Source organism: Humulus lupulus, chromosome 4 (assembly GCF_963169125.1).
Source record: "Humulus lupulus chromosome 4, drHumLupu1.1, whole genome shotgun sequence".
NCBI lineage: Eukaryota > Viridiplantae > Streptophyta > Magnoliopsida > Rosales > Cannabaceae > Humulus > Humulus lupulus.
Genome location: NC_084796.1, coordinates 15,824,593 through 15,896,681, shown reverse-complemented (window position 1 = coordinate 15,896,681; position 72,089 = coordinate 15,824,593). Strand labels below are relative to the sequence as shown.

The window sequence follows — 72,089 nt, the reverse complement described above, 5'->3', positions numbered from 1 at the left end:
GGTATGTATGAGTACACCTTTCATCAAGGCTTCAGGTTCCCCTTCCCCCATTTTGTTTCGAAAGTACTTAACAGGTATCAGATAGCCCCTAGTCAGCTAATGCCTGCATGGAGAGTGCTTTTAGGCATCGAAAGGTTTACTGAGGTGTTCGGGATGAGTGTTGAGTTAGTAGAGTTTCGTGCTCATTACACAGTGAGAGAACATGATAAAGAGAAGGGAAGATATAGTTTTGTGTCTCGTAATGAAGACAAGTCCTTGGTTTGTAATATAAAATCCAATGACCGTGGGTGGAAAGAATACTATTGTTTCTTCCATGGAAAAGAAATGTTCTTGCCTGGAGCCGATAGGTTTCCTACTAGTTGGCGGGTATTAGGTAGGTGTTGCATGCTAGATTATTTTGCCTATTTTTCTTGTGTCTTTTGTTTCCAGCCCATTGAAATCCTAATGTTGGTGTTTTTCTTTTTCTTTTTGTAGATAAAGAATTGACCATACTTCCTGCTCTGTCGTACGATAGTGACCAGAGTTTGAAGAAAATTTTAGCAATCCCTGAAAAGCAACGAAGTTGGAAGAAATTACTAAAGGAATCAAATTTGACTTCCATTTTTCTTTGGAGCAAAGTCGAGGGGCGGAGTGAAGGTAATCTTCTTATTGGACCAGATGGTCGAATTCCTGTTTTTTTTTGTTGAAGCAAGCTTTAGAATTGATTGGTATCAAGTTTATTCTTCTTAACCATCTGACAGAAGAAGAGCGTAATCTAGTGGATAAGTTTTCAAAAAAGATGACATTAAAAATACCTTCCGGTCCGGATGCCTTGGAAAAAGCCAAGAAAGCGGCGAGTAAGAAGAAAGGTCATTCGTCGACTATAGAGCCATCAATAAACCCTGTGTCCTCAAAGAGTACTGCTCCTTCAAAAGCCATCGAAGGAGGAGAATCAAGCAAGAAGCTTAGGGTTGATTTTGATGAGGAGGAAGAAAATATCTCCGTCATTATTCCAAAGAATACTTGTGTGTATTCGAACCCTTTGTCTATTGAAGGATATGTCGAAACCCTCTTGTGTCCTCGTGATGAGACTCGTTTGAAGGAAATAGGATTCGTCGAGTCATCCAATGATTTGGTGTCTGGAGCCTATTGGGTAAGCAACCTATTTTACTTATTTCATTTTTGTATGTTTTGTTTGCACTAACTTGTTTATTTTTACAAATGCACTCTAATGCGATTCATATTCGTCAAGACCATCAACGCCTCTGAAGGGAAAACCGTGATCTTAGAAAGTCCAACACCGAGCTTCGGTCGGGTCTTACAAAAGTTGACGAAAGGCTTAAGGCAAGTAAGGAATTAAATGAAGAGTTGAAGAGGCAATTAAAGGATAAAGAGAGCGAACTAGTTAAGGAGAAGAAGAATTCGAATGATTTATGTGCTCAGCTAGAGGACATTGCGGTGAAGGCCATGTGGTAAGCTCATAAAGAACTGTTGATAGAGTTCAAAGAAGGCAAGTATAAGGATTGGAAGGTAGACGAAGAGTTGGAACTCTACGTTGGTATGTCTGAGGATGAGGCTGGCCCTGCCGACGGGGGGTCTATTGGTCCTAGGTTTGGCACGGGTATTCCTCAAGATGAGGATGGGGGCAACCAGATTATTGGACATGCTATTGGGGATATTGTTGAGCATCAGTTTATTATTGATTCTGAGGTGACTCAGTAGTATGTCGAGTGTTGTTTCTCAGTTGGACAATGTTTAGTTTGTTAACACCTAGTTTTTTTTGTTTTTACGCTTTGCTCTTTTGTTGGTTTAACATTGTGATGTTGGTTGTTGAGCCTTTTGAATGTTGAACTGTGCTCTCTGTTGTATTGTTGAGGTTTTTCTATGTTAAACCATGCTTTTCACTATAGTTGAATGTTGGTAGTCAACTGTGATTGATGTTTAATGAATATCCTACAAATTGACCAAGCATAAAGTGATTGTGATCACGATCCTCTACAGGAGGTATGCGATTATCTCAGATGTCACCATTGGTAGTATTCTACAATGATATCGGACGTTAGGCGACAAACAATAGCTATTCATCATCCATCTGTCAGAGATCCATTCATTGATTTGAGGACCTTCGAGTGCCAGACAATGCCTATTTATGGACATCCATCCGGGATCCGTCCATCCGTCCAGGGATCGTCACGTGAAAAAAAGTGCCAACCTAGGGCAAGCCATCCGTCTGGGGATGTTTGCATAACAAGGAGGTGCAACCTAGGGTCATCCACCCGTCTGGGGATGGTCACGTATCAAGGAGTGGCAACATAGGGCCATCCATCCGACCGGTGTCCACCATCCATCCGGGATTCGTCCATCCGTCTGGGGACCATCGCGTGACAAAAAGTGCCAACCTAGGGCCAGCCATCCATTTAGGGATGGTCACGTAACAAGAAGGTGGCAACATAGGGCCAACCATCCATCTGGGGATGGTCACGCAACAAGGAATGCCAACCTATGGCAATCCATCCATCTGGGGATGGTTACGTAAAAAGGAGTACCAACCTAAAATAATCCATCCATCTAGGGATGGTCACATAACAAGGAGTGACAACTTAGGGTAATCCATCCATCTGGGGTGGTCAGGCAATAGAGGAATGGTTGATTTTGTATGTAAGACTTGACCAAGTGTAAATTTTATTGCAAAATGACAATATTCATAATCAATGTTTTTGTTCAGCTGAGAAAAGTAAAGTAAAGTTTCGAAAGAAGATATTCAAACCTGGAATCGTCATAAGTTGTCTCTACGATTATTGTCTTGGCCTCCTCAAGCGTTTCTACGACCTTCTCCTTTCTCCCCAGTCCAAGTATTGGTATGTTATATAGCGATGCTTGGACTTGTGTTGAGTCTGAATTCTTATACATTTATCAGGTGTTCGTCCAGGTTCACTTCAGACTTCTGATACATGGATCATTACACGCTAGCCTCTTGACTATTATCTTTGAATCCTATTTAATGTCAGGGCCGCCGACCCTCCGATGCTTAAGTTAGTATTGAGATCTTATAATAAAGAATAATAAACAATTGAAACTTCTTACCTGTTTAATGGGTAGTCATGGGTTGGCTTTCTTTGGCCAGTCTTCGAATCCTGAAATGTCAGGGGATGTGGTTGACAGCAAAGTCGTCGACCCTTCGATGCTTAAGTCAGTATTGTGATTAAAATAATGATAAAGGTTAAGTACTTGTTTCTTCCATTATAGTTAAGAGTTTAGAAGTGATACTGTTTTAAATGAACAGCGTTCCAGCTGTTACTGATGTTGCGTCCATCATATGCTTGAAGTCTGTATGCACCTTGTCCTACTATTTTGGTAATCTTATAGGCCCCTTCCCATGTCGGACCCAACTTTCCAGCTCCTACTTCTTTTGTATTCTAGAAGACCCTTCTCAAGACCCAATCATCGACATGGAATTGTCGAACTCTGATATTCTTGTTAAAGTGTTGTGCCACTTTATGTTGGTAGGCTGTGACCCTTATTAATGCGTGTTCCCTTCGTTCATCTAATACGTCAAGCTCGTGACCCATGTTTTGCCAATTTCTTGCATCTATCGTGTGCTCGAATCTTGTAGAAGGGAGTCTTGTCTCTACGGGAATGACTGCCTCGGTTCCATAGGTTAGCAAGAACGGCGTTTCTCCAGTTGAAGTCTTTGTTGTTGTTTGGTAGGCCCATAAAACTCCTGGAAGTTCATCTGCCCACCTTCCTTTTGCTTTGTCTAGTCTTTTCTTTAGTGATGCTACCATATTCTTGTTTGTCGCTTCCGCTTGTCCATTTGATTGTGGGTATCTGGGTGTTGAGAACCAGAGTTGTATTCCCCATTTTTTACAAAAATCTTTAAACTCGATACTTATGAATTGAGAACCGTTGTCCGTCACTATCTCCCTTGGCACCCCAAATCTGCATATGACATTTCTCCAGATAAAACTCTTGACTTCTCGGTCCCTGACTTGCGCATATGCTTCTGCCTCGACCCACTTGGTGAAGTAATCAGTCACTGCTAGCATAAATACTCTTTGTCCCAGCACCGTTGGCATCTTTCCTACGATATCCATTCCCCACTTCATGAAGGGCCATGGCGTCAATGTTGAATGGAGTTTCTCAGGTGGCATATGCGACACTTGAGCGAACCTCTAGCACTTGTCGCACCTCTTAACAAAATCAACTGAGTTTTTCCTCATTGTTGGCCAATAGTACCCAGTTGTAAGGGCTTTGTTACACAGGCTCCTTGATCTAGAATGGTTTCCACATTCACCTTCATGTAGCTCCGTCAGTATATACTTTGCCTCGGCTGGATTCAAACACCTGAGTAAAGGACCAGTGAACGATCTTTTGTATAGTCGACCGCTGCTGAGGGTGAACCTGGCTGCCTTTGTCCTTAGCTTTCTTGACTCATTTTTGTCCTCTGGTAAAGTACCGTGGTGCAAGTACTCAATAATTGGTGTCATCCAAGATTGAGTGTCGATGGTGTTTGTTGATTGTTCTGGTTGCTTCCACACAGCTGGCCATTGCATGTACACTACTGGTGTAACGACCCAAAATTACTAATAAGGCTTAAGAGCCTTGATTAGTGTGCCGGGAGGGCATAATTGGAGGTTAAGAGAATTAATGGTAAGAAAGCGTGAATATGGGTATTGAATAAGTGTGCGGGCCCTGCTTGGCTGGTAAGGGCATAATGGTAATCTTGGCCCGTTAGGGCATAAATGTGAATGTGTGTGATAAATTGTTGAGACCACATTATTATGTGGGTAGATTGATAAATATATATGCGTGTACAGGTGTGTGCATTTGTAACTATCAGCATGAAGCGATCCTAGGGAGCAAGTAGCGGGAAAAGTCACAACGGGGCTTAAGATACGACTTTGGATAAGTCGGGGGTACTTTTAGATAGCGGGTAGCGATTTGGACTATCGGGTTATGAAAATAAATATATAGAGATATATTAAAGGTTAGGAAGTCTAGATGGGAATACTGGGAGATTTTACCATTTTTGCCCTCGGGGACATTTTTGGGTACCCCGAGCTTTGAGGTAACCTTGAAGCTTAAGCTAATAAAACAAAACAAAGGAACTATTAGGAGACTTAGAGAAACCGACTTAGCCTCAGCCCTCCTTCTAGTCCTTTTCCTTTTCTCTTTCTCTCAAGAAGAACCACAGGTTATTAAGGGGGAAACTTGATGGAAATTTAGAGAATTTAAAGCTATGCTTTATGAGCTTAACTCAGGGATTAGCTGAGGATTCTAGCAAGATTAAAGGTAAGCTATGAGTTGTTTATGATGGTTAAATTCTGTGATTAAGCTGGGTTTTAAAGAGATTGTGGATTTTGACATTTAAGGGTTGAATTGAGGCTTGGAGCTTGGGAGTTAGCTCAGTTCTATTTGGGGAATTGATTCTGCAACAAAGGTAAGTTTGAAATTAAGGTTTTAATGTTTGAATTTCTGAGATTTTCAGACTGGTTTTGAAGTTCTTGGGTATGGGAGTTTCATAGATTAAAATGATGTATTGAGGGGTTCTTAGCCTAGATTTCTGATGGGTTTTACTGTTGGAAGCATGCTGGAGTGTTGGGATAATTGAGTTGTGTTATTGGGATTGTTTATAATGGGTTTGGATAAGGCTTTGGATGTTAAAAATGGGGGAAATTCTGGGTTCGACGGGAAGGGTCGCGGCTTTGTTCTAGAGCGCTGCGGCCCTAGCTTGCAAAGGAGCCAAGAAGGCTCGGCCAAAGGCAAGCGCCGCGGCGCCCAAAGCAAGGGCCGCGGCGCGTGTCCCCTTCAGGTGTGGTGCTGGCTCTGTTTTGGAGAGGGCCGCGGCTAAGCTTCAAGGGCCGCAGCCCTTGGGTGCACACATGAGTTTTTGAGGGTTTTAAGCATGGGAAGGTAGTCTAGTGTGCTCGGGATTGGTTTTACCACCGTGCTTGGTGGAATTCGGTTTCCTAGGAGTTAGTTTTATAACCAGAAACCTATATCCGAGTATTAATGGAATTCATTGTCTTGGTTGTGACTAGGTGACAAGCTAGGGCTCGAGAATGGATCGTGCTCGGGGGTCGTTCTCTCTAATTAAAGCATTTGGAATCAAGGTAAGAAAACTGCACCTGTGTATGTGGATAGAACGGGACTAAGTGTTCCCTGTGTTTGAATGTATTATTATGTGATGGTGATACACCATGTGAATATGTTGGGACTAAGAGTTCCCTATAATGGTATAAATGTCATAAGGGGGTATTATGCCACGGGGACATGTGGTAACGGCCTAAGGGTGCCGAAATCCACACTTGCGCACAGGGCGCGGCTCGGACACTGGTATCCAAGGACAGCTTATTATGCACTGAGCTCGGTTTAAGCGGGCCGGAGTCAGTGGGTTAAACAGAGGGTGCGACCTAAGTCGTCGGCCCTGAATATTATGTGATAAGAGTGTATTATGTGTTTGATTGTATCTTGAATCTGAATATCTGTTGTAGATTGTTGTCTATGATTTAATGAGTATCTGGAGCTGGACTATTGATTAGTGACCAGTGTGTTGTCTTGAGTGGACTTGATGGTTTGAAAGAACTGAGCAATGCGTTGTGGTTATTGGATTATACTCTGTGAACTGTTTAGCTGCTAATACTGTTGTGATATGTTATTATGTTTTCTTGCTGGGCTTCGGCTCACGGGTGCTACATGGTGCAGGTAAGACAAGTTGGCCATGGGTTGGAGAGCTCTGGGGGCAAGGTGTACATTGTCAGCTGCTCGGCCGCCACGGTCAAGGATTTGTACAGGAACGGGAACCTAAAATGTATATTTTGCCATTAGAGTGGCTTGGTCAATTATTTGTAATTAAGAATTTTGTATTTACGTTATTTAAACCCTGATTTGGGATCCCATATAATAAACGTCTGTTTTCAATAAAGTTTAACTGTTTATAATCAAATTCTGTTTAACCTAACCCCTTGTGTCAATAGATACACAATTCAAACTAAATGACTTGATTAGCAAGTCTTGTACTGTTTCAAACACACAGTGTAACGGTCTTGGTTATCCAGGGCGTTACAACTGGGATTGTAATCCCATTCCTAATTTGGATTGTCGAGCCCAAGTTTGCGAGTGCATCTGCATGGTCATTCTCTAATCTAGGAACTTGAACAATTGAAAATTCACTGAAGTGTTTTACCTTTTCTTTCACCACCTCCAAGTATGTTGTCATTTTTGAGTCTTTTGCTTGGTAAGTTCCATTGAATTGGTTGACCACCAGCTGGGAGTCCGAAGTGACTTCGATATTCTTTATATTCAATTCCCTTGCTAAGTCGAGTCCAGCTATCAATGCCTCATATTCTGCTTCATTGTTCGTAGCTTTGAATTCGCATCTAATGGATCGTTGTATAATGTCTCCAGTTGGGGTTGTGAGCACTATCCCAAGTCCGCATCCTTTGCTCTTGCATGACCCATCAATTGATAATCTCCATTTGGTATTTGATTGTTGTTCCATACATAATAATTCCTTCTCTGCTTGAATCTGCATATCACTAGAGAAGTCTGCAATAAAGTCAGCTAATACATGAGATTTAATTGCGGTCCTTGGTTGAAATGTGATATCGTATTCGCTGAGCTCTACAACCCATTTTGTCAATCTTCCTGAGAGCTCTGGTTTGTGTAGTATGGCACGGAGTGGGTATTGCGTGAGTACCACTATAGGGTGACACTGGAAATAGGGTCTGAACTTCCATCCTGCTATGACGAGTGCCAGAGCAAGCTTCTCTAGCTGGATGTATCTAGTTTCTGCATCCAATAGAGTTTTAGATATATAATACACAGGTTGCTGCTTACCATTTTCTTCCCTTATGAGAACGACACTGATGGTTGTTTCTGATACTGCTAGGTAATTGTAGAGCATTTTCCCATCTTTAGGCTTGGCCATCAGTGGTGGTGACGAGAGATATGCCTTGAGTTCGTCGAGTGCTTTCTGACAATCTTCCGTCCATATGAAGTCTTTGGTCTTCCTGAGCTTTGAGAAGAAGATATGGCAGCGTTCAGATGACTTTGATATGAATCGGGTTAGTGCTGCTATCCTCCCATTTAAACGATGTATATCTTTGATGTTCTTAGGTGGTTGGATGTTTTGGATTGACCTTATTTGCTCTGGATTTGCTTCTATTCCGCGATTGGTCACCATGTAGCCTAAGAATTTCCCTAATGATACAACAAAAGAACATTTGGTAGGATTTAATTTCATGTTATATTTTTCAAGTACCTTAAACGCTTGTTGGAGATGGTCAAGGTGGTCTTGGGCAACCAACGACTTGAGTAGCATATCATCTATGTAGACTTCCATCGAGTTTCCTAGCATCTCTGCGAACATCCGATTAACTAGCCTTTGGTATGTTGCCCCCGCATTCTTGAGTCTGAAGAGCATGACTTTGTAGCAGAACGTCCATCGTTTAGTGAATGCTGTCTTTTCTTGATCTTCCGGATGCATGAGTATCTGGTTGTATCCTGAGAAGGCATCCATAAAGCTGAGTAGCTCATGTCCAGCTGTTTCATCCACCATCATATCTATGTGTGGCAATGGGAACGAATCTTTGGGGCACGCCTTGTTTAGATCTGTAAAATCAATACAAACTCGCCACTTACCATTCTTCTTCCTCACCACAACAACATTAGCCAGCCAATCAGGATAGTCGACCTCTCGAATAGACCCTATGTCGATCATCTTTTGGATCTCTTAATTGATTACTTTGTTGTGTTCTGGAGAAAACTTTCTCCTTTTTTGCTTGATTGGAGGATAGTCTGGGTCTACCTGTAACTTTTGAACAATAATATTAGGGTCAATACCTGTCATGTCCTCGTGAAACCATGCGAAACAGTTATGGTGCTTTTTCAGGAACTCGATGAGTCGAGCACGGAACTCAGGTGTCAACTTTGATCCTATTTGGGTGGTATGCTCCGGGAAGTCTTCACTGATGCTCACATCATCGAGATCCTCCATCTCAGGCTCTACAGGTGCACTCGATGATGTAGCATGCTGTAGTTGCTATGCTGCGACTTGTTTGTCTTTCAATGTAGTCTGATAACAATCTCGAGGCATCTTTTGTGCTCCACAGATCTCCTTCACTCCCCACTTAGTTGGAAAACGGATGACTTGATGGTATGTAGATGGGACTACTTTCATTGCATGAATCCAAGGACGGCCAAGGATGGTGTTCTAGGCTGAGGGTGAGTCGACTACGAAAAATCTAGTTTGGAGATTGACTCCTTCGGCATACACATACAATGTTACTTCACCAACATAATGCTTTTGCTCACCGCTGAATCCCACAAGTACGGTAGACTTACGGATGATGGTAGATTCGTCAATCCCCATCCCCCTGAGAGCATGTAAAAATAAGATGTTAGCTGAACTTCCATTGTCAATCAATATTCGTTTAGTTAAGCAGTTTGAAATAAATTGTGAAATGACTAAAGCATCATGATGAGGATTAAGCAAATCTGAGGCTTCATCATCGACGACGCTTATGGTATGTCCGGTATAGTTTGTTGGTGGCCTATTTGTTCTTCCGTCCGTCCCCGAGACTTCCCTTGCATGTCTCTTGGCAGCTGAGTATGTCACTCCACTCACTTCTGATCCTCCAGATATTACGTTGCATGTCCGTGTGTGTTGGGGTGGCTCTGGTGGCGTGGTTGGCCTAGAATCTCCCCCGGTCATGGTGATTTTTCCTTTGTCTGACAAAAAGTCTCTGAGTTGACCTTGACGGTGAAGTCCCACGACCAGAAATCGTAGAGCGATGCATTCTGTTGTCATATGGCCATGATCATTGTGGAATTCGCACCACTTGGTGGTATCTCGTTTATCAGTTGGCTTCTTTATCTTTTCAGGCCACTTGACTTTGTTTCCCACCCCTTTAATTACTGCTACGATCTCCACTGGGTCTATATTTAGATTATACTCTGGAATGGGTGTTTTCTCTTATTCTCTTGGTCTTGTGGATGGTAGTGTGTGCCTGGGCTCCCTTCCTGGTCTGCTGGTTCTGGTAGTTGGGTGCAATTCGTGGTATGGGCTATATCTGCGTTCTATTCTCCTTGTGCTTCTGCTTTCTCTTGCATTTGGGTAGGGTGAATATGTAGGTCTGTTTGATTCATCTTCTTCCCATTTGATTTGAGCCCAAGCTTTGGCTAGCACGTCTTCCATGGTACTGCAAGGATACTTGGTTAGTTCTTTATAAAGGTCTGAATCTACCATTAGTCCTTTCCGAAAGGCTGTAATCGTTGTATCAACGTTGCATGACGTGATGGATACTTTCTCTTCATTGAACCTAGCAATGTAGTCTCTAAGTGACTCGCCCCTCCTTTGTTTGATCCTATAAAGACCATCAGATAACTTCTCCAGCTTCCTGCTACTAGCAAATTGCTCTACAAATATGTTAGATAATTGAGCAAATGAAGAGATAGAGTTATTAGGTAGGTTCGTATACCATTGGAGGGCTGGCCCTACCAAACTGGATTCGAACCCCTTACACATACAAGCCTCGCATAGCTCGTGAGGGATGGCGGCTGCGAACATTTGTTGCTTGTAGCTTGCTATGTGATCATTCGGATATGTCATTCCATCGTACATCTTCATTAGTGGGAAGACGAACTTTTTTGGCATCTCCAGAAGTGCTATGGCATCCACAAATGGAGAGTCTGCAAAGCTACTGGGTAAGCTCTTCCGGATTGGCGCTGGGACCCCTGGGATCATATGGATCATGGCTTCCATGCCTTCAAGCTTCCTTGCCACCAGCTGCTCAATCATCTCTTCGGGTGTTGGCGTAGTGCTCTGTCCTGCGGATGGAACAATTGAAATGTCAGATGGTAGAGTAGTTGGAAGGGTTGGATCAAAGGTCCTGGGTGGCCCCCCTGGAGTACTTGACACTGGGTTGTCTCCTATTGGAGCAGGTGGCATTTGTTTGTTTGCCATAGGATTGTCGACTACCGATGGTGGTCCATGGGTTTGGGTTGATCCCCTTGGGATTGATCCACCAGCTCCATTAGTTGTTGGGGTCGACTGTTGGCCTGCTGTCTGATCTTGTGGTCTTTCTGTGACCGTCGATTGTTGGCCTGAGGCTTGGATGGATGCCACTCCTGGGGTAGTATCGAACGGTTGCATGGGTGGAATTGGAGTGTGGAACCTTATCTGAGATTCAACTGCGCTGCGTTGAGCAGATTCCAACATCTCCATTTTTGACTTCAATAAGGCATTCTCCTCCCTGAATGCTATGTTCTCTTGCTGCACCATTTTGAGGCTTTCGCTAGTATCTCTCATCTGGGCCATCAGGGCAGCTAGCTGAGCTTGGACGTTGATCTCTCCTTCTTCCAAGTTTTCCATGGCGATGGATGTGCATCCATTGCTCCTGATTCAGTTTGTCAGGGCCCCACGATGGGAAGAAAAATTGTAGAGGCTGAAATCTACAATGATCGGAAAGGATGGATCGCGGGCACTGACAACCTGCAGAACAAAGGAAGAAAGACCGTAAAAGCCTTGGGATACCGGGGTGGTGCCAGCCAAAGGGACTCCGACGGTCAAGTCAGTAAGCAATTCAAGTATAGAATAAATTAAATGTAAAGAAAGTAAACAACAAGTGAATAAATCCACCGTAGAATGGCGGTGAGGGATGATCTAAGTGATCGGTCTGACAATATTCGAGAGATATTGAGAGTATTTGAATCCAATGCCTCTTTTCTCTTTCAGGTCCAGAAACTTGCTTTTATAGAGTTTTCAATGGTCTGTTGCTTAGCCACTGAGGAGTGAGCGTGAGAAGCGAGCTTCCTCTTGAAAAGGAGGAAGACCTATTCTCTTGGGTGAGTTATAGATTGACCCAACTCCCTTGCCCACGTTTTTGACTTGTTTTGTTGCTATAAAGCTTTTTGGGCTTACAGAGTAGTCAAAGTCCAACACTACTCTTGATGAGTGGGCTAAGGTTTGTTTGGGGCAAAGACTGGGCCTGGTTGTTCAGAGTAGTTTCTTACGGACTTAACTTGATGGTCTCTTTAGTGTTTAATGGGCTATAGTTTCTGATTGGGCCGATGGCATAATTGATTTGGGCCTGGTGCAATTTTTGGTCACTACAACAGCCAAATCTCATTTTTTGCATTTTTGCATTTTCATCAATTTGAGCTTTTGAACACTTCAAGTAACTCTCAAATATTCTCTTTAATTCTATAAACACCCAATTTAACATTGGTGACAGCCAATGGGGTTGGTGAGATTTGAAATTCAAAGGGTATTTCAAAACTCTATAAATATTGACCATTCAGTTACTTGTGAATATGAGTTTTTCATCTATTTTAGCACTTGGCTAAAAAACACAAGGCTTAATAATTCTAGAGAGATATTTCCTAAACTTGAGAGTCCCATAGTGCTAAGAGAATAGGGAAAATAAGCTTTTGGACAAAGGCTTCGAACATTGTTCAAGTCTAGTGATCATCACTACTCTTCACTTGAGGTGGTGTGAGTGTTAGAGTGCTCTTCATATTTTCTATTGTTCTTATTTCATTGTCGTGTTCTTCTTTGTTCTTATTTTTTTTTGTATTGTTACCGTCTTCAGTTACTAATCTCCTTCTCTTCTACTTCTTCATATATTTATTTTACTTGTTTCTTTTGCATTAGAGTTGTAACTTTATTTTATCAATCTTATTGTCCAAATTGTATTCTTGTATTGAGTTCTAAATTTGGTTTCTATTAATCCGTTGAAATATATATTCTCTAACAATCAAAAACTTAGCTTTCCTCTTCAATGGAAGGAGAAACTATTAAGATCTTGTGATGATTCAACTTTTAAAAGTGGTAAGATAAGATAACGTTCTTCTTTGTATTTTTAGAAGATCTAATGACTCTCATATGGTGATAGAAATGAGAAGAATAAAGTTTCATGAATGAGGTTCATACAAATTTATTGTTTTTTTAATCTCTTTTTCCTTTTGCAAATACAATAGTTAGATTAGAAGATATTGTCAGGAATTGTGCCATTGAAGTGGTAAAATAAGATCATGTTCTTCTTTGTATTTTTAGAAGATCTAATGACTCTCATGTGGTGATAGAAATGAGAAGAATAAAGTTTCATCAATGAGGTTCCTACAAATTTATTGTTTTTTTAATCTCTTTTTCCTTTTGCAAATACACTAGTTAGATTAGTAGATATTGTCAGGAATTGTGCCATTGAAAGCATATGTGTTAGATAATGTTTTATGAAATAAAGAATGAATTTTTGCATATATTGATTGTTTATTATTATTATTATTTGAATAATATTACATGAATATCAGAAAATTCTCAAATTCGTTATTGTGACTACAATCTTGTAATGGTACGAGATGATTAAGATTGTAGGGAACAAATTTAAATAGTTCACAGTAAAACAAAGTTATATGGAATCTTTGGATTAAATACTGTAAGTACGGTTCATTAGTATTATGAATACATGTAATCTAGATCTGGATTACTGATGTAATAGGACATCTTAGTGGAGGTGCTTTGTATAAAGTGGTTATACATGAACTGGACTCGATATGTTATTAAGACTTAGCTGAATTCTATTTATTTTATAAGTATTAATTAAAAACATCAATAAGATGATCATATACAAATTGATCTTAATCCTGAAGTTATTATGAACTTTTGTTTATGTCATTTGAGTCATTTGATTCACTCATTATGGTTTGTCAAAATGATCATACTGAAAACTTTTGTTTTGGGGACTCATTGATGTAAATAGTTGGGGACATAATATACAAATATGAAATCTATACCTTTCCGAGAGGAATTAAATAATTGTTCTCTCAAGGGTTAACTTTTGGAACTGAAAAAGTTATTGAGCTCAAATTTATAAAACATTTTATGAATTAACATTCACTAGTGAAATTAATGGTACTTAAGGAAACAATAAATAATTAAAGAGATAAAGCAGTTGCTTATCCCTACTTTAATTATGAACCATTAATAGATGATTGAATTGTATGTAATGATTAAATTGATGAATGCTTTTTTATCATTCAAAATTACTCCATAAATAAATATATATAATTACAAAAGTGTAGTCTCATATTTTTAGTGGAATAATATTGAGATTAATAAATTAAGGTTATTATATTAAAGAGATTTAATTAATAATCTAAATTTATTAGAGCTTGAAATTATAGGCTCATAGGTCTCCGAGATGACTCTATCAACACTATTCAAAGTAAAAATTGAAACTGGAAAAAATCAAGAAAATGACATATTTAGAATAAATTTGTTCTTCAGGGTCAAATATGTAATTGAGATAAATTAATTAATTAATATATTAAAATTTGAAATTAATTAATTATAAATTGAATTTTTCTAAATTAATTATTTAAATATAATTGTGATTTTCAAAAATTCCATTTAAACAATTAGAATAATTAATTAGTTTTATTTATTTAAATAATGTGAAAAAATAATTCAAAATTGGTTTGAATTTTAAATTAAGTCAATTACATTCTTTTATTATTTCTACTTTTAAAATTGATTTTTTTTCTATTGTATATTTTACAATAACCATTTGCACACTTTTATCCTATTATTTTAAAACTATTATTATTCCATGTATAAAAAGTTCGAGTATTTATTATTATCTTACTCATGTTTAATGCGGGACAAGTTATAAGGATCATTTTATACTCATTCACGTTTAATAGACTTAAAAATCAATTTGGATTTCAATTTACAAGGCAAATTAAATCCAAATTAAACCTTTATTTGGAATTCAAATTTAGGTGAAAAAAAGAAAGAATTTAAAAGAATTTTTTTTTGTTAAATTCCGACAAAAAATTGAGATTTTTCTGAGGAGGAAAAAAACTTAAAAGTATGATAATTTTTTTTAAAATTCTCTAAACATAATTTTAATTATTTTTTTAAAAACACAATTTGTTATTACTACAATCAGTCAGAAAATGATACTCATATACTTATTATCACTTTATTATTTATTTGTGACTGTGTATATTTGCACATTTATATATTTTACACAAGAACAGACAAGTGTCTCTCTGTTAATTCCAGTAAGCAGCTGACATGTATCTGCTGAAAGAGCAATTAACAAAGAAAAACAAGGATAAAGAGAAGAAAAAGGAAAAAGTTTTACGTTCACAAGAAAAGAAAAAATCTATAAGCACTTAGCAATTAATGATGTATGTAACAACTTTTAATAATGAGTATAGGATCCGATCCCTCTCACGAACAATAGAAAGATAAAATAAGCCCAACATGTTTTTCCAAAAAAAAAAAAGCATATATATTTAAGGAGTGACTATAATATATCTATTTTTTTTACAACATTAATGCATCTTTCTTTTATTTTCCGTGCTTGGATATATATAATCTCATTTTTTTTATATGATGGTGTACATTGTAGCTATTTAGAATATCATACAAATTTTCAAGAAATTATGAATAAATTATGGTACCGAAAACAGAGTTTATATTGTCTGTTGCACGCGTGCCTGTTTTTTTGTGTACGCATGTAAAGTTTGACCGTTTGAACCCTATTTTCGGCTTCGTAAACTATTCAAAATTTCTTGAAAATTGTAGAATGTTCTAAATAACTACAATGTATATTGTCATAAAAAAAATTGAGATTATATTTAATCTATCCAGGTGCCAAAAATAGAAAAATAATACACCAATATTATTAAAAAAGTAGATGCATTATAATCACTCCCCATATATATTATATACTAATTAATCAATAACAATTAAAAAAACTCCAACATAGAATTCATAGAATTAAAAATAAAGTTCAAAGAAAGTAGAATGAAAGGTTGGTAGCCATGAATCGCGACTTAGTTCACCTATTTTTATGAAGTACACAAAATGGAAAAAAAAAATACAAATATAAATATTGACAATTTCATTGAAACATATAGGTGATGTTTGGTAACATTTAAAAAAAATAATTTTTTATTTAATTAATTAAAATTTTGACAATTAAACATAAAATATTGTTTGATAATTCTATTTTTATTTATTATTTTTAAAAAATTTAATCAAAATTTATTAAATTTTGAAAATAGAATTTTTTTTACTTTCAATTTTTTTTAAACAGTTTTTGACTTCTTTTTTTTTTTCTCTTTTTCAAATCAATACCTCATTTTGTATTATTAAACAAAAAATAAAAATAAAAGTTATCAAACACATTTCTTATTTTTTGTTTTTAAAAACAAAAATAGTTACCAAACATACTTTTATTTTTTAAAAATAAAGAAACAAAAATAAAAATGATATTTCTATTTTTGTGTTTAAAAAATTCAAAAACAAAATTTTTACCAAACACAACCATAATAATTTCATAAGAGCAAAACGAAAATAAAGTTAAAATATTAGTTACACAAACCACATGTGTCCAAAACAGAAAAATTACAATCTTAACGAAAACCATAATTGAAAATGCCCAAAAACTTATTTTGAGAAGCATAAAGATAAATTATGACACATCAAACTACTAATTGACATAATCTAAAAAATGTGACATGTAAAATAAAAGCATCCACGACAAGATTTATTTATTTTTAATAAAAGCATAAACAGACTTCAACTTCCAAATTTTATCAACACAATAAGTTTGAATGTGAATCACAAAAGTCGTGTCACACATTCTCTCAAGCCAAATCTTAAACCTTCTAAAGTTGTACACATCCCTACTACATAAAAGACTTTTTAGCGAGCCTTAAAAAATTAATAAAGAGCCTTAAAATGTGAGGTTTTTTAGGGCTTCCGTTGCAAGCCATAAAAGAATGTTTTTAGGGCTCGCACTACGTGTCCTAAAAGATCTCATTGAATGTCTTTAAATACAGTTTTTAGGGTTATCGATGTGTGTCCTTATTATAAGTTATATTTTTAATTTAAAAAAAATTAATTTATATTTATTTTAAATTAAAAATTATTATTTGAATAAAACATTTATATACAAATCTGAAAACTTATAAATTAAAATAACAAAACTCATACATTCAATGAGATAGTTACAATTATAAAAATATAAATTTTTCGAACAAATATGAATAATCAAGAACCTTATACATTAAATTTTTTTAAACTTCTACCCAATCCAAGAAAAGAAATAATCTTGATATTTACATTATGCAGTACAAATATAGCAAAAAGGATAAGCCTTACAAGATGTTTGAACTAATTCATATGCATAACTCGCTAATCTTTAGAAATCTCTATTCTAGTTGGTTCTATAATAACATGTGATTTTATAAAAAAGAATTCAACAGGAGTTTGTGTAACGTCCCAAAATTACATAATAAGGCTTAAAGCCTTAATTAGGCGGTCGGGATGGCAATATATGAAATTACGTGTTTAATTGCTATATTAATTGTTAATATGTGAATTATGTGATATATGTGAGAGACCACATTATCATGTGGGTTTATTTGAACTATTCGGCACGAGGCGATCCTAGGGAGCAAGTTAGCAGGAAAGTCACAACGGGACCCAATACCTGACTCGGGGTGAGTCAAGGGGTATTTTGGGTATTGAATAATTAATTGAGTTATCGGGTTATGAAATAAATAATTTGTGATATATTTGGAGTTAGAGAGTCTAGGAGGGAATGTTGGGAAAATTTACCATTTTGCCCTAGGGGACGTTTTTGGTACCCCGAGGCTTGGGATTGACTTAAGTGACTTAAGTTAGATAAGACAAAACCAAAGAGACAATTAGAAGCTGCCTAAACCGACTCCCCTCCCTTTCTCTCAGCTCACTCTTCTCTCTAAACACTCTCTCATGTTAACCATTGGAATTAAGGGGACTTAGTGACTAGAAGCCATAAAATTGAAGCTTGAGACTGGGTTTCAGATTTCTTGAGGCTAGAAGGTCTTCTTCTTCAACTGAGGTAAACATCTGAACTTCATTTAATGGTTTAATTCATGTAGAATTCATGGTTCCTTGAGGTGTTTTTGAATGTATTAACTCAAGGATTAAATTGGAGTTTGATGAGGTTTTAAGCTCTTTTTGTTGGTTTTTGCTACTGGGAACATGTTAGAGTGTTTGTGATGATTTAGTTGTGTAATTGGGATGATTTTGAATTAAATTGATTGGGTTTTAGTTGTTTAAATGGAGGATTTTCTGGGTTCGAAGGGGTTGGGCCACGGCTCTGTTCTTGGTGTGTCACGGCCCTCTAAACAAGATGGAAGCCAAGAAGGAGGGCGAGCCGTGGCGTGTGTCTGCTAGTTGGGGAGTGTAATGCCCCAAATTTCCTAATAAGGTTTAGGACCTTGATTAGGAGGCCGAGAGTGCCATAATTGGTTTATTATGTTATTCAATTATTATATGCATGTTTATGTGAATTATATTATTATATGATGATAAATGCATGCATATGGGTCCACATTTTATTATAAGGGCATTTTGGTAATCTGGCCCGTTGAGGGCGTGATTGTGTATTTTCATGCATGGGGGTGAATTATAAATAATACCACATTATATGTGGATTTGTTCGAGCCATTCGACATGAGACGGTCATGGAATGCAAGTTTTCAGTCTAGTCATAACAGGATTAAGTTCGGGGCTCAAGGTGAGTCTCGCGATGAGTCTTGGGATGATTTTAATGATTAGAGCATTACTGGGAATTAAAGGGTAACAAGATATGAATTATTGGTGTTGGAGAATATCAAGAATAGCGGGAACTGAATGGTGTTAATTATAATTAACGAGATAGGCAGGAAATGATGATTTTACCCTTGGAAGTCTTTAGAGGGATTGAATTGACCTAGGGGTATTATGGTCATTTGACCAAGGGATTATATCACACTCAAAGGTTGTGGAATTGTAAAAAATAGAGCATCATCATCATCCTATCTCATCTCTCTCCCGTACCTATTCTTCTCTTCTTCTTCCTTTGTTTTTTTTAAACTCCCTTTGAGGATCCAAGCTAGGAGAGCAAGGCTTGAGGGCTTAGGACCTTGGTTCAACCATTGAAGGGGATCTAAATCAAGCTTGAGGTAAGAAATTCAGCCATGAAAATCTTTGGTTTATACCCTGTTTTTATGTTAGTTTCAGTTGAAAATTTTGCAGTGGATAGTTGGGGATTCAATGAAGTTTTTGAGTTTGGTTGCTTGGGTTTTGATGAGGGTGTGATGTAGATGAAGTTTAGGGGTTGAATTGGATGTTTTGGTAATGTTTGGGATTGGTTTGGAGGGTTGGTTTCAAGGGAAATCGCAAGGAGGAAAAACCAGAAATTTTTCTGGTCTGAAGCTGGCGCACCAGTGCTATGCAGGGCAAGGTTTTGGGCCTCTCTGCCTACAGCGCCCCAGCACCATTTGGCAGTGCCCCAGTGCTAGGCCAACTTCAGAAAGTCTCATTTTTATGGCTCGGGATGGTTTTTAAGGCTCGGGGTTTGGTTCCTTTACCCCATTTAAGTAGATTGAGAGTCCCGAGAGTGCGAGATTGGTCCCAGGAGTGAGGTTTTAGATTGTGAACCTCTTATTTATTTACTTTATTAATGGGTTCTAATTGGTTATGACTAGGTGGCCGCTAAGGGACTAAAGGGCAGATCGTTCTTATATTATTTCTCGCTTGAACCCGAGGTAAGAAAACTGCACCCCATGTGTGACATGCATGGTTATTCTTGATGCATGTTGGATGTTTAAACGTGATGCATGTGATGCACGAGAAACATGTGATTAGGGCATGCCATGAATATTGAATATGAGGTTGTTTAGAGCTTGAGTCTCTATGTTTATGCATAATCCTAATTACGCTAGCAATTGTTAAGTAAGCATGCTGAATGCCCTGTATTCAGATATTTGACATATGTTATATGTTTGGTAGCATGGCTTACTTGTGTGTGGCATTGACTATTCAGGGTCGGCGCTAGTCGCGTATTACTGACCTAAGAGCTGGAAATGGCATAAGCGTCATGAACGCAGAGCCGATAAAAAGATTAGATCTAATCGATATCAGCGTTGAATGAATCTAGGAGCATTAATGCTGGACCAACCCGAAGGTCAATGAAAATTATAAGCGCTTGACTAGTCTAGGACTAGTTACTCAGAGCCAGGGCCAAAGGCCTAGGTGACTATTTTGTCACATGGCTAGGGAGCAGAATCCCACGGTTGTGACTCTATGGTCACTCGTTGGGTTTATGTTGGTGACTATTCCATCATAAACCTACCTTGTTTAAGCTAGTGAAATGATCACTTATCTATAAAAGCCCCGGTGACCCTATCGTCACATGGCTAATGGGAACGAAACCCACCTTAGTGACTATTACAACTGTCACTCTTCTATTTGGGGCTAAAAGCCCTGGATGATTATTATGATCATTGGTTGATGTTTTATATTCAACATTACGTGAACTTATTTGCCTGTTTGAATAGGGGTATATTTGCTAGGCATGCGCCTTATGATTTGATGACATGTTATTACTGTTTATGAGCATATTGAGTTTTCTTGCTGGGCTTCGGCTCACAGGTGCTATGTGGTGCAGGTAAAGGCAAAAGAAAGCTGGACCATCCTTGAGTTGGAGAGCTTAGGTGACGATGTGTACATATGCGGCTGCTCGACCGCCACGGCCGAGGGTTGAAAGAGGAACTAGGGTTAAACCCTAGTTTGCCGCTTAGATCGGCGGGTTGTAAATATTTTCTTCTAATGAACCTTTTGTTGACCCACGATTTAGCTAATTGACACGGAGTCAAAATATGAATTATATGGACGAATGTAAAGAGAATAACGTGATGATAAAAGTAAAGAAAACACAGTGATTTATAGTAGTTCGGCCCCAGGATCTGGTAATGACCTACGTCTACTTAGAATGATATTGATATATAATCAAAAGTGTGATCAGAGAACTTGGATTCAATGAGTTTCAACACTTCTGACAAACAATACAAGTTTGCTAAGAGAAATTCTATAATTCCTATGATTCAGAAGCCAAAAGTCCCTTTCCTTGAGCCATCTCTTGCTATTTATAGGCCCAAGGAGGGTTACAAAAGATTGTTACAGATATAATCCCCTGAATATTGCGATATTCCGAAGATCACATGAGATAAATTCGGGATTCATAAAGATCTTCCCATAAATGTTGCCTTGTTTGCGGAACTACCGACCAGACTGGTCGCGAGTAAGACAGGCTTGCCCTGCTTCTGGTGTGCCTCCTGGTCGATACTCTGGCAGACGCTCCCAGGTATCAGCCACGTGTTAAGAGATTATTCGCCACGTCAGAAATGCTAATTTATTGGATAACATTTGCCCCCCAAAGTTTATTTACTACGAATAGTAAATAAACTTTGAACGAACGACTCTTCGGTAACCCCTCCTGACGTGTCAGAACCCTTCGTGTGTTCTTGAAAAAAGCAACCCACTCCTGTCTAATCATGACCTTTCAGATCCCCAGAAACAATTTCGACGGCCATCACGTTCCCCCATACTTCGAAAAAGGAAAACTAATGATTACGCCTTTTTAATATCAGAGACAGACTTATATAAGATCACCAGAGCCATTTCTTTTCTTTTCACGCACGCCATTATTCTGCAAAAAACCCTAAAAACCAGAGCTTTACCTTCTCCAGCGAACGTTCCCTTGTGCTTTCAAGACTCAGACGGTGGGCTCCTTGATTTCCGAAGTTCTCTTTTCCACCTTCACGACCATTTTCCCTGGTAAGTTACTGAAACCCCATGCTCCTAATTTCTCGTGATGCATGCTTTTTAATGGTGTACTGTTTGAGTCTCTTGGCTTCTGGTTTTTAGGCGCCTGTAGGAAGAATGTTTTTGTAGGCAGAGTAGGCTTATGAGTTAGTTTAAAACCCAGGATCATGTTTTTTAGGACGTAAAACCGAAGCAACATTTCGATTTTTTTAAGCCAGTTGAAAAAAAAAATTAATAATAATTTTTCCCGCCCTAAGGGGAGTTGAAAAAGCTTTTCAGGAAAACTTTTCACTTTTACCCTATAATCCGTTTTTCAAACTGTTCGCATAGAAAGATTTAGTTTCTTGTTAGAATGCTGTTGTATAAAGGCTCAACTTTTATACTCGACCAGCGTTATTCTAAAAGCCTTCTAGAGTCCTCTAACCTCACCTCTCCATTCTTCTGTTTGCAGATTTTAATGCCAGATTTGTGGGGAGGTGAGAGACCCATCGACGACGACCTCCTCGCCCAGCTGCTCGAGGGAGAAGAACAACCAACCGATCGTATTCACCAGATACCTTTCTCGCGAGCCTCTTCTAGACCACATCCTTCTCCTCCGATGGCCCGTTCAAAGTCTTCTGGTAAGAAAAGGCCCGAGTCTGAAAGTAACCCTACTTCTCCTGCCAGCCTGGCTCGCAGGCTGGGGTTCCTTCGACCAGTGGTCGAGAAAATCTTGCTCCTGACCCTAACATTCAAACTAGGGCTCTTCCTTTTCATCGGATTCCGCCTGATGTCGAGTGGTATACCTCCCCAGCTAGTTCGGTGACCCCTCGAATGGTTGCCAACTACTTCAGAAAATTCCCCCTCACGGTGGTAACCATTACACGTCCCACCGCGGACCAGAGAGCTAACCGCCCAGGAGGGGTGAACAGCGCCTGGTCCCGATACCATATTGAGGTGGGAGCTTATCTCCCTCTTCATCCATTTTTTGTGGGGGTGGCCAATTACTTTGGTGTCGCCCCTTTTCAAATAACCCCCAATGGATATAGGATGCTGGCCGCGCTCTATATCCTATACAAACTTAACAAGTGGCCAGAACCTTCACCTCATGAGGTCAACTACCTCTTTGATCTCAAGTCCAACCCTCAGCACAACGGGACGGGCTTTTTTCACTTCTGTCACCAGGAAACTGGCCGGACGTTCTTGAGTGACACTACCCATATCTCGAACGTGGGGCATTACAATAAGGAGTACTTCTTTACTCCGGACATAGCCAGTAACAACTTGGCCTTCGCAAGAGGAGGTAAGAGCTTATCTTTTCGCTGGTCGATACCTTTCCCCAGAATATACTTTTTCCCTTTTTCTCAAACTTGACCTGTTTTTCAGGCCCTTGGTTACGTCCGACTCCAACACTAGACATGGTGTTGAGGTCCAATGCTCTGGCCAGGATGTCTGATGCAGCGAAAAGCGTCAAGGCCTTGATCATTGAAAACAACCTGAGGTCATCTGGCCTCCTGGCTCCTCGCCATGAAAACAGAGGGTTCGCAGTGGACGAAGCCACTGCCGAGGGGGTTCCCGAGCAGCAACCTCCTGTGCCTTCTCCCAGGAGGAGGCCTACAGGAGTTACGATCAGGGAACCCACGGGCAGCCCTTCTGCAGAAAGGCCTTCTGCTCCCCAAGGAAAGGGGAAAGGAAAGGCCACAGAGCCTGTTGTTGACTTGGGAGAGTCTTCTGATGACAATGGTAACGTTATTTCGCTTTTAAATGGTTTGCCAATTCCCTGTCATATGTTTGACAGAGATGGTAACTTTACACATGCTCCAAATCTAGGGCCAGACTTCTTCATGCCAGAAAATGAGTATATGATTAATAGAGTCAATAGTGTAGCGACCAGTAGTTGTAGCTCGGGTATTTACTTTGTTATCTTCCTTCTGTTGTATTACATACTTTCACCTTTCATTTTCCTTGTTAACCTCTTGTGTTAACTTCCATGCAGATATGTCGACTCCCAACATTTTCGACATGTACCAGGCCGAGGAAGAAGAAGAAGTCCCCCAACTCACACGGAGATCAAAAAAGAGAGCTGGTGAATCCAGTCGGGGCCCTTCGGCCAAAAAGAGTCGACCAGAAGACCTTCCTCAGGGCACACCAACTGGGCAAAGTCCTGCGCCAACTGGGCGAACTCCTACTCCTCCTCCAGCTCATTCTGAACAGCAAAATACTTCTGTTCGGCCCAATCCTCCAGCTGCGCTTGCTAGGGAGCAGCTTTCTCGTGAAGAGGCCCATGGGGCCAGACTCGTGAGCCGTGCCATCCGATCTGCCAAGGACCGTCTTGATCGCATAGGCAAAGGCGAGCATATTGGGACCACCATGATCCAAGCTGAAGAGCTACCAGTCGATCAGATCCTGAACAGGGCTCTGAACGAAATCTCCAGCGTAAGTGTTTCTTTATTCTTCAAGTCTTGTAGTTTTTTAGACCTTGTGATAAATCCTAACTCCATTTTCTTTGTGCACAGGCCTTACTTTCTGCCACTACTGCTCGTACCCGAGCCCAAGTTCTCGTCGAGCAGGTTGAGGCAAAAGCTATCGAGAAGTATCAGGTGAAGGCGGCCGAGGAGCTTTTGGCTGCTGAGGCCAGGCATGCCAAGGAGTTGGAAGCAATGGTCCGAGAGAGGGATGCTGCGGTGACCAAACTGTCCGCGGCTGAAGCTGTAAAAGATGCAGCGGTTAAGCTGAGGGAAGAGTACCGGTCGTACAACAAAACTCATCTTCGCGAAATCAAGCATCTGGAGGGGGTAGTCAAGACCAAGGACAAGACTATCGCCATTCTCGAGGGCAAGGTGCAGCAGTTGGAGCTCGACAACTCCAAGAATCTGGAAAAGTACAGAAGGACGACACTCCGATGTTTCTATAACTTCTGGAAACACAATCAGGGTGCTGACTTTAGCTACCTTTCAGAGGAAGTCAGAGCTGCGGAGTTGGCCCGGTACGCTGCCCAACTGGCCGAAGAGGAGGCAAGAGCCGCGACTCCTGCAACTCCAAGCGCCGTTGGTTTGGAAGAGGAAACCATCAAGGAGGCGACCGACCCGAATGCTGCCCAGGATCCTCCTGCCCCTCATGCCTCTTAATCTTTATTAACTATTTTTCTTTCTTTTTGAACATACGACCCACAGGTCGTGATGTAAAGACAATAGTTTTCTTTTTAAACTTTGCTGCACGGGCAGTAAATCTTTTTTGTTTGAATAGTTACATCCAAGCAGCAATGCTTGCGGTGTAAAAGCTTAACTCTTGGTGCTATAATATTTTTACTTATTATAACATTTGTCCGTATGACCAAACTTAGCATAGTACTTTGGCATAGCTTTAACAAAACGTAAATTTTGAAAAATACTCTAAGTACTGTAGTATGCTTTCACTTATTTTGTTCATGTGTTTACATACCTTGCGAGTATGCTTTGCTATCGATGTGCCTTATATGCCCCCCAAGTGATCGAGGAGCTTTAGGTCCTTGGTCACTTGCCTTGACCATAACCTGTTCGAACGTTCCTGTTCGTAGTAAAACTTATACTTGTAATACAGCAAAACAACACACGTAATGAACAAATACTTGTAAATATAAATTCACAAAGGTTGGCAAGAATGACTGGCTGAGCACAGTCCCTTATAATCTCGTATTAAAAATGGACTAAACATGTCTTTACGAGTGACTCTGAAATAGAATCTTACATATATGAGCAGTTAGCCATACATCGTGGCTAACCCTCTTTGCAAAACTTGTAAAAATTAAAAGAGAAATTTAAACAAGCCAGTCCTTTAAAAAGGGTTGTTTATTGATAATACTTGCGTAGGTGTTCTCCATTCCAATAGCGTGGAACGAGATCTCCGTTTAAGCGTGCAAGTTTGTAGGTGCCTGGGTGAAGGACTTCTTCAACTTGGTAAGGTCCTTCCCAGTTAGGTCCGAGTACTCCAGCAGTGGGGTCGCGGGTATTTAAGAAAACTCGTCGTAGTACCAAATCCCCGACGTTGAATTTTCTTTCTTTAACCTTGGAATTAAAGTACCGGGCGACTTTTTGCTGGTAAGCAGCAACTTGGAGTTGAGATTTTTCTCGTATCTCATCGATCGAGTCTAGGGACTCCATCATTAACTGGCTGTTCATGTCCTGGTCGTAGGTCAAACGCCGATGTGAGGGGGGATCTAACTCGACAGGTAACATTGCCTCATATCCATAGGCTAGAGAAAATGGGGTATGCCCTATCGCTGTTCGATGAGATGTTCTATACGACCAGAGGACTTCAGGCAGCTGTTCTGGCCATGCTCCTTTAGCTTCTTCAAGTCGTTTTTTCAGGGTGTCCTTGAGAGTTTTGTTTACAGCTTCGACTTGCCCATTTGCTTGGGGGTGTGCGACTGAAGAAAAGCTTTTAATGACTCCGTGCCTCTCGCAAAAATTGGTGAACAGGTCGCTGTCAAATTGGGTCCCGTTGTCTGACACTATCTTTCTGGGCAAACCATACTGGCACACAATGTTCTTGATGACAAAGTCGAGAACTTTCTTGGTCGTGATGGTTGCAAGTGGTTCAGCTTCAGCCCATTTGGTGAAGTAATCAACTGCCACAACTGCGTACTTTACTCCTCCTTTCCCTGTTGGCAGTGATCCTATCAAGTCTATTCCCCATATTGCGAAAGGCCACGGGCTCTGCATCTGCTTTAGCTCGTTTGGAGCTGCTCGTGGGATCTTGGAGAACCTTTGACATTTATCACATCTTCGTACATACTCCATTGAATCCTCGTTCATTGTTGGCCAGAAGTAGCCTTGTCTTAGAACTTTTTTCGCCAAACTCTGCCCTCCAGCGTGATCTCCGCAGAAGCCTTCATGCACCTCTTTCATGAGTTCCTTAGCTTTTTCTGATGTAATGCATCTGAGTAGTGGCATTGAATATCCTCTTCGATACATAACACCGTCGAGCAGTATGTATCTAGCAGCCCTTCTTTGCAGAGTTCTGGCCTTGTTTCTATTTGCTGGCAATGTTCCACTTGTCAGATACTCCAGGTAAGGCGTCATCCACGTATCTTCTGCACGAATCTCCAAGTTGGCTTCAGCCGCTTCAATGCTTGGCTTACCCAATCTTTCTACCGGGACTATGTTCAAGGTGTCAGCATCCTTTGCACTTGCAAGTTTGGCTAAGGCGTCTGCATTCGAATTTTGGTCTCGCGGAATTTGCTGGAGGGTGTACTTTGTGAACTGGGCTAGCAAATCTTTCGCTTTATTAAGGTAGGCCATCATCTTTAATCCTCGCGCTTGATATTCTCCCAGGACTTGATTCACGACCAGCTGAGAGTCACTGTAAATATCAAGCGTTTTTATACTCATATCTTTGGCCATTCTCAGTCTAGCGAGGAGCGCTTCGTATTCTGCTTCATTGTTTGATGCTGCGAAGTCAAACCTGATTGCGCAGTGAAATCGATGCCCTTCGGGCGTTATCAATATCACTCCCGCTCCAGCGTGGGATTCATTGGATGAACCATCCGTGAATAGTTTCCACGAAGGAGTTTTGTCTTGGGGCGTGGGCGCTTCAGGCTGTTTGCACAGCTCGCTGTTGGGGAGTTCAGTGAACTCCGCAATAAAATCGGCCAAGACTTGTCCTTTTATTGCTACTCGCGGTGAATAAGTTACATCGAACTGTCCTAATTTGACCGCCCATTTTAACAGCCGTCCAACCGCCTCAGGTTTTTGGAGGACTTGCCGAAGGGGCTGGTCGGTCAGAACTGTGATGGGATGGGCTTGGAAGTACGGTCGCAACTTTCTGGAGGCTAGAATTAAGCAATATGCTAATCTCTCGATTGGTGGATATTTCAATTCTGCACCGATAAGCCTTTTGCTGACATAGTAAACAGCTTTCTATACGCCTTCTTCCTCCCGTATTAGTACCGCACTAGCAGCAACTTCGGTAATCGCCAGATAAATATACAAAGTTTCTCCTTCGATTGGTTTCGACAAGACGGGAGGCTGCGACATATGAGCTTTTAAGGCCTGAAATGATTGCTCGCAGTCATCCGTCCATTCAAACTTCTTATTTCCCCTGAGTAGATTGAAGAATGGAACACACTTGTCAGTTGACTTTGAGATGAATCTGCTTAAGGCAGCGATCCTTCCGGTCAAGCTTTGTACATCTTTGATCTTTTCTGGCGACTTCATGTCGATCAGGGCTTTTATCTTGTCGGGGTTGGCCTCGATTCCTCTCGAATTTACTATAAACCCCAGAAATTTTCCTGATCCGACTCCAAAGGAACATTTGAGGGGATTCAACTTCATCTGGTATTTGTTCAGCACGCCGAAGCATTCTCGCAAATCCCTCACATGTCCTTCTGCCTTCTTGGACTTTACCAGCATGTCATCCACATATACCTCCATGCTTGCTCCGATCAGCTCCTTGAACATGTGGTTGACCAGTCGTTGGTAAGTCGCACCTGCGTTTTTCAGCCCGAAGGGCATTACTTTGTAACAATATAAGCCCTTATCGATCTGAAAGCTGGTATGATCCTCGTCAGGGGGATGCATGCTGATCTGGTTGTAACCTGAATACGCGTCCATGAACGATAGGATCTCATGTCCTGCAGTAGCATCGACCAGTTGGTCGATCCTTGGGAGTGGGAAACAGTCTTTTGGGCAGGCTTTATTGAGATCTGTAAAATCCACGCAGGTCCGCCATTTGCCGTTAGGCTTGGGGACTAGCACCGGATTGGAGACCCACGATGGATAAAATGCCACCCTGATGAACCCATTCTCTTTAAGTCTTTCGACTTCTTCTTTTAAGGCTTTTGATCTGTCTTTATCGAGTAGCCTTCTTTTTTGTTGCACCGGTGGAAAGGCTTTGTTTATGTTCAGGACATGGCTGATTACTGCAGGATCTATCCCAACCATGTCTTTATGCGACCAGGCGAAAACTTCCTGGTTCTCTTGCAAGAATTTTACCAGTGCCTGCTTTGTGGTAGGCTCTAAATTCTTCCCAACCCTCACGACTCTGGTTGGGTCTTTCTCATCGAGTTGGACCTCTTCCAGGTCCTCGATGGGTCCAACATTTTCTTCAAAATCCCCAAAGCGAGGATCCAAATCTATATCCTCACTTTGGGCAACACCCTATTTGGTGACGTTACCACCTGACTGGGCTTGCGTGTCTTCTGTCATCTGCAATCGGTCTGGGGTAGCGCTCCTCGATGGTCCACTTTTTGCCTTTGTGATCGAGGCGTTATAGCACTCCCTGGCTTCCCTTTGGTTTCCTAAGACGCATCCTACCCCTGCGTCCGTTGGGAACTTCATGGCTAGGTGCCACATGGAGATGATGGCCCTTAGATCAACCAGTATGGGCCTTCCGACAACGGCGTTGTACGCCGAAGGACAATCGACCACTACAAAAGTGGCGAGTAATGTCCTTGTTGCGGGCGCTGCACCCGTCGTTATCAGAAGTTTGATCATTCCGGCTGGGGCGAGTCCTTCTCCAGAGAAGCCATATATTGTCTGATTGCAGGACTCCAAGTCCTTTACGGACAACTTCATGCGTTCCAGTGTTGATTTATACAGGATGTTCACTGAACTTCCTGTATCGACTAGTACCCTCTTTACCATCATATTGGCCATTTGGATGTCCACGACCAGCGGATCGGAATGTGGGAATCGGACGTGCTGGGCATCGCCTTCAGAGAAGGTTATCCCAGATTCCTCTGAGCGAGCCTTTTTTGGAGCACGGTCATCCACAGTCATCATCTCGATGTCCTGGTCGTGACGTAGAGTCTGAGCATATCGTTCTCTAGCCTTTCCGCTATTTCCTGCGAGGTGCGGGCCTCCACAGATGGTTAAGAGTGTTTCGGCTACGGGGGCAGGCTGTAATGGTGGCGAGCGTTGGTGTGTGGACGTCTGCTCGTTGCCACCTGGAGCTTCTCGTTGGGCAGTTCCCGAGGCCTGTACATACCTTCTCAAGTGTCCTTGTCTAATAAGGAACTCGATTTCGTCTTTTAACTGGTTGCATTCATTAGTGTCATGCCCGTAGTCGTTATGGTAACGACAGAACTTGGTAGTGTCTCTTTTCGAAATGTCTTTTCGAATGGGTCCAGGTTTCTTGTAAGGCACACTAGAGCTTGTGGCCTGGTAAACCTCTCCCCGAGACTCGATGAGGGCGGTATAATTAGTGAACCTAGGTTCATAATGATTACCTTTGGCCCGCTTATTATCGGAGGTTGATGGCTCATTGTGCGGCCGTTTTCCACCGTTCTTGCCGTTAGCATTGCTGCGTTTGTCGCCTTTGCCGTTGCCATCAGGTTTGGAACCGTTGGCGGCTTTGGCGGGTTCGGCGGCCTTCTTACCCTTGTTCGAGGGTTTTCCATCATCAGCAATGGCCTCTTCGAGCTTGATATACCGATCAGCTCGGTCCAAGAACTCCTGGGTAGTTCTAACCCCGTCTTTACGGAGACTCTTCCATAGGGGAGAACGGCGTCTCACTCCTGCGGTTATAGCCATCATTTTTCCTTCGTCTCCGACTGTCTTTGTTCCAGCTGCTGCTCGCATAAAGCGCTGGATGTAATCCTTCAGTGATTCTCCATCCTGCTGGCGGATCTCGACCAGTTGGTTTGCTTCGGTTGGGTGCACACGACCTGCATAGAACTGTCCGTAGAACTCTCTTACGAACATTTCCCAGGAAATAATGCTTGCAGGCGGAAATTTAAAGAACCACTCTTGCGCAGCTTCAGAAAGTGTTGCAGGAAAGATCCTGCACCGAGCATCTTCGGACACTTTCTGAATGTCCATCTGGATTTCAAACTTATTTACATGTGAGACTGGATCCCCGTATCCATCAAAGTTCGGGAGCGTAGGCATCTTGAACTTGCTGGGAGTCTCTGCATTGGCTATCCTTTGGACAAAAGGAGTGCCTTTTCTTCTATCGTAGTCGATGTAAGAGGTCCTTCCTCCGACCAACTGCTGCACAGCCTGATTAAGTGCGTCTATCTGGGCCTGCACTGCGGCAGGAATCGCGGTGGCCTCTGTGGCTGGGGGGATGTTCTCGCCGTGCTTCTCGCGACGATCATTGAGTACATCTCTCAGGTCTTCTTCTCTTCTTCGTTGCTCGCTACCTCCGAGTCGGTTGAAGACATTATTTTGCCTGTGTTGCCCCCCAGCATCTTGTCCATTTGGTTGGTCACCTTGAGGTACTTGGCTTCTACTCTTTCCTCTATTTCCGTTCTTCCCATCAGCATTGCCCTTGCCTGAGTCGGCCTCATTGTACCCATGACCATCTCTGAACCTTGAATGGCTGTGGTGAGACTGACTGTTCCCTCTGTTGCCGTCTCTGGCAGAAACGCCTCGTGCGTTAGAGGGTGGCCTGCGCTGGTCGCGGTGTCCCCGCGCATTATCATGCCGTGGAGGTCCGCGGACCGCAGAGCCTAGCTCCGAGTCCCTCCTGTTACCAGGAGGGTAGTGACCTCTGTTCGCTTGGTTTGGCCCATCACTCCCATGGCGCCTAGGACTACGAGGCTGACGCTCAGCCCTATTCTGCCTTTGCTGCGGGGGATTACCTCGAGCAGCTTGGGATGGTGGATCTGCCTCGGGGTCCAGTGGGATATCGTCATGGGGCGTCTGGGGCTGTTCAGGCCTTTGCGGACTTGACGGCTGAACTGGTGGGCTAGGATTGGGACCCTTCTGAGGTGCCCCATTTTCGGGTTGGTTAGGCTGCGAGGCAGGTGCGGCCTGATTTCTTGCCAACAGCAAGGCTGCTTCGAGGGTTGCCATAGCCTCGGTCTGCCGGCGGTCCACCTCTGCTTGTCTTTCGCTCAACTCCGCCCGCTGACGATCAAGCTCCTGCTGCTGCCTCGCCATGGCTTCTGCGGCAGTCTCTTGATTGGCTCTCAGACTAGCCAATTCTTCTTGCAACGTGCCGAGGGTGCTCTTCAGCGTCGCATCATCCATTTCCTCCTCTTCAAAATCTAGTTGCGGCTCATCTTCCGCCATGCTTGCAGGAGGAGGTGGTGGATTCGACGGTGCAGCGGCAGCAGTCTGACCATCAGTTCTTTTTATAGCAATGAATTGTCCCTCTCAACGAAAGCACCAGAATGTTGACCCACGATTTAGCCAACTGACACGGAGTCAAAATATGAATTATATGGACGAATGTAAAGAGAATAACGTGATGACAAAAGTAAAGAAAACACAGTGATTTATAGTGGTTCGGCCCCAGGATCTGGTAATGACCTACGTCCACTTAGAATGATATTGATATATAATCAAAAGTGTGATCAGAGAACTTGGATTCAATGAGTTTCAACACTTCTGACAAACAATACAAGTTTGCTAAGAGAAATTCTATAATTCCTATGATTCAGAAGCCAAAAGTCCATTTCCTTGAGCCATCTCTTGCTATTTATAGGCCCAAGGAGGGTTACAAAAGATTGTTACAGATATAATCCCCTGAATATTGCGATATTCCGAAGATCACATGAGATAAATTCGGGATTCATAAAGATCTTCCCATAAATGTTGCCTTGTTTGCGGAACTACCGACCAGACTGGTCGCGAGTAAGACAGGCTTGCCCTGCTTCTGGTGTGCCTCCTGGTCGATACTCTGGCAGACGCTCCCAGGTATCAGCCACGTGTTAAGAGATTATTCGCCACATCATAAATGCTAATTTATTGGATAACACCTTTGAATTATATTTTTCGGATCCCAATGTATACAGTAAACGTTCTAATGAAACGTTATATCTTAACCAAAATTTTTAATCCCTAAACCGCTAATCATACTTAGTCACACGATTTTGGCCAAATGACTCGATTAGCGAGTTTAGAACTGTTTATAAGGCACACCGTAACGGTCCCTGGAGTTTAGGGCGTTACAGGGAGGCTGGGTGAAACGCCCTGGTTACTCTAAGACCGTTACTGTGAGCTTTGAACCGTGCTTAACTCGCTAATCAATTCATTTGGTTATAAATGTGCTTCTAGGTATTATTAATAGGCTAAGGTGAAAAACTCGCTCAAAAGGAAAGAATATATTTTATTCAAAACATAAAACTGTTCATGGGCCCATAAAAGCGTTTACAAGTTATTTACAATACAAAATGGTCATTACAGTGTAAAAATTACAAACCGCCGACCTAAGCGGCAAAAATAGGGTTAACCCCTAGTTCCTCCGAGAAACTCCTTGGCCGTGGTAGTCAAGCGATCGCATATGTACACATCGCCACCTAAGCTCTTCACTCAAGGTTGGGTGAGCTTTTCTTTCCCTTTACCTGCACCACATAGCACCCGTGAGCCAAGGCTCAACAAGAAAACTCATTACTGCATGTATATAATATCAAATGATAATCATGATAATTGTAATGCCCCGAAATCCTTAATGCAGTTTAATGGCTGGATTAGTAGGCCAGGAGGACCATAACTGTTTAATTATGTCATTAAATGATTATATGCATGTTTATGTGAATTATATTATAATATGATGTTATATGCATGCATGTGGTTCCACATTTAATTAGTATGATATTTTGGTAATTTAGCCCACTGATGGCATATTGTGTATTCTGGGTGCATATTGTGATTTGTGGATGAGATCCCATTATTATGGAGATATATTCAAGCTATTCGGTATGAGACGATCTTATATTATGAATTAGCTGTTTTGTCATAACAGGGGTCTTTTATTGGGATATTGAATAATGAGAATGTTATTTGATGATAGATTGGGAATTATTGAGATCAGGAGGAAATTCTAGAAGTTTTGACTATAATGTCCCTGGGGGTGTTTTTGAGACCCCGAGCACTAGGTTTTATTTGAGGTTACTTAAGCTTGAAGTAGCTTGTCAGATAGAACGTACGTTAGAAAACCTCTCGTTCTTTCTCGTTAGTTCATTTTTACCGTTCGAGGCATTTTCGAAGAAATCTCGAGTTCTAGGAGTCGGAATCAAGCGAGGATTGAGGCATAGCGATCCTAGGAAAGATTAGAAGCATCTTGACCGAAGGATTTGATGAGAAACAACCTAATCGAAGGTAATTTAAGTTTTAAGTTTTGAGTTTTTAGAATTTCTAAGCTTAGAATTGGTTTTTGTGAATCGTTGAGTTTTTGGTTCATTTGAGCCTTGGGATTTGATGGTTTTGGATCATTGGGAAGCTTGGGAACTTTGATTTGATGATTTGGAAGTGTTTAGGTATGTTTTTGGAGAGTTTGGGATGAAGGAAAATGAGGTTTTTGGCTGGGCTCGTGGTAGGGCCGCGGCACAAGGAGGAGCGTCGCGGCGCAAGGCTGGTGTAGGGCTGCGGCGCTTAAGGGCATTTTTGGCCAAAATTGTGTTTTAATTATGGGAACTTAAACCTTAGGCCTCGGGATCGTTCCTACTACCCGGTTAATAGGATTCGATGTCCCGGAGGCTAGGTCTTGGTCTGGGAACCTTTTATTATTCATTTTATTGATGGAATCCCATATTTGGTTATGACTAGGTGACCGCTAAAGGACTAAGAGTCAGATCGTTCTCAAGGGTCGTTCTTTTATTCATTCTCGCTCGAATCAGAGGTAAGAAAAACTGCACCCTGTGTATGTGACATGCATGATTGTTGTTGAGGCATGTTGGTTGATAAATGTGGACATTAATTGCATATTAAATGCTAGCGAATATTGTTTACTTGTATATGGCACTGACTAGTTAGGGACACTGACCTAAGAGTCAGAAATGGCATAAGCGTCCTGAACGCAGGGCCGAATGAAGATTAGATCTAATCGATATCAGCATTGAATGGCTCTAAGGCATTAATGCTGAATCGACCCTAAGGTCGATGAAACTTATAAGCGCTTGGCTGGTCTAAGACTAGTTACTCAGAGCCAGGGCCTAAGGCCTAGGTGACTGCTTGCCACATGGCTAGGGAGCAGTGTTCCACAGTTATGACTCTAAGGTCATGAGGAAGGTTATGTTGGTGACTAGTCATCATGCACCTATCCTGTTTAAGCTAGTGAAAGGTTCACTTATCTATTAGGCCCCGGTGACCCTATCATCACAAGGCTAAAGGGAGCTATACCCAACTTAGTGATTTTGCGACTGTCACTCATCTGTTTTGGATTGAAAATCCTGAATGATTATTATGATCATTGTTGATATTATATCATGCTATATTGTGTTTTCTTGCTGGGCCTTGACTCATGGGTGCTATGTGGTGCAGGTAAAGGGAAAGAAAAGCTCACCCAGCCTTGAGTGGAGAGCTTAGGTGGTGATGTGTACATATGCGGCCGCTTGACCACCACGGCCAAGGCGTTCTCAGAGGAACTAGGGGGTTTACCCTATTTTTGCCGCTTAGGTCGGCAGGTTTGTAAATTTGAAACAGTAATGACCATTTTGAGTTGTAAATAACTTGCAAATGTTTTAATGGGCCCATGTACAGTTTTATGTACTTAATAAAATATATCATTTCCTTTTTATTGGTTTTCCCACCTTAGCCTGTTAATAACACTTAAAAGCACGTTTTTAACCAAAGGACTCGGATAGCGAGTCAAATTTCTGGTTCACCGTTCTGAGGTAACCTTAACATTACAATAATCATAGAGAGCTTATAGCCCTGAGCAGATGAGTGAGTATCACTTCAAGGTTTTGGTAACCTTGCTAGGGTTTGTAGCCCTAATCAGATGAGTGACTGATGAGCAAGTCACTAACTTAAACCAGATGAGTGACTGATGAGTAAGTCACTACCTTAAACGGATGAGTGACTGATGAGTAAGTCACTAGCTTAAATAGATGAGTGAATGATGAGCAAGTCACTAGTTTAAACAGATGAGTGACTGATGAGTAAGTCACTAGCTTGAATCATATGAGCGACTAATGTGTAAGTCACTAAATTGAGCTCTGCATCCTAGCCATGTGACGATGCAGTCACCTGGGCCTTCTGGCCCTGGCTCTAAGTGACTAGTCATAAGACTAGACAAGCGCTTTTGTTTTTCATCGAACTTAAGGTCGGTCAAGCATTTCATGCTCAGGACGATAATGCTTATGTCGATTAGATCTAATCTTTATCGGCTTGCGTTAAACATGCTAAGACCGTTCTTGACTCATAAGCCAATACCATACGGCCGGTGCTCAGTACTACTGCCGAACTTGACTTGTAAGTCACAACTTTACAGTTAATACTGACACCATTGCTGATTCTTGACTCATAGGTCAGTGCCATTCACAGATAAGCAAGATTGCTAAGCATTTGATATGCAATCAATGCCTACATTTAAACACTCAGCATGCCTCATTAATAACCATGCATGTCACATATGGGGTGCAGTTTTCTTACCTCTGGTTCGAGCGAGAAATAGTAAAAGAACGACCCTTGAGAACGATCAACCCTTTGATTCCTTAGCGGTCACCTAGTCATAACCAAATACAATCTTCATTAATGAAAATCAACCATAAAATGGTCTTGACCTAAACCTCACTCTTGGGACCCCGAATTGTACCCAAACGGTGAGTAGATTCGATCCCGAGCCTTAGGAATTGAAAACTTGAGCCAAAAACCCTCAAAAGTGTCCTAAACAGGAATCTGGAAAAGCAGGGTAGCGCTACCCCCCTAGCGCCCCAGCGCCCTTGGTAGAGTAGAATGCCCCTGGCTAGCACTGTAGCACCCATGGATGGGCGCTGTAGTACTACAACCAGGGTTTTCAACCCTGGTTTTCCCATCCTTCGACACCACCATTTCCAACTTGAAAAACAAGCTTCCAAACCTCATTGAAACTCCCAAATGAACCAAAAAACCATATACACAAGTCCTAGGCATCATAACCCAAGTAACCCTAGCCAAAAACTCCCATCAATTCTCAATATCCAACCTAGAAATCCAAGCTGAAATCCAATAGAAAAATAGAGAAAACTAGAGTTTTAATGGCTAGAAACTTGCCTCAAGCTTAGTTTAGAACCCTCTTCAATGGTGGAACACAGTCCTAAGCCTTCAAGGTTCACTTCCCTAGCTTGAATCCTCAAAAGAAGCTTAAAAATCCAAAGGGAAAAGGGAGATAAATGGTGTACAGGAGAGAAGAAAATGGTGCTCTATTTCTTGCAAGTTCTACAGCCTTCGATGGCTAAATATATCCTTAGGGTGAAAATACCTTATTGCCCCTAGGTCATTTAAATTATTTTAAAGATTTCCAAGGGTAAAATCATCATTTCTCGCCTATTTCGTTAATCTTAATTAACACTCTCTAATTCTCGCTATTCCCAATATTATCAAATACCAATAGACCATATTCCATTACCCTTTAATTCCCGGTAACGTTCTAATCACCAAATTACCCTGAGACTTACCTCGAGCCCCGAACTTAATCCCATTATGACCAAACCGCTAACTTGCACTCAAAGATCGTCTCATGCTGAATGGCTCAAACAAATCCACATTATAATGTAGCCTCATCAATAGTTCACCAACATGCACACAAATATACAATTACGCCCTCAACGGGCCAAATTACCGAAACGCCCCTATGATGAAATGTGGACCCACATGCATGCATTTATCATCATATTATAATATAATTCACATAAACATGCACATAATCATTTAATGGCATAATAAATCAATTATGGCCCTCCCGGCCTACTAATCCAACCATTAAACCTCATTAGGGATTTTCGGGCATTACACCGGACCTCTGATTAGAGGCGGGCCGCGGCATGGGGGCTTAGGGCCGCGACTCTTAAGGGGTTTTTGGACCCCTAGAAGGTTTTGAGCGTGGGAACTTAACCTTAGGGGCTCGAGATTGTTTCTACTACTCGATGTTGTGGAACCCGAGGTCCCGGAGGCTAGGACTTGGTCCGGAAGCCTTTGATCACTCGATATTAATAGAATCCTATTTATGGTTGTGACTTAGGGTATCGCTAAGGGCTCGAAACCGAGATCGTACTCGAGGGTCGTTCTTGTTTATGCTTGCTTGGACTTAAGGTAAGAAAACTGCACCCAGAACATGTGTGTGATTAGGGCTTGGCCCGTCTATTGTGTTTGAATATGGTTAGGGCTCGGACCCTTGGATTGGTTATGTTGGGCTATTGTTTTAAATGCTTGCTGATGAATGCTTAAGTGCTTATATTCATTGTATGAATTTTATGAGTAGGGCATGTGACCCCGTTATATGAATATGCTTGGTATTATGAAAATGGTTATCCAATGGGATTATATGATTAGCGTGACTATGTGCTTAATTGTAGGGATGTGCCTATCCACATCTGTTCCTTATAAGTAAGGTATGAAATCCTGGATCAGGGCTTGACTTATGAGTCAAGGATGACAATAGCGCGTTGTGTGCTGGTCGCAAGGCATTGGCCTAAACCAGCAATGTACTATTACGTTGATCGACTCTAAGGTCAAAGATGAACCACATGGGTTGGGCTAGCTCTATGGCTAGTGAGACAGAGCTAAGGGCGAGGCCCCAGGTGACTTTATGGTCATGTAGCTAGGGCATAGGCCTGAGGGTTTGCTTAAAAACCAACTAAATAGGGCAACGACCCCATATCAATCCAATGATCGTGTGTTTTATGAGTTAATGTGGTTGATTATTTTTGAATGGTTATTTAAAGTTATATTTTCTGTTGTTGTACGTTTTGTTTTCTTGCTGAGCCTCAGCTCACGGGTGCTTTGTGGTGCAGGTAAGGGAAATGAAAAGCTTGACCAGCCATGAGCTGGAGAGCTTCGATGGCGGTGTGTACATATGCGACTGCTCGACCATTATGGTCGGGGTTATCTCAGAGGAACTAGGGTTATAGCCCTGTTTTGCCGCTTAGGCCGGCTGATGTAACTTTTGTTATGTATTTACCCTTTTAAACAATTGTGTTGTAATATTTTGGGATCCCATGTTGTATGACACTTTTGGAATAAAAGTCAATGGTTCTTAACCAAAAATTTTAACCCTAACACTTGTCACTAACCTTAGTTACACGATTTAAGCCAAATGACTTGATCAGCAGGTCTAACACAATTTTAAGTACACAGTGTAACGGTCCTGGATCAGGAGGGCGTTATAGTTTGTAAGTTTTCTAAGAAAACGGGTAGTATAACGAATGAAAAATGAACATTCCTAAATTTTAAAAACGTGCACACATAGCATATAAGCAGTCACAGAGCCGTTCAATAAAATCACAGTATGCTAATTAACTCATAACATACTATCAACATACATAATTGCATTTAATTTCCTAAATCGTAATTAATTTTTAAAACCCAAAACAATTAAAATCGGGGTTAGAAATTATACCCAATGCTCGGGAAAGTGAAACGGGATTGAGGGTGACTTTGGAAGCTCGAGACGAGCCCCTGTCACCTTACACCATCGCCGGCCAAAGCTCACACTAGAGCTCCGACGACAACAGCTGCGGCAATGGCGATGACGCTACTTCAATAATGGGGTTGGGTCCCGAAAATCACTAGGCTTTAAAGCGCTAACCTTGAGGAGGCTGAAGGGGGTTATCGTTTGGTTCGGAAAGGCACGCGGTAGCTGGATTGAATCCAAAAGGTCAGAACTCCATGGATTCCAACGAGCTTCTCCTTCAACTCCAGTAACTTTCAAGGCCGAACCTTGGCTGGGTATTCGTCATTTTGACTCCTTTAAGTCAACCATACCACTCACTGCCCCATAGAATGCTGGAGATCGCCAAAAAATGCATGAACTATCTCAGAACACTTGATGTCGCTGCAACTTTGAGGGGTTCGTTGGAAGCCTTTGGCCGCGCGTGAGGCAGAGGGCTCGTGGGGGTCAGAGGTCGATGGCGTCCTGCATCTCCTGGGATGGCGCGTGTAGCTGGTGGCGGCCGACATGGTGGTCATCGGGGCTGGCAGAGCTGGGACGCGAGAGAGAAATAGAGAGAGTGGGACACGAGAGAGAAATAGAGAGAGAGAGAGAGAGAGAGAGAGAGAGAGAGAGAGAGAGAGAGAGAGAGAGAGAGAGAGGCGGCTAGAAGAAAAGAGAGGAGAGAGAAGGGCCCGATACAATTTTAGGGTTTTCTAGTTTTTGTATTATCATTTTTTTAATTTAGTTATTAATAAAACTTTAATTTATTCATTTTTTTTATTATTATTTTTAGGTCCACTTTGAGTTCTCTCAATACTTTTTTAGGACACTCAAAATGTGCCCTTAAAGTCTCCGCTGACTCAAATTTCCTCATAGTCTTTTTAGGACTCACGTTAGTAATTAGGGTTCACAATGCGTGTCCTAAAATGTATTTTTTAAGAACTCTCACTGAGTGTCCTAAAAAGTCTAGGAGTAATTTTTTGGATTCGCATCTAAGTGAGTGCCCTAAAAAAGTGTCATAAAAGCCAATTTTTGTAGTATTGCATATTCAATGACATGTTATAATTACCACCCAATTGAATGGTCTATTTATCCAATATGGGTATTTAACAAAAGAATGGGAATTATTTGTAGCAATATCACACACATAAAACTATATGTTGAAGTGTACACATACAAAAAAAAATTGATTAGGACAAAATGTTTTTTTCCCTTGAATTATATCATTTGTAGATTTTTGTCCCCCGAATATTTTTCTTGGCAAAAATACCCCCAAACTATAACATTTGTAGAATTTTGTTCATTCTTTCCTAAATAGTAACAATTTGCTGCCGTGACAGTTAAAAAATATTTTTTTTATAAATTAATTGATTTTAAATTAGAAAAAAATAAAAATTATTTAAAAAATAAAAAAATTATTAAATTATATAAAATCCAATAAATGAAAAATCAATAAACATAAATAATTTTTAATCCAAATATAATTTAAAAAAAACTAAACTTAATATTTCTAAACTAAATTATATTTTGAACTAAACTAAATTGAAATCTTTAATTTTTTGTTTGATTATTTTTGAAATGTTTTTAATTATCTACATTTGAAATATAGATTTAGTTGAGTTTTTTAATTTAATTTAATTTAAAGATTTTAATTTAGTTTAGATATATTGATTTTTTTTTTAAAATTATATTCGGATTAATTTTTTTTAAGTTTATTGATTTTTTGTTTATTGGATTTTATATAATTTTATAAATTTAAAAATAAGTTTTTTTATTTATGAAAATGATTTTTATTTATTTTTTCTAATTTAAAATCAATTAATTAATAAAACATATTTCTTTTAATTGCCACATTAGCAAACCATTACTATTTTGGACGGAATGGACAAAAATCTATAAGTGCTATAGTTCGGGGGTATTGTTGCCAAGCAAAAATTCAGGAGCAAAAGCCTACCTTAAGATAATGTACACGTGCTATGGTTCGAGGGTAATGTGGAAGACATCTTTTATAAAGTATGTAATGATAATGTATTTCTTAAGATGATCATGTTCTTGTGCAAAAATATTTAATTGTGCATTTTTCTACAAGGCATTTAATAAAGAGTTTAAATATATATATATATATATATAAATATATATTATGTTTCATCACTTTATATCGCATCATGTTTTTCCATAATATATATGGAATAAGTAGAATTTTTGTGCCTAAACTATTACTACTACCAAATCATGCTCTGAATTTTTTTTATTGTTAAAGGTTCCCCCGATCTATTACAACTATAGCAAATCTTGTCCCTCTGTCCAAAATTTGATGGACACATTTGGGTAGTGGTAATAGTTTGGGGGCATAACTTTACTATTCAATAATAATTCAGGGGCATAACTTTGCAGTGACGATACTTTAGAGTATAAGAAAATTACATGTATATATTTCTCATTATGTCATGTCAGTTATTTGGGACAAAATGGTACGATTTGATTGTGGTAATAATTAAGAGGCAATTTTTTTTATTAATTCATATATATATATTATAGATTATTCAATGAATAACAAGTAAAAAACTTCAGATAAAAAAAACAAGTAACAAAACTCCAACATTGAATTCATAATAGTATAAATAAACAACTTCATTGTTTGTTTTTTTTTTTTTTTTCATTCCCTTGGTTATTTTATGGACTTATAGTTTGTATACTTGCATCACTTTCTCTATTTCATTTTGATCAAAAATAGGCAACTGCCGCTGCCATAGGGATTAAGCTTATGTACTCATACATGATTTATTTGCTATACTATTTTTCACCCCCTTGACTATGAACTGCTCTAGGTAATGCCCAAGTTTATAATTTTTTTTCCTCCTGTAAATTATGGTGGTGGTGTGAGAGCTAGTGAGATTATTTGAAGAAGAATAATGAAAGTTATATTGTAATAAGGGAATTTTGTTCACTCTCTCTAACACTATGTTTGGTAGAGAGAAAAGAAATTAGGAAGGAAAGAAAAAAAATAGAGAAAAAGAAAATATTTAAGATAGAAAAGAAAGATGATTTCCAAAATGAATGAAAGAAAATTAAATTGTTTTATAATTACTTTTATACCCCTAAAATTGTTAATATACAATTAATAAAATAAATGTACATTAGTAATTTAACTTTGTTTTCTATTAGAAGAAAAATTCCACTCACTTTTCTTCCAATTTTAGAGAAGAAAAAAATGGTGGGACCCACTTCATTTTTTATACATTTCCTGACTCTTCTACCCTCTTTTTCTTTTCTTTCTTTCATACCAAACAATATAATTTTTGTTCTCTCTCCACTTCTCTCCAAAAAATTATTTTCTCTCTCTTTTTCCCTTAACCAAACTAGGCTAAATAAATATGCCTAAACATTTATAAAATAAAGTTAAATTTGTGTCTATTTGTGGTTATTAATGAATGGATGGACTTTTTCAGGGTTTCCCTATTTTTCATTCTATCATGAATCAATTCTAGTTGGGATGAATAGCAAGTGTGATCCGAAAAAAACGGTATATGTAAATATATACATTAATAGATTCTAAACCCACTAGAGAAGTAATGTTTTGCATAAAAATTTGGATACATTTCTTAAAAAAAAAGGCAAAAAAGGGCCATTTGCGTGAGAATTTAGTCCTGCCATACAATATAGAATCCAAATATACTAAAATTATTAACTAGTGTAGGGACTCAATCATAGAACATATTATTGAAACGTTTAATAAAGAAAAAGATGCTCAAATTCAATAGTACGTAGCCATAGCTGTATATTATTTGCTAAGCTATACTTGAAGTTGAAGTTAGAATAGTGGCCAAGAATAATTAACATTTCCACTTTTTTGTTTTGTTTTGTTTCTTCTCTAATATAAAAATCCATAGTGTTGATACAAAGATTGTGTTCACTACTCTTACAATTCATCACAACCAACACAAGAGTAGTAGTACTAATTAAATACATATATATATTTATATAGTGATAAAATCATCATGTTAGATTGGGCACCAGTTCTAATCGGGTGGCTGTTGTTCATACTGCTGTCCCCAGGACTACTGTTTCAGCTGCCTGGCCACACTCGCACAGTTGAGTTCGGCAGCTTCAGTACCAATGGCAAAGCCATTTTTGTCCACACCGTCATCTTCTTCGGAGTCTTCACCATTCTTATTTTGGCCCTCGGTATCCACATTGTCACAGGCTGATTTTTTCTTTATTAATTTTTAAACTTTTGTTCATCATCATCATCATCATCTTCTTCTTATATTTTCATCAAAATGATAACATTTATTATTTTATTATTATTATTTCTTGGATATTTTCATTGCCATTGGGTGGTCTAACTACTTGAAGCCTGGCTAGGGTTTTGGAAAAAAGAGCCAAGCTAAGCTAGTGTATATATATATATATAGAGGAGAGTTTATTTATTTATTTATTTGTGCGTGTCTATTTTAATTGTACTTGTCTACTATAACGTATGTTTCCACCTAAGGCAAAGTCTAATTATCAATGTCCTTGTTTAAAGGTGTTTATTTGCGACAATCTTATCACTTATTATTATTATTATTATTATTATAGTATGAACGTTCTTGGTCCTCCTTGTAAGAATTAACCTTTTATAATGATGTTTATTTCTCAAGAGAGTAATTAATAAATTTATTGTTTTTGTTATTTTTGGTTGCCAAAATATATTGAAATAAGCATTCAAAGACATGACACAATTATTATTTAGTTGAAAAAATATATATATACACCATATATGCGTATATATATGGAGAAAATGAATTATACATCAAAGACGAAAATAATTTATATTGGGTGATGACAAGTGATTTACTTGAGGTCTATAGTTTCTAGGTTGAAAATACTAGCTAGCTAGTATGAAATTTAAGAATTTAAAGTTTTAATTTTGAAACTAAAATGATGTGGTTTTAAAAGAGGACATCATGACTTTGTCAAAAAAAAAAAAGCCAGACATTAGACATTCAGAACGATGATAACGTGAAAAAACGACAACAAATATACATAGCTTAAAGAGACATAAACGACAATTAAATGGAAACTACTAGCTTAAAGAGGCGTAAATTATAAAAGGATAGAAACGACAATTTATAAAATATATGACATGACAGATAAGGCAGCAATGTAAAACGACAGAAACTATGAAAAACGACATATATTGAGTACGAACGACATCATTAAAGGACAATAAACTCAACATGAAGCGCTGAAAACTCATTGGAAACTAAATAGCGATTATAATAATAAAACCGAAAGCCAAAACGTCCAACAATGAGTAAAATAAATAATTTACATGCACATAAAATAAGAACGACAGTAGCCTGCAAACTTAAAAAAAAAAAAGGGCTTCTCAAATAATCAACGACAATACAACAGTAAGGGACATAACAACAAAATAGAAAAATTGCACAACTAAAAAACGACAATAACTTGTGTAAACGACATTATATCAGCAATTAATAACAGCAGAAGATATGTGAGTTGTGCTGACAATGAAAAGAAGCAAAAACCTTGAAAACGGCCATAAACCAACAGAAACATAAAGTGGAAAAACGACAGCTACTGAACGACAACCAAACAATAATGACAACGACCAAACAGACAGAAAATATGTTAATACTGTTCACTTTAATAAAGTTGGACCTTTTAGTCTTTCAAAAGTATAATTATCCATTCATAAATAGTGAAACATCATTATTAATTGGAGTACCTAAAATTGGACAAAATATTATAACTTAAGGAGAAGAAAAATTTCAGAGCTTGAAAATAGAAGTGCAGAAACGACACTAACCTGAAAACCCCACATATGAAAACGACAACGACTAAAATGGCTGCAACTACACCAAAACTTCTTCTTATTCTTCTGTTTTCCCCACTAACAATGATATAATAAAATAACGATGTAAAACAGAAAAACAGTACTAAAACAGATGAGGAACTTAAAATAGTAAAAACCACAATGAACTCTGAAAACGACAAGAAACTTTAAAAAGGAAGCAAAGTGGGATACTAAAATAACATGATATGGATAAAACGACAACACACATCGGCATCATGGTGGCCAAGCCAAACACTGATCATCATATATAGAAGATGAATCCTTATCCACCACCACAGTCCACAGTAATCTAATCTTATCTCACTAACTATTTCAGCTAAAACACTTATTCAAGATTAACTAATCTAAACTTAATTACTATTATGATTATAAATCCATAGGATCATTATTGAAAGGCCTAAAAAGCCCACGAGGAATAACACAAATAACTCATCTATACTATACTCTAGTTTTTAATGTATGGACCTAAACCACTACAATGACCACTCAATTTACGTCAAATGTCAATGCTGTTGATTTTATTATACAATAATCAATACAAAACAAAATTAAAAAGATGTGTAAACCTCAAAACTCCAATCTCAATATCGTCATCACATCTCAAGAAGATCACAGCCGTCGAACCCCAACCATAAGATGTTGACACGTGTACAATCAGTGTACGTTTCAGCTCTCACGAGAAGCATCGATTTTAATGCTTGTTGTCCATTTGTGTTCCCAACCAAACCCTTTCTTTTCCTTCTCTCTTCTCAATTTCACAGATAAACTTTCAGTTCTCTCTCTCTGTCTCTGTCTCTGTCTCTGTCTTTGTATTCTGTTTCTCTCTCTAGAAAGGTTGAGGAGCGGTCTTCATTAATGGCGGATTGGGGTCCGGTGATGATAGCAGTGGTTCTGTTCGTGCTGTTGAGCCCGGGACTGTTGTTTCAGATTCCGGCGAAAGGCAGACTTGTGGAGTTCGGGAACATGCAGACGAGTGGCGCCTCCATATTCGTCCACTCCATTATCTTCTTTGGTCTTCTCACTATCTTTCTAATCGCCATTGATGTTCACATCTATACTGGCTAATGCTTATACTAGGTCAACGATTCCAAATCTCAAGTCTTTTGTTATTTCTATTTTGTTCTTTTTTCTACATATTAAAGTTAAACTCTGATCTTGTTAAATGAACGATTTCACTGTTTATGGATTTAACTATATTATTATTATTATTTTAATGAATATTTTGTGTTGATTAATTTTTTTTCCTCTTTATTTATTTAATTAGGATTTGTTTTTTAATTTACTTTTCAGGAAGTAATAATAATAATAATAATAATAAGGGAAAAGCCATTGATTTGGTGACGAAGATTAATTATCAAGCATATAACATATGAGCGTGTATTAAAGTCTTTTAATATTTTTGTATATTGTCAAATTATAACATTGTTAAAATGCAACCTATAGAGTACTCAACAATTGGTTAATTTTAGCTTTTCTTATAATCTAATAATATTAAATAATTAAGTTCAACTATCAATTATAAATAATGTTAGCCAAGCACACTCAAAATAAACACATACAAACAATAATGTGTTATTAATTTAATTTATTCAAATTTATTAAGGTAGGTTCACATTATTTTTATTACAAAGTTATTGTGTGCTTTTTTAATAAGTAAAATAAGTATGAGGAAGAATTTAAATTAAGCCATACAAGAATTTACTTGGTTCACTAATTTATTTCCTTACATTCAGGAGAGTTAGATCACAATTTTCACTAATAAAGATAATTAACTGAATTACAATACTTTCAAATTCACAACCCAAGTTTACAATAATTTCAACCTCACAACCCAAGTTCCCAAGTACGCCCCAAAATATTTCTTTCACAAAGCAAGTAGAGCTCATAAAAGATATAGTCAAAACTCCACTTTTTTTATTTTACATTAAAATTTTAAATTACCTCATACATATAAAATATTGTTTGAAGTAGAAATAGCACTTCTTAAAATTCTATAAGGGATCTTATCATGACAAACACAGACATGCAATTAATGAGGAAAAATATTGTAGAAACGACATTGGCCCAAAAAAGTATAGGATCATGCATTTGAAGGCCCAAAAAGTGAAGGCCCAAAAAGGTTTAGGTTCATGCATTTGAAATAAGAGGGTTCATTGATTAGTGCAATTTTGATCATATATTTTTAATTTTTTAGACATAGAAATTGTTAGTCTTTAGTTATTTTAATGATTTTAATTTTGTTTTTGATATTTTGTGATTTTTGAGTTAAAAAGAATTTTAAGAGTAAAATTACACATCTATTAATATAAAAATAAATTGGGTTTGAATTAATATTTCAATTGATTTAATTTAATATATTTTTTATTTGAAAATATTTATTTTTGATTTGATTTATTTGGTTTTATTGGAAAGTGTGTATTTTTATGAAGAAAATAAAATAGTTGGAATATGAACCTGAGTGAGCCAGAGTTGGAACGGAAACTTCATGAGCGATTTTGACATTATTGCAACCATATTTTGGAAATTCCGATAGAAATAAAAGTTGTACATATTTTTCTTAGCTTTCCATATCATATTGAATTGACCGATTCCGAGTTATATTGAGAGATATGGACAAAATTCGATTATTTGCACTGGAAAAATTAGTTTTTTGAGGAATATGAAAACAATAGATCTTGTACGCCCTGATTTTCCACGGGCTATTAGCGAGCTGAGATATTGCCAAATTATATCTCAGCCACGTGGATGCCACATGACCGGAGCTGCTATTGTCAGGTCCTACCTCTTTAGCTCGAGGTAGCCAAAGGTTCGCCAAGATTATTTAAGGGTCGAGACAGGAAGATAAAGACCGCAGGTCAGGAAGGCGTCCAGCTCGGGGCACGAGCTGGAGGTGGAAGCCGTGACCCCTTATAAAGTCAACCACGCAATGTAAACGTGCATATATCAGACATCACATGTCTGATATATCCCTGAATTCTCGAACACGCAGCATGAACGTGCGTATTCAGGCACCCACGACTGGGTTGGGCCGTGCGGCCCATTATCCCCCTTACCTGTTGAGTAGACCACACTTCATTTGTCAGGTTTTAGGAATTAATCATGAATGTCACAGAAGTGACATGATGGGTAAGAGGATCACGAGATGACCCCCCCTTACCAACTCCCAGGTGCCCTTTCCTATAAATATGGAGACCCTGGGAGTTGCAAAGGGTTGGATTCTATTGTGTAAGGAAACACCCTGTAAAGAATACCAGACATATAGCAATAATATTGGCTGGTGGAGTAGAAGGATTTTAACCTTTGAACCACCTAAAAACGTAGTTGTGTCATCAGTCCATTTTAAGATCATTTATCTATTTCGGTTCATTATTAAGCACTGATCTCTCTCTCTTATTTTCTTAATTACCTGTTGGCGAAGAATCGCGTCAACAGTTTGGTGCTTTCATTGAGAGCTAGTTAGATTGGTGCTATCGCAAACATCCAACTATGGAGACCACTCGATCAAGACACGGTAATGAGGCGGAACAACATGATGGGCAGGAGGCTCATCATGCCGCCATCTCCGGTGAGCAAAACCTTGAAGTTCAGCAGCGGCCGGGCAAGCAGCCAACAGGCTAGGATGACACTGGAAGTTCGGCACCCCGGCCACCTAATCCAAACCCGGACTTTTACAAGGCGGTAGAGATGGAGAATGCTCAGCTGAGGAGTCAACTGGCGAAAGCTAGTCAGCAGATTAAGGAGGTGTTGGCCCGACTACCCCCTCTTACAACCGACACTAATGTCGGAAAGAGGCAAGGCGAGACTCGTAAGTCCCGCCGGGGTAATCGGTCCAGGCCTAGCCGCTCGGTCAGACCTCCGACATCCAACTCTACTCCCTCATCGTACCGCCGAGAAGCAAACTTCGAAGAAATACCCAGAGCCAAACAACAGTATAGCCGCTTGGTCCGAACTTCAACTCCCAGCTCACTGCCAGCCTCGAGCGCGCCCAGAAAGGCTTGAGGGAATTCTAGAAGGACATCCGGGGAGGGCTCACAGCACCAGCCCATCCCGGCCAGCCGTCCTGTGTGTGGCGTGCTGCCCCTTTGGCACACCCACATGGGGCCATTTTGTAATGAGCATGCGTTGGTGCTTGATCATTAGTCAAGTCTTGCACCAAGCAACCTCATGGGATAGGGTAGTGGCAGTTTTGTAACATTGCATATGTCTCCTAGACAAAAATCATATATGTTCCTGGGAAGACTTTATTTCCCTAGAAGGCTCCTTAGGGGGAGGTGACCTGGTGACTTAGGGAAGCACCATGGCCATCAGCAGATAGGGGCCAAAGCTGTGTACTCCCTTGCCCTATCAAGGCTATATATTAATGAAATAACATTTATCCATACTTGCCCCTGTGTGCTTCCTTGTTGCTTATGTGTTACTTGTTTGTTACCTTCGATGGGCCATTGTGTGCCACTTGCCTTGTTGTGTGCTTTGTGTTGTGTGGACGTTCCTAGGAATGACTTGCTTTGTGCTTGCTCATACTTCGTTATTCGCCCGTTGCATGTCGGAGATGTGTATGTGGCTAACCGCTGGGTTTGTTTGCCTGTAGGTGTGTGTTGTAGGCTGACTTGCTAGCTTGAAGAGTCTGCAAGTGCCGCACGTTCCGTCTAGTTGGAGTACCCAAATAGCCGGCCCGTGACACTGCGCCTCGTCCAGATCGCCAGGCGCCAGGCCCGCAAGTTGGCAGGGCCAAAAGGCCCCCACCAAACCTGATCCGCCCCGACGGAACCAGGATTGCATCCCCGGTCAGGCATCCTCCTTCACCGATAAGATATTCGTCTCCTCCTCGGCCTATCTGAGATATTCCAGCTTATGGAAGCAGCAGGAGAAACCCGCCATCCGCAGGACCTTCCCATCGTAGCAGGGCGCCTAGAGGAAGCCCGGATTCTCACCCCCAGAGGCGGGCTCCGAGCTTCTCTAACGGGAGCTACTGGACCGGAAGTCGCCGGAGTGACCTTTCTGGCGGAGACCTGCGTCAACGCTTAAGCTCAGCGCAAAGTCCTCGAGCCACCCCAAGGGGCGACCTACGAGATCGCCTTAACTCTCATAGGGGAGACCCAGTAGGAGGTGGCAGCCATGCTCGCTCAGGGATGGACTTGTCCGAGGTACGTAATGGCGGGAATGTCCCAAATAACCTATCTTAAGATAGGAGGGGCAATAACCCACCAAACGTATACAATGGATCCGAAGCTGTTGAATAGCCCCGGAGTAACCAAGGAAATCAGGACAAAACCCTTGAGCGTCTGGCTTAGATGGAGGAGCTAATGAGGAAGCTCCTATTGGAGAAAGAGAAAGACGAATATGATTCGGGGGACGAGCTTGAGCTCTTCGCCCCCAGCATAGCTGCAACGGCATACCCGCCCGGTTTCTGTATGCCGTACTTGTCCAAATTCAACGGAGACGGAGATCCGTCAAATCATCTGGGTATGTTCAATACACTGATGATGGCCCACAACATTGGCCCCGAGCTGAGGTGTCTAATATTTCCCTCCACACTGGCTGGGCTAGCCAGACAGTGGTTCAAACAGAACAAGAAGCAGTCAATCAGTTCCTGGAAAACTTTCTCTGTTGACTTCAAAAGAGCATTCCGAGCCTTCGAGGCTGCTCGTGTCATGGCCGACTCCCTGGCTAACGTGAGGCAACAACCCGACAAGCCTTTGAAAGCATACCTGAGCAGGTTTGCGAACGTCGCTGCTCGGGCCAGAGACGCAGATGAAAGCTCCAAGCTCATGGCTTTGAGGACTGGAATCCTCGTCGGAGGGGGACTCTGGAACGAAATACAAAGGAAGGGAGTCAGCTCAGTAAACGAATTCCTAAATAGGGCCTAGGGGTGGATCAACTTGGAGGAGGCCCAAGCCTCAGCTGCAGGAACCAGCCAGGTCCCTGAGCAGCCCGCTGGAGTGGGAGCGGAGGTCGTGACAGCGACCCAGAACATTACATAGAATAACCAGTTCGGTGGAGGCAAGAGAAAGGGGAACGACGAGGGCAACCAACACGGCCCAAAGAAGAATAAGTCCGTAGAAAAAATTTAAGCCGGTCTACGCGACTTATACGGAGCTCACCCACTGTAGGGAGAACATCTTCCTAGCAAACTCTGTTCGCCTCCCCTGGAAGAAGTCGGAGCCGTTAAAGCACCAGAAAGGGAAGAGAGACACCTCCAAGTTTTGCCGTTTCCACAACGACGTTGGCCACAATATCGAAGATTGTAGACACCTGAAAGATGAGATCGAGACTCTCATCAGAGCCGGCCCCTTGGCTCAGTACGCGCGGAACAGGATTCCAACAAACCGACCTGCTCCGGAAGTCCCGGCCAGTCAGCCCGGGTCTCGGGTAGATCAAGATGTCCCTCCTCCGGTGATAGGAGGAGAGATATCCACAATTTCGAGAGGTCCGCATTTGGCTGGCACGAGCAAGGGTGCCCAAAAGAGGTACGTCAATGAACTCAAGGCTCATAATGGAATAGAGTTCGTCCCCGAGCAGCATCTGCCAAAGCAACAGCGATTGGAAAGGCAACCAATCATTTTTACTGAACAAGATGCGAGCCACGTCCAGTTCCCTCATAACGACCCTCTGGTCGTAGCAGTGCAGCTCGTTAATCGAAGGGTTAGGAGAGTGCTGATCGATAATGGGAGCTCGGTAAACCTTCTATTCCGGTCCACGCTGGAGAAGATGGGTTTGACTGTCGCCGAGTTGAAAGTGACCTCCATGATGTTGGATGGTTTCTGAGGAGAAGGATCAGCGGCTATAGGGACAATCGAGCTAGTGATCACCTTAGGAGAGAGGCCTCGGACAGTATCAAAACTCCTCGAGTTCGTGGTCATCGACTGCCCCGCTGCATACAATGCCATTTTGGGCCGACCTACACTTATTGCTTTTGAGGCCATCACCTCCTTTCGCCACCTCGCGCTGAAATTCCCTTCTTCCACGGGGATATGCACGGTCCGTGGTGATCAGCTTACTGCCAGGGAATGCTACAGCATTTCCATGAAGGGGAAATCAAAACCCGGGCAGCTAACGATGGCCATCCAAGGTGGAGGAGAGGAATCTCAGGAACCTTTGCCTAATCCTGAGATTGAAAAACCTCAGAGCGCCGAAGGGGAAAGTATCGTCCTAAGTGAGGATATTGACCCCCGAATAGGCGAGGACAAGTCCGAGCTCCAAGCTATTAAAGAGCTTGAGGAAGTAAACATCGATCCACAAAATCCTTCACGGATGGTTAAGCTCGAGAAAAACCTCTGTGGCAAGAGGAAGGCGGAGCTGATCAAATTTCTGCAGGATCACCTGGATGTGTTTGCATGGTCGCACGAGGACATGGTGGGAATCAGTCCAAATGTCATCATGCACACCCTTCATTTGGATAAGAGCGTTCCTGCAAAGTCCTAGAAGCAGAGGCGCCTGTGAACAACTCGGGCTGAGGCCTTAGAAGAAGAAGTAGCCTGGCTGAAGAAATGTAGCTTTATCCATGAAGCCAAGTTTCCGGTTTGGGTCGCTAACCCCGTGCTGGTCCCGAAGCCCAACGGGAAATGGCGGACCTGCATCGACTTCTCCGACCTGAATAAAGCCTGCCCCAAAGATTGTTTTCCCTTGCCATGGATTGACCAATTGGTGGATGCCACGGCGAGGCACGATCTCATGTCCTTTATGGATGCGTACTCAGGCTATAATTAGATCGCCATGAATCCGGCGGACCAGGAGCACACCAGCTTCATGATCCCGACTAACGTCTATTGTTACAAGGTCATGCCATTCGGGCTGAAGAACGCCGGTGCTACATACCAGAGATTAGTGAATAGAATGTTCGCCAACCAGATCGGGAAGAACATGGAAGTATAGTTGATGACATGCTGGTCAAGTCAAAGACTGCCGATAACCATGCTTCCGACCTGGAAGAACTCTTCAAGATACTAAGAGAATACGACATGAGGCTTAACCCTCAGAAGTGCACTTTCAGGGTCGCGTTTGGAAAATTCCTGGGTTTCATTGTCAACACTAGAGGAATCGAGGCTAACCCCGATAAGATCAAGTCATTGCTCAAGCTTCCCTCACCCAGGTCGCGTAAAGACGTCCAAGGCCTGACAGGAAGGGTGGCAGCCCTAAATCGGTTTATTTCAAAATCCACCGACAAGTGCTTGCCGTTCTACAACCTGCTCCGAGGAAATAAGAAATTCGAATGGACAGAGGAGTGCGGAAGTGCTTTCCTTGACTTGAAGGCACATCTGGCCGAGCCGCCCGTATTGTCCAAACCAAAGGCAGGAGAGCCTTTTTTCCTTTACCTAGCTGTCACAGAGGATGCAGCTAGTGCCGTATTGGTCCAAGAAGAAGATCGGGTTCAGAAACCGGTCTACTACATCAGCAAGAGACTTCTCGGGGCTGAATCCCGATACTCGTTGATGGAAAAGTTGGCGTTCTGTCTTATCACGGCCTCCCGAAAGCTCAGGCCATATTTCCAGTCCCACTCAATACACGTCATGACCGATCAGCCTTTAAGGCAGGTTTTGCAAAAACCTGAAGCATCGGGACGCCTGTTAAAGTGGGCTATCGAACTCAGTCAGTTCGAAATTTTGTACACCCCACGAACTGCTATAAAGAGTCAGGCCCTGGCTGATTTTGTGGCAGAGTGCGCAGGATTCAGGGAGGATCCTGTGGAAGGGTCACCCCAGGTCACCTCGACCCAGGCGTCATCGAAGATCTTCGTGGATGGCTCATCCAATGAGAATGGCTCCGGGGCTGGAATCATTCTGATATCCCCAGAAGGGCATAGATTCTACTCGGCTTTAAGATTCGGATTCAAGGCCTCCAACAACGAGGCCGAATACGAAGCTTTGCTGGCCGGGCTGAGGATAGCCCAGGAGCTGAAGGCTAGCTCCGTTCAGTGCTTCAGCGATTCCCAGCTCGTGGTAAACCAGGTGCTAGGTGAGTATCAAGCACGGGGAGCCAAGATGGCTGCTTACTTGGCCAAGGTAAAAGTCGAACTGTCCGCGTTTGAGCGAGGCTCAATCGAGCAGATACCTCGAGAGCAGAACGCTAACGTAGACGCCCTCGCCAAGCTCGCTACCTCCAGGGAGACGGAGACGCTGGGGTTAGTACCGGTGGAATTCCTGGAAAAACCAAGTATAGAAGAGGTCGGGGCGGAGGTCGAGATGATTGACGCCAGACCGACCTGGATGACTCCCATCCTCGAGTACCTCACCGGAGGAAAGTTACCCGAGGGACGTAATGATGCACGACGGGTACTGTATCAGGCTCCAAGGTATACGATAATAGATGGGGTGTTGTACCGACGTGGGCATTCCCTACCTCTCCTACGATGTGTTCTGCCAGGCGAGGCGAAGGCCATCTTGCAGGAAGTGCACGAGGGTTTTTGCGGGGATCACACTGGGGGGCAAAGCTTGGCCCTAAAAGTCTTAAGGCAAGGGTATTACTGGCCCACTCTATCAAATAACTCGATCTCGTATGTCAATAAATGCGACAAGTGCCAACGATTCGCCACAGTTGCCCGAGCTCCCCCAGTCGAGCTGGAGATGATCTCCTCCCCATGGCCATTTGCAGTCTGGGGGATCGACTTGGTTGGCGCCCTCCCTACTGGAAAGGGCGGGGTCCGCTACGCCGTGGTGGCTATCGACTACTTCACAAAGTGGGCTGAGGCAGAGCCTTTGGCAACAATAACCTCCAAGAAAGTCCTCGACTTCGTAGTCAAGAGCATTACCTGCCGGTTCGGGCTGCCAAAGAAAATCGTATCCGATAATGGGACTCAGTTCGACAGCGACCTCTTCACCGAATTTTGTGAAAGGTACGGTATCATGAAAAGTTTCTCCTCTGTGGCCTATCCTCAGGCGAACAACCAGGTCGAGGCTGTCAATAAGACGCTAAAGGCGAGCCTTAAGAAGAGATTGGACGAAGCCAAAGGGGTCTGTCCAGAACAGCTCCCTCAGGTACTGTGGGCATACCGGACCTCGCATCGGACCTCTACGGGGCATACTCCTTTCTCCCTGGCTTTTGGGAGCAAGGCGGTCCTTCCTGTTAAGTTAAAGGTATATTCTCATAGAGTCCAGGCATATGACCAGGATCGCAATCATGAACTACTTTGCTCATCCCTCGACCTGATTGATGAAAGGCGAAAAGATTCGCAGCTTCAGCTCGCACATTACCAGCAAAAAATCACTCGTTATTTTAACTCAAAGGTAAAAAAATGCGCCTTTAGCAATGGCGACCTAGTCCTCAGGAGAATCTTCTTAGCCGGTAAGGATCCCCAAGATGGAGTATTGGGACCAAACTAGGAAGGACCATATCAAATCACCAAGGTCATTAAGGAAGGAACCTACAAGTTAGCCCGACTTAATGGAGAAGCGGTCCCACGAGCTTGGAAGGCCATCCACTTGAAGAAGTATTATCAATGACACCCTTGTAAGGCTTACTCAGAAAGGCCATTTCTTATGTATCAAGCAATAAGAATTAAATCTTCTTTCATTATTGTGTATATTTGCAAATGTAATCTCAAGTAACCACGAAAGACCCTTTCCTAATTACTTGGGGGGCATATGGTACCTGGCTAATATAACCAGGTCGCCTTAAAGACTTAGAAGTTGATTCAAATCGATTGGTCGATGTTTTTCTTAAAAAACACGACATATTGATGAAGAATTAACACAAACTAAGTCCTATCCTGGATATAACCAGGTCCTAAAACTTAGGAGTTGATTCAAATTAATTAATCGGTGTTTTTCTTAAAAAGCACAAGACATTAGTCAAAGAATTAACACAAACTAAGTCCTATCCTGGATATAACCAGGTCCTAAAACTTAGAAGTTGATTCAAATTGATTAATTAGTGTTTTTCTTAAAAAGCACAAGACATTAGTCAAAGAATTAACGCGAACTAAGTTTTCAAAATAACGTCGTGGACATAACCAGGTCCTAAAACTTAGAAGTTGAATCAAATTGATTAATCAGTGTTTTTCTTAAAAAGCACAAGATATTAGTCAAAGAATTAACGCGAACTAAGTTTTTAAAGCAAGGTCCGGGATTCAGCCAGGATTTGTCTTAAAAATTGGATCGAGATTGGTTAATATGTTTTTCCCAGAAAAATATAAGAGTATCAATCATGGCACCACGAAAAAGAAAAGCAAACTAAGGTGCATAGAATAAAAAATTGACTAAAACCAAATGTCTCGAGGTGAAAAAACCTCATACAAAGTTACAAAAAAATATATATATATAAAAAGAAAAAAATGAAAGCCCTAGGTTCCACCGGGCTGCTCCGTGGAGGTCGCCGTCTTGCCCTCCTGCTCGGCCACTGTGGAGGCCTCCCCAGTCTCAGAAGGCGCCTCTTGCTGGAGGCGAGCTTTGAACCCTTCTCGGAAGTCCTCCCAATCCGCTCCTAAAAAGGAGAAGTCGCCGTCCGAGTTGAAGACCCAACAATGGTAGAGCATGCCCTCCATGGCGGAGCTAGAAGCTGCCTTCTCCGTTGCCAAGGTGGCCTTGGCCTCCTCGGCTCCAGTCTTCGCAGAGTCCAGCTCGGCCACCGCGGCAACAAGGGCAGCCTTGGTAGCCTCGGCCTCTCGAAGCTTAGGAAGGGCTGCGTCCAGCTCAGCCCGCGCGGCCGCCAAGGCATCCTTGGCCTCTTTTTCCTGTTGTTGGGCCGCCTGCAGGGCGGCCAAGGTCGTTTGATGGGCGGCCAAAACCGCCTGGTGCTCGCCCCTCATGTCCTCGAGCCGAGCCTTAGACCGGGATATGCTCTGGTTAAGAGCCAGAGCGCCCTACAAAACAAAGAGGCAACTACCTTAGAAAAGAAAGAGAGACAAGACAGAGCATGGTAACCAAAATATAAAAGAGCAAAGCCAGCTTACCGTTAGAGCCATTCCCAGTGAAGACTCCATCACGCTCTCCGGGCTCCTTGTCTCGATTGCTCGCAGGTCCCTTTCGGTGGCCCCGTAGTAGTGGTCGACGGTGTAGGTCGCCGTCTCGTACACCGTCCCCCGAAAGACGTCAGGAATCTTCTCCAGGGCCTAGGGGTCCACCGGAATGCGCACCTCGGTGGCGACAGCTGCCAAAGTCCCGGGCTCCGTCTCCATGTCCCGAACGAAGGTGGGAGCTCGTGGAGGGGGCGGGGGCATCTTCTCCATTGCTGCAGGAGGTGGAGGTACCTTGGCTAGGGCAGCTGGGGTCTGGTCTTTCCCCTTTGCAGGGGGCTTGGTTGGTGTCCAAGCAGCCTTCTTTTCCACCTGGAGCATCTTCACCATGGGCCCAGAGGTCCCGGCGGAGGAGTTCCCTCCGGTGAACCTAGCTCGCAAATCCTTGTTCCCAGGCTGAGACATCTCTTCTAGCAAAACAAAGGCAACATTAGTATACAAGTTAGCATTTATGCAAGAGCAACAAGAATAAAGAGATAACAGAATTCAAAAACATATATCATGAAGGATCCTACCCCCCGAGCTAGAAGAGAAATCTATGGTCACGACCACCAGCCCCGGAGCTTCTGCGGGGGAATCTAAGACAATGACTTCGCGGGCTGACACGGGTTTTGGGTCGGAGACTGGCTCAGGACTAGACTCTTCTACATACTGCCTAAGACCCGGAGCTACATTACCCTCCCGAAGAGAGGGCCACGACCGGAGATTAGTCCCATACTCCTCAAAGAGGGCCGACCTAAAGGCTAAGGTGTTGTCTACGACTATAGTACCCCTAGGGCGGTTACTCTCGTAATCCAGCACGAGCCGGTCGACGCACTGAAGTAGGGTTACGTCGAGGTAGGGGTTGTTTCGATGGCGTTGGACGGGTTGGTTGGGATTAAACCTAGCTAATCGAGGATCGGTGATGGCCCTGTCTATGTCCCTGAATATGTAAGGATTACCTTGCCCTGAGGGACCTGCGGCTGCTCCGGACCGGATCCTCTCCTCGTTCGTTCTTTGGGCGACCTCCAGTGCCCGCTTCCTCGTCCTTATGAGGGGCACCTCGTCCTCCTCGTCCTCATCCCCTCCTTCCCCCGTGGCCTCCTCCTCGGGGATGGGCTTCATCTCGCGAGCTGGGGGAAGCCCCCGGGGTCTCCTCAGGGGCAAATTCTGGCCCGGAGAGATCAGTTTGCACGCCAACATCGTCTCATCTGTCACGAGCTGGCGATAGTCCTTTTCACTGGGGGGCAAACCCGCCAATGTCTCGTACTGACTCCCGAGGATCACAGACTTGTCTATCCTCGCGAAAATGGCTGCAGAATTTTTCTAAGTCAGAAACTGATAATGGGGAGCTAACCAATACTTAACTTACGAACTAAGAGTAAAAGGCACTTACGAGGACGGTTGAAGTAGTGCAGTTCACAGTTGCGAAACCCCCTAGACATAAAGAACTGGTCTTTGAAGTCGTTCAGGTGGCTGGGCAGCTCGATGACTGCAGCCGTGTTTGGGAAACGGGTCAAGTAGTAGAACCCGTCGCCTCGCCCCCGCTGCTTTGGGCTGGCCTTGAGGCAGAAAAAATATAAGATATGTGCCGGAGTGGGGATCTCCCACTCTTGTTTCAAGAACAGATATCTTAACCCCGCCAACAAACGGTAGGAGTTGGGGGGGAGCTGGAAAGGAGCCAATTTCACATAGTTGAGGAAGTCGGTGAAATATTGGTTCAGCGGGAGGAAGGCCCCAGCCTTGAAGTGCTCGTCACTCCAAGCCGCATATTCCTCGTCGAGCGGCGCGCAACTCCACTCACCTTCTAGGGGAGGTCGGGCGATCAGGGCGCCCCTCCCCAGCTCGATGTTGTGGGAGAGGAATATTTTATTCACTCTCCCCTAGTCGGTGATCTTCGAGACGATCCTCTCGGCCTCGAAAAAAGCGTCGGGCGCCACCTCGAGCTCCCGCTCCACGGCCGACCCAAAGGCGGGGATTGGGGAGTCTGTCATCACCTCCTTTCCCTTGGATTGTTGGGAGGACGACCTGCCGGCGGTCTTCTTGGGAGCGTTCTTCTTGGGTCCCATCTGGTCGCCTAGCGAACAAAAGAAGAAATTTCAATGAAGGCGACCTAAGCATAAGAAAGAATCCGAAGGAGTGTTTCCTTTGCATGGGCTGAGGTAAGCTCAGCCTGTGGAGAGTGAGGCCACGCGGTTCTATGAACACGCGCCTGTGCTCCCAACAGATCCCCGATTACTCGAAATTCGTGTTCAAGAGGGTCAGGATAAAAGTTTTCCTTGGAAGGAAAGTCTTAGTAGGCAAGAGGTGCAAAACCGCCTGTGAAGCGTGTCCCCTAAGCTACCCGGTTTTGCACCCAAAATGCTGGATATTTTGAACAAGCATACCCAAAAATCTACCCAGAAGGTTTCCCCAGAAAATGCACCCTATAAGCCATGCTCCTAAATGGTTTTCTTCTACAAGTGATACCCTAACCTAAAGGCCTACACCCTTCATACCCACAAAAAACCAACAAAACCTTGCATGCAGCTGCATGAACTATTTACCTAAGTTACAGTGAAAAGAAAATTTAAAGCGTGCACAGTCAGAAAACTTACGAAGTATTTTACTGTGGGAGGGATGAAGGGGTCGTCTGGGTTGGGGCCTCAGCGGAATGACTGGTTCCAAAGCCTCAAAGGAACCCTTGCGCCTGATCTTCTGGAATGCTGGGAACGGTAACCGGGAGAAAAAGAGGGTTTTTTGAGGATGAGAAGAGAGAAGAAGAAGGGAAATTTAGAAAATTTTCGAATAAACGGGTGGCCCATGCGTAAGGTGGCCACCCCTTTTATATACGTGAAAGGCCATGTGAGGAGGGCCGTTGGATTGCCCTGATGTGGGATCCGAGGCTCTCCACTCGAAAGGTGAAACGACGGCTGAGTATAGACTACGCCATTTAATGCGGTTCTAGGAAGATGTATCGTCACCAACCATGATGTTCCACGTATTCGGCGCCTGCGTAAAAGGTGGAATATGGAGGGTCCATGGAGAAGCCTAAAAGCCCCTACTGTGGCCCTAAACGACGTCATGTACCACGAGCAAGGGCTTGGGGGGCAAATGTACACCCTGATTTTCCACAGGCTATTAGCGAGCTGAGATATGGCCTAATTATATCTCAGCCACGTGGATACCACATGATCGGAGCTGCTGTCGTCAGGTCCTACCTCTTTAGCTCGAGGTAGCCAAAGGTTCGCCAAGATTATTTAAGGGCCGAGATAGGAAGATAAAGACCGCAGGTCAGGAAAGCGTCCAGCTCGGGGCACGAGCTGGAGGTGGAAGCCGTGACCCCTTATAAAGTCAACCACGCAATGTAAACGTGCATATATCAAACATCACATGTCTGATATATCCCTGAATTCTCGGACATGCAGCATGAACGTGCGTATTCAGGCACCCACGACTGGGTTGGGCCGTGCGGCCCATTATCCCCCTTACCTGTTGATTAGACCACACTTCATTTGTCAGGTTTTAGGAATTAATCATGAATGTCACAGAAGTGACATGATGGGTAAGAGGGTCACGAGATGACCCCCCTTACCAACTCCCAGGTGCCCTCTCCTATAAATATGGAGACCCTGGGAGTTGCAAAGGGTTGGATTCTATTGTGTAAGGAAACACCCTGTAAAGAATACCAGACATATAGCAATAATATTGGCTGGTGGAGTAGAAGGATTTTAACATTTGAACCACCTAAAAACGTAGTTGTGTCATCAGTCCATTTTAAGATCATTTATCTATTTCGGTCATTATTAAGCACTGATCTCTCTCTCTTATTTTCTTAATTACATGTTGGCAAAGAACCGCGTCAATAGTTTGGTGCTTTCATTGAGAGCTAGTTAGATTGGTGCTATCGCAAACATCCAACTATGGTGACCACTCGATCAAGACACGGTAACGAGGTGGAACAACATGATGGCCAGGAGGCTCATCATGCCGCCATCTCCAGTGAGCAAAACCTTGAAGTTCAGCAGCGGCCGGGCAAGCAGCCAACAGGCTAGGATGACACTGGAAGTTCGGCACCCCGGCCACCTAATCCAAACCCGGACTTTTACAAGGCGGTAGAGATGGAGAATGCTCAGCTGAGGAGTCAACTGGCGAAAGCTAGTCAGCAGATTAAGGAGGTGTTGGCTCGACTACCCCCTCTTACAACCGACGCTAATGTCGGAAAGAGGTAAGGCGAGACTCGTAAGTCCCGCCGGGGTAATCGGTCCAGGCCTAGCCGCTCGGTCAGACCTCCGACATCCAACTCTACTCCCTCATTGTACCGCCGAGAAGCAAACTTCGAAGAAATACCCAGAGCCGAACAACAGTATAGCCGCTTGGTCCGAACTTCAACTCCCAGCTCACTGCCAGCCTCGAGCGCGCCCAGGAGGGCTTGAGGGAATTCTAGAAGGAGATCCGGGGAGGGCTCATAGCACCAGCCCATCCCGGCAAGCCGTCCTGTGCCTCGTCCAGATCGCCAGGCGCCAGGCCCGCAAGTTGGCAGGGCCGAAAGGCCCCCACCAAACCTGATCCGCCCTGACGGAACCAGGATTGCATCTCCGGTCAGGCATCCTCCTTCACCGATAAGATATTCGTCTCCTCCTCGGCCTATCCGAGATATTCCAGCTTATGGAAGCAGAAGGAGAAACCCGCCATCTGCAGGACCTTCCCATCGTAGCAGGGCGCCCAGAGGAAGCCCGGATCCTCACCCCCAGAGGCGGGCTCCAAGCTTCTCTAACGGGAGCTATTGGACCGGAAGTCGCCGAAGTGACCTTTCTGGCGGAGACCTGCGTCAACGCTTAAGCTCGGCGCAAAGTCCTCGAGCCACCCCAAGGGGTGACCTACGAGATTGCCTTAACTGTCATAGGGGAGACCCAGCAGGAGGTGGCAGCCATGCTCGCTCAGGGGGGACCTGTCTAAGATAACGACTTCGCGGGCTGGAAGAGACTCTGGGTCCGGATCTGCCTCAGACTGGACTCTTCTACAAACTGCCTAAGACCCGGAGCTACTACACCCTCCAGGAGGAAAGGCCACGACCTAATATTGGTCCCATACTCCTCAAAGAAGGCCGACCTAAAGGCTAGGGTGTTGTCTACTACTACCGTTCCGCTAGGGCGACCCATTTCGTTACGCAGCACGAGTTGGTCAACGCACTAGAGTAAATTAATGTTGCGGTCTGGGTCTGTTCGGTGACGGTGGACGATTTGGTCGGGATTAAACCTAGCAAGCCTTAAGTCTGTAGTGGCCCTATCTAAATCCCTTAACAGATAAGGATTACCTTGGACGGAGGGGCCGGCTGCTGCCTCGGACTGGGCCCTCTCCACGTTTCCTTCTTGGGCGACCTCCAAGGCCCGCCTCCGCCGCACGAGGGGCACCTCGTCCTCCTCGTCCTCATCTTCTCTTGTGGCCTCCTCCTCAGGGATGGGCGTCATCTCGCGAGCAAGAAGGAGACCCCGCGGTCTCCTCAAGGCCAAAGTTTGGCCCGGAGGGATTAGCTTGCACGCCAGCATCGTCACGTCGGACACGAGCTGGCGATAATCCTTTTCGCTTGGGGGCAGCCCCGCCAAGGTCTCGTATTGACCCCCAAGGGTTACGGACTTGGCCGTCCACGCGAAAATTCCTGCATGATTGTTTCTAAGTCAGGAATGAATAAAAGAGGCTAATCAACAAATTAACTTACGAGTTGAGAATATAAGGTACTTACGAGGACGGTTGAAATAGTGGTGTTCGCAGTTGCGAAACCCCTTGGACATAAAGAACTGGTCTTTAAAGTCGTTGGGGTGGCTGGGCAGCTCGATGACCGCAGCTGAATTTGGAAAACGGGTCAGGTAGTAGAACCCGTCGCCTCGCCCCCGCTGCTCCGGGCTGGCCTTGAGGCAGAAGAAGTAGAGGATGTCTGTCGGTGTGGGGACCTCCCATTCCTGCTTCAAGAATAAATATTTCAGCCCCACTAGCAAGCGATATGAATTAGGGGGAGCTGGAAAGGAGCCAGCTTCACGTAATTTAGAAAATCCGCGAAGTACTGGTCCAGCGGAAGGAAGGCCCCAGCCTTGAGGTGCTCGTCGCTCCAAGCGGCGTACTCCTCTTCGAGTGGTGCGCAGCTTCGCTCGCCTTCAAGGGGAGGTCAGGCGTCTAGGGCGCCCCTCCCTATCTCAATATTATGGGAAAGGAAGATTTTATTCACTTTCCCCTGGGTGGTGACCTTCGAGGCGATCCTCTCGGCCTAGAAGAAGGCGTCGGGCCCGACCTCGACCTTCTTCTTCACCGCTGGACTGAAGGCAGGGATCAGGGAGTCCGTGGCCACCTTCTTTCCCTTGTTGGCTTGCTGTGAAGACGAGCTGCCAGTATTCTTCTTGGGTGCGCTCTTCTTTGGTCCCATCTGGTCGCCTAACGAACAAAAGAAGAAAATTTAGAAAGGGCAACCTAAGTATAAGAAAGAATCTAGCGCGAAGTGTTTCCTTTACACGGGCTGAGGTAATCTCATCCCGTGGAGAGTGAGACCATGCGGTTCTATGAACACGCGCCTGTGCTCCCAACGAGTCCCCGATTACTCGGAATCCATGTATCAGGAGGGTCAAAGTAAAAGTTTGCCTTGGAAGGAAAATTTCAGTAGGCAAACAATGTAAAACCGCCTGTGAGGCGTGTCCCCTAAGCTACCCCGTTTTTGCACCCTAAAAACTGGTTATTCCAAACAGGCATACAAAAATTTTACCCAGAAAATCTCCTGAGAAAGTGTACCCTATGAGTCATGCTTCTAAACGGTTTTTCCTACGGCTGATGCCCCTAGGATAAAAACCTATGCCTAAAATACCAGCAAAAAACCAGTAACATACTACATGCGATTACAAAGACAATTTACCTAAGCAACAGTGAAGGAAAAAAATTTAAACATGCACAAACAGAGGACTTTCAGAAATGTTTTGCTGAGGTGAGACTGAAAGGGTCGTTTGGGTTGGAATCCTGCTGGGATTGCTGGTACCAGAGTCTCGAAGGAGTTCTCGTGCCTGAATTTCTGGAACGCTGGGAACAGTGACCGGAAGAAAGAGAGGGTTTTGAGACTGAGAAGAAAGAAGAAGATGAGAAAATGAGAAAATTTTCAAATGAACGGGTAGCCCATGCGAAAGGTGGCCAACCCTTTTATATACGTAAAAGGCCGAAGGAGGAGGGCCGTTGGATCGCCTTGATGTAGGATAGGAGGATCGCTACTCAAAAGACGAAACGACGGCCAAGTATAGGCTAGACCATTTAATGCGGTTCTCGGAAGACGTACCGTCACCAACCACGATGCTCCATGTATTCGACGCCAGCGTAATGGGCGGAATGTGAAGAGTCCACACAGAAGCCTAAAAGCCCCCACTGTGGCCCCAGGTGACGTCACATACCACGAGCAGGGGCTTGGGGGAAAAATGTACGCCCTAAATACCCACGGGGTATTAGCGAGCTGAGAAATGGCAAAATTATATCAGCCACGTGGATGTCACGTACCCGGAGCTGTTGTTACCAGGTCCTACCTCTTTAGCTCGAGGTAACCAAAGGCTTAAGGAGATTACTAAGAGTCAGGTCAGGAGTGTGGACACCACGAGCTGAGAGTACCTCAAGCTCTAGGTGCGAGCTTGAGTTGGCACCTCTGACCCCTTATAAAGTCAACCACGCAATGTAAACGTGCACATATCAGACATCACGTGTCTGATCCATCCCTGAATTCTCGGACACGCAGCATAAACGTGTGTGTTCAGGCACCCACGACTGGGTTGGGTCGTGCGGCCCATTATCCCCCTTACCTATTGATTAGACCACACTTCAGTGTCAAGTTTTAGGAATTAATCATGAATGTCACAGAAGTGACATGATGGGTAGGAAGGTCACGGGATGACCCTCCTTGCCAACCCCCAGGTGCCCTCTTCCTATAAATATGGATACCCTGGGAGTTGCAAGGGGTTGGATTCTATTTTGTAAAGAAATACCCTGTAAAGAATACCATAAAGACAGCAATAATATTGGCTGGTGGACTAGAAGGATTTTAACCTTTGAACCACCTAAAAAAGTATTCGTGTTACCATTTTACTTTAAGATCATTCATTTATTATGGTTCATCATTTAGCACTAATCCCACTCTTTATTCTATTAATTATCTGTTGCCGAAGAACCGCGTCAACACTTATCAAATGTTGCTTCTGGTAGTGTCTTTGTAAACGGATCTGCAAGATTGTCTTCAGTTGCAATCTTCATTAACCTTCACATCTTTCTGGCCACATATTCTAGAATAATGTGATACTTCCTTTCTATATGCTTACTCCTCTTATGAGTTCGAGGTTCTTTCGAGTTGGCTATCGCTCCTATATTGTCACAAAACAACACAAGCGGTTTATCTATTTTTGGAATAACACCAAGATCTTAATAGAACTTCTTTAGCCAGACTATTTCCTTAGCTGCTTCTGACGCGGCTATGTACTCAGCCTCCATGGTGGAATCTGAGATTGCAGACTGCTTTACGCTTCTCCAAATCACAGCTCCACCCCCAAGAGTAAACACCATTCCAGAAGTAGACTTCCTGTCATTGACATCAGTCTGAAAATCTAAATCGGTGTAGCCTATAGGGTTCAGAACACCACCCTTGTAGACTTACATATAATCCCTAGTCCGTCTCAAATACTTTAGGATATGCTTAACTGCTATCCAATGTTCCGGTCCTGGGTTTGACTGATACCTGCTCACTACTCCCACTGCATAGCAGATATCTGGTCTAGTACACAACATGGCATACATCAAACTTCCAACTGCAGATGCGTAAGGAACTTTTCTCATTGCATCTTCCTCTTCAGGAGTCTGGGGAGACTGCTTCTTTGAAAGATGAATTCCATGGCGGGACGGTAGACGCCCTTTCTTGGAATTTGTCATTGAGAAACGTTCAAGCACTATCAATGTAAGCTGCTTGAGATAGAGCAAAAAGTTTGTTCTTTCTATCCCCGATGATCTGGATACCTAGAACATAACTTGCTTCACCCAAATCCTTCATCTGGAATTGAGTGCTCAGCCAATTCTTCACATCTGATAATTTCTTAACATTGTTTCCAATGAGTAAGATATCATCTACATAAAGAACCAGGAATACCCCTATTTGATTTGCCTTCAGTTGGTAAACACAGGGCTCATCAATATTTTGTTCAAAGCCATATGTTTTGATTATTTCATCAAACCTAAGATTCTAGGAACAAAAAGCTTGCTTAAGTCCATAGATAGACCTATTCAACTTGCAAACTTTTCCTTCTTGTCCAGATACTTTAAATCCTTCTGGCTGATCCATATAAATGACTTCGTCAAGCTTTCCATTAAGAAAAGCTGTCTTGACATCCATTTGCCAGATCTCATAGTCGAGAGCGGCTGCTACGGATAGGAGGATGCGAATGAATTTGAGCATGGCTACCAGACTAAAATTTTCCTCATAGTACACGCCTTCCCTTTGGGTATAACCCTTTGCCACTAATCGAGCTTTATAAGTCTCGATATTTCTATCAACATCTCGTTTCTTCTTGTAGATCCACTTGCACCCAATGGCCTTAAAGTCACTAGTTGCTTCCACAAGATCCCAGACGGAATTTGAGTACATGGACTCCATTTCCTGTTTCATGGCTTCGAGCCATAGTTCCTTTTCAGGGCTAGCCCTTGCTTGTTTGAAGGACAATGGATCATCATCACTAGTGTCACCAATAACCATATTGGTTTCACCATCCAAACCATAGCGAACTGGGTTTCTAGAAACCCTCCCACTACGACGAGGCTCCGTGACTGTTTGCTCAGGAACAGTGGTACTTTCTTCCTTTAAATCGACTTGCGTCGGTTGTACATGAAGAGTGGGAATTTCATCATCGACTTGTGTTGATGACCATGGAACATTGGTTGGAGTCAATTCTTTAACCATCTCCTCTAAAACTACTTTGCTGCGAGGTTTAAAGTTCTGGACATAGTCACTTTCCAGAAAAGTAGCATTTGTAGAAGTAAACACTTTCTTTTCTGAATGACTATAGAAAAGTATACCCCGAGTACCTTTAGGATAGCCAAAAAACATGCAAACTTCAGTTCGCAGTTCTAGCTTTCCCTCCTTTTTCCTCAGGACGTGAGCGGGACACCCCCATATTCTATAATGGCGTAAACTAGGTTCACGACCATTCCAACGTTCTAAAGGTGTTTTGGGGATTGATTTTGACGGCACGACATTGAGAATGTCATTCGCGGTTTCAATTGCATGTCCCCAGAACGAAGTTGGTAGAGTTGAGTAACTAAGCATGCATCTAACCATTTCCAATAAAGTTCTGTTTCGGCGTTCCGCTACACCATTTTGTTGCGAAGTACCTGGGGCAGTAAGTTGTGATAAAATCCCAAGTTCAGTTAAATGATCTTGGAACTGCATATCCAAATATTCTCCACCCCTATCAGATCGTAAGAACTTTAATGTTTTACCTAATTGGTTCTGAGCCATTGCTAGGAATTCCTGAAACTTTGAAAATGTTTCTGATTTCCTATGCATTAGGTACAGACATGAGTATCTAGAGTAATCGTCAATGAAAGTGACGAAATACTCAAAACCACCCATGGCTTGTACATTCAAAGGTCCACAAACATCTGAATGCACAAGACCAAGTGGTTCTTTGGCCCTATCACCCTTTGCAGAGAATGGACGCTTGGTCAGTTTGCCTTCTAGACAAGATTCACAGATAGGTAATTCACCTAAGGTGAGTTCCCTCAAAGGTCCGTCCTTTTTAAGTCTTTGAATCCTATCATAGCCAATGTGACCTAGTCTCAAGTGCCATAAATACGTCATATTATTGTTATCAGTCTTTTGACGTTTATTGGTCCTAGGTTTAGCTACTTTGAATAAATCATTGTTAAGAGCGAGGGGTTCGTTAGGTTGCAGAATATAAAGCCCATTTTCCAAACATGCAATACACAAATGTGATCCATTGAAAGAAATAGATATATTAAAACTTGTGAAAGTCATAACAAATCGTTCTAATTGTAACTTGGAAACTGAAATTAAATTTCTACTAAAATCTGGAATAAAAAATACATCTTTTAAAATTAAAAATTTATTTTTGAACTTCAGACGAGCTCTTCCTCTAGCTTGGACTACAACGAACGCTCCATTTCCAACTTTAAGCTTTAAGCCATCTTTGTTCACTTCCTCCCACGATTCAAGAAGCTGTAAAGAGTTACAAACATGGTTAGTAGATCTAGAATCAATAATCCAAACAGAGTTATCATTCTCTAAAACACATGTTTCCAAGATAAATGAACTATAATCATTACCATTGTTTTTATCTGCTAGAAACTTGGGGCAATCTTGTTTCCAATGCCCCTTCTCTTTGCAGTGAAAACATTTACCTTTACCTTTCTTGTAATTTCGGATACCGGCCTTGCATGTCCTCCTCCAACTCCTACGTTGCCTCTCGTTCAGAACTATTACTCCATAGGACTTTGACTATCGGAATACTCTTGGACCATAACTGCTTCATCCCTCTATCTAGGATGTTAACCGGTCGTTCCTCGTAACTCAAGTCTTTCTGGAGTGCTATCGTATCGTACTTGAGGACATGAGATGGGTCTGACACATACTTGCGTAGCATTGAGATGTGGAATACGTTGTGGCTATCTGCTAGTGCTGGCGGTAGGGCTATTCTATACGCAACTACTCCCACTTTGTCCAATATCTCAAAAGGACCTATAAATCGGGGACTAAGTTTGCCTTTCTTCCCAAACCGATTCACACCTTTCATAGCAGATATCTTTAGGAAGACTTGATCTCCAACTTTGAATTCCACATCGCGTCGCTTGGCGTCCGCATAGCTTTTCTGACGGCTTTGAGCAGCAAGCATACGCTGTCTAATTAGCGCTACTGCTTCTTGAGCTTTTCTAACTGCTTCAAGACTGAGAAGTTGCCTTTCTCCTACCTCGTCCCAGTGTAGCGGCAATCGACACCTCCTACCATAAAGCAACTCATAAGGTGCCATCCCGATCGTTGACTGGTAGCTATTGTTGTAGGAGAACTCTATCAGCGGAAATTACTTATTCCATGATCCTCTGAAATCAAGTACACAAGCGCGTAGCATATCCTCTATAATTTGAATTGTACGCTCAGACTACCCATCTGTCTGAGGATGAAAAGCTGTACTAAGACTTAACTTAGTACCCATGGCTTGCTGTAAACTTCCCCAAAATCTCGATGTAAACACCGATCCTCTATCAGACACTATTATCTTGGGGATTCCATGCAACCATACTATCTCTTGTACATAGATATCTGCGTATTGGTCCATCGTGTATGAAGTCTTAACAGGTAGGAAATGAGCGGACTTGGTTAGTCTATCTATTACTACCCAAGCTGAATCATGTTGCATGTTTGTTCGTGGAAAACTCGTCACGAAATCCATAGCTATATCGTCCCATTTCCATTCTAGTACGCTAAGCGGTTGCAATAAGCTTGCAGGCCGCTGATGTTCTGCTTTCACTTGCTGGCATACTAGACACTTAGACACAAATTCCGCTATGTCCTTTTTCATCCCTGGCCACCAATATATGGCCTTGATGTCATGCGTCATCTTGGTCGACCCTGGGTGAACTGAGTACGGGGTATTGTGCGCTTCTTCTAGAATCGCCATCTTAATCCCTTGATCATCTGGCACGCATACTCAATCCTTATATCTCAATAATCCTTTACTTGATATTGAGAAATTTGTGGCCTTGCCTTCTCTGACTGCATCCATATGCGCTACTGGTGTGTCGTCATGCCCTTGCCCAATCTGTATATCTTCTAGCAGATTTGACTGGATAGACAAATTAGCCAGCTTACCGACAACTATTTCTATTCCGGCACTAATTAGCTCCTACTATAGCGGCTTTCCTATTCCAACTAGTGCTGCTAAACTTCTATAACTCTTCCTACTTAGCGCATCGGCAACTATGTTTGCCTTTCCCGGGTGGTATAAGATTTCGCAGTCGTAATCCTTTACTAACTCTAACCACCTACGCTGCCTCATATTGAGCTCCTTCTGAGTGAAGAAGTACTTTAAACTTTTGTGGTCCATATAATTCTCGCACTGTTCTCCGTAAAGATAATGGCGCCAGATTTTCAACGCAAAGACCACTGCTGCCAACTCCATATCGTGCGTTGGATAGCGTTGGTCATACTTCTTCAGCTGCCTTGAGGCGTAGGCTATCACCTTGTCATTCTGCATCAGCACGCAACCCAACCCTTGCTTCGATGCATTGCAGTAGCCTATGAACTTATCGTTGGGTGTCGGTACACAGAGTACTGGTGCTGAGCACAACTTGTCCTTAAGCAACTGGAAGCTTTCTTCGCATCTATCATTCCAGTTGAATCTTTGCTGTTTTCGGGTCAGGTTGGTGAGTGGAATGGCTATCTTAGAAAAGCCCTCTACAAACCTCCTATAATAACCTGTTAATCCCAGAAAGCTCCTTACTTCAGATGCGTTCTTTGGTCTTGGCCAATTCTTCATGGCCTCTACCTTTGATGGGTCTACTGCAACTCCATCCTTCGATATAATGTGCTTGAGGAGCGCCACTTGCGAAAGCCAAAACTCGCATTTCTTAAAATTGGCGTAGAGTTGATGCTCCTTTAGTCATGACAAAATCAACCTCAAATGTTCCTGTGCTCGACTTCGTCCTTGGAGTATACTAAGATGCCGTCGATGAAAACTATGGCGAATTTATCTAAGTAGTCCTTGAAGACCCTATTCATCAAGTCCATAAACGCGGCTGGTGCGTTGGTAAGACCAAAATACATAACTAAGAACTCGTGATGCCCATAACGAGTTCTAAAAGCTATCTTAGGAATATCTTCTCCCCGCACCTTGAGCTGATGGTACCCGGACCGTAAATCAATCTTTGAAAATACGGTCGCACCTCGGAGTTGATCAAACATATGCTTAGGTGGCGACGTGTACATATGCGTCCGCTTGACCATCACAACCAAGGTGTTTCTCAAGAGAACTAGGGTTTAACCCTATTTTTGTCGCTTAGGTCGGCGGATTGTAACTTTTGAACTGTAATGACCATTTTGGATTGTAAATAACTTTGTAAACACTTTTATGGGATCCTATGTACCGTTTAATGTTTTTAGTAAAATATATCCATTCATTTTGACTGAGATTTTCACCCTAGCCCATTAATAACACTTAGATGCACATTTATGGCCTAATGACTCATTTCGCGAGTTAAGCACTATTTAAAGTACACAGTGTGACGGTCTTGGCTAACCAGAGCATTACACATAAACTATTAGACTCTCTCTCTCTGAAAAGAAAACGATAGTTTTTTCTAAACCTAAAAAACTATCAAACCTCTCTAGATCTCATGTGTTGAGTACATCTAGAGAGTCTTAAATTAACATTTTGAATCATGCGTGCCCACACACGTCCTTGTGTGTATGAGTATTGGTCTGGAAGATCAGGGTGTGAGCTTTCAGAATATGGATTGGAAGATCGTTGATTTATACAAAAATATTTGCGGATGCTCGATAGGCTTCAAGAGGTAATCTCTAATCTATTTGTACGAGCTGGTATTTCAGTCCGGGTCTTTTAGGCAGCTCGAGTACAGCTGGCTAGCCAAGGACAATACTAGATGATCCATGGGTTGATATATCCTCTGCAAGGGCAGTGAGACTCCCCGGGAAAATGACACGAGCTGATGAATACGGAGCAATAGGACACGATCTAGAGACGCATATAAAGCACATCATCCTAGACACGAGCTGGCGTTATGTCCAGGTCGGGGTACACTGAGGATCTGCCATTTCCAGGAGCCTTTATAAACCCGGATACGTAATATAAACGTGCGTGATCAGATATTACATGTCCATTTATCCCTAAATTCTCAGACACGCAACATAAATATGCATGATCAGACATCACATGTCCAATTATGCCAGACGACCCATGATTGGTTTTCCCTAATGATTAAACCATGCCTTAATATATATTGTAATATTCATCTTTTATGCAAGAGAGGTCACAGAAAGGATGTGTATTCACGTGATGACCCCAACACCTATCCTGGGATGGTTCTTCTATAAATACCAAGACCTTGGATAGGAAAAGGGGTTGGGTTTTTCTCTGTAATGCAAATACTCTGCCAAAATATAGAGAGATATACAGTAGTAATATCGAGTCGTGGACTAGGGGAATTTTAGCCTCCGATCCACGTAAAAAGGAATGAGTGTTCTTAATATTTCATTCTGAGCATCCTTAAGTGTTATTATCCTTATTACGGTTTATTCTTAAGCACTAATTTATTCCAGCTAATTACGTTATTCACTGTTGGCGAAAAATCGCGTCAACAGTTTGGTGCTTTCATTGAGACCTGCAAATTAGTACTATTGA

The 72,089-nt window shown here is 42.4% G+C and overlaps 2 protein-coding genes across 2 annotated transcripts; both read left to right on the top strand.

The window, feature by feature from the left end:
- The first annotated feature begins 42,716 nt into the window (after positions 1 to 42,716).
- Positions 42,717 to 43,324, top strand: LOC133828843 (uncharacterized). Its single transcript, XM_062258929.1, has one exon. It carries the CDS (start codon positions 42,889 to 42,891, stop codon positions 43,096 to 43,098), a length of 210 nt encoding a protein of 69 aa, XP_062114913.1. The 5' UTR covers positions 42,717 to 42,888; the 3' UTR covers positions 43,099 to 43,324.
- A 2,150-nt stretch (positions 43,325 to 45,474) lies between these two features.
- On the top strand, positions 45,475 to 45,971 carry LOC133830042 (uncharacterized). The gene has a single exon (XM_062259941.1). The coding sequence runs from the start codon at positions 45,609 to 45,611 to the stop codon at positions 45,816 to 45,818; it is 210 nt and encodes a 69-aa protein (XP_062115925.1). The 5' UTR covers positions 45,475 to 45,608; the 3' UTR covers positions 45,819 to 45,971.
- Positions 45,972 to 72,089: the final 26,118 nt, after the last annotated feature.

Excerpts from the sequence above, each read along its gene's own strand:
- LOC133828843 (XM_062258929.1), top strand. The coding sequence starts at position 42,889 with ATGTTAGATTGGGCACCAGTTCTAATCGGGTGGCTGTTGTTCATACTG.
- LOC133830042 (XM_062259941.1), top strand. The coding sequence starts at position 45,609 with ATGGCGGATTGGGGTCCGGTGATGATAGCAGTGGTTCTGTTCGTGCTG.